Source organism: Nelumbo nucifera, chromosome 3 (genome assembly GCF_055504915.1).
Source record: "Nelumbo nucifera cultivar China Antique chromosome 3, China Antique-T2T, whole genome shotgun sequence".
NCBI lineage: Eukaryota > Viridiplantae > Streptophyta > Magnoliopsida > Proteales > Nelumbonaceae > Nelumbo > Nelumbo nucifera.
In genome coordinates this window covers 103,672,034-103,732,981 of record NC_142651.1, presented here as the reverse complement: position 1 = coordinate 103,732,981, position 60,948 = coordinate 103,672,034, and the positions used below count along the sequence as shown (strand labels likewise).

General features: G+C 37.9%; 2 protein-coding genes and 1 pseudogene across 5 annotated transcripts; 2 read left to right on the top strand and 1 right to left on the bottom strand.

Moving 5' to 3' along the window:
* Positions 1 to 5,310: 5,310 nt before the first annotated feature.
* MFP2 (multifunctional protein 2) lies at positions 5,311 to 26,826 on the top strand. Its single transcript, XM_010261200.3, has 18 exons — positions 5,311 to 5,618; positions 8,269 to 8,340; positions 8,434 to 8,499; positions 8,598 to 8,654; positions 8,761 to 8,828; positions 8,916 to 8,997; positions 20,683 to 20,738; positions 20,878 to 21,180; positions 21,269 to 21,355; positions 21,883 to 22,057; positions 22,262 to 22,383; positions 22,454 to 22,617; positions 22,702 to 22,956; positions 23,082 to 23,203; positions 23,316 to 23,437; positions 25,334 to 25,482; positions 25,581 to 25,719; positions 26,445 to 26,826. The coding sequence occupies exons 1-18, from the start codon at positions 5,516 to 5,518 to the stop codon at positions 26,478 to 26,480; spliced, it is 2,178 nt and encodes a 725-aa protein (XP_010259502.1). The 5' UTR covers positions 5,311 to 5,515; the 3' UTR covers positions 26,481 to 26,826.
* Positions 26,827 to 30,241: 3,415 nt separating this feature from the next.
* Positions 30,242 to 32,666, bottom strand: LOC104598911 (dolichyl-diphosphooligosaccharide--protein glycosyltransferase subunit 4A pseudogene; annotated as a pseudogene). 2 transcript variants are annotated; one of them, XR_016084352.1, is made up of 2 exons: positions 32,315 to 32,666; positions 30,242 to 30,546 (listed from the first exon to the last, which is right to left on the bottom strand). The product of XR_016084352.1 is annotated as a dolichyl-diphosphooligosaccharide--protein glycosyltransferase subunit 4A pseudogene, transcript variant X1 (transcript). The 2 variants fall into 2 exon arrangements; XR_016084353.1 differs by having other exon boundaries at positions 30,420 to 30,546; positions 31,782 to 32,666.
* Positions 32,667 to 40,594: 7,928 nt separating this feature from the next.
* On the top strand, positions 40,595 to 45,236 carry LOC104598913 (bidirectional sugar transporter SWEET16-like). 2 transcript variants are annotated; one of them, XM_010261204.3, is made up of 6 exons: positions 40,607 to 40,819; positions 40,909 to 40,945; positions 41,061 to 41,271; positions 41,361 to 41,522; positions 43,065 to 43,184; positions 44,605 to 45,236. In XM_010261204.3, the coding sequence occupies exons 1-6, from the start codon at positions 40,627 to 40,629 to the stop codon at positions 44,956 to 44,958; spliced, it is 1,077 nt and encodes a 358-aa protein (XP_010259506.1). In that variant the 5' UTR covers positions 40,607 to 40,626; the 3' UTR covers positions 44,959 to 45,236. The 2 variants fall into 2 exon arrangements, with proteins under 2 accessions (XP_010259507.1, XP_010259506.1); XM_010261205.3 differs by lacking the exon at positions 43,065 to 43,184 and having other exon boundaries at positions 40,595 to 40,819.
* Positions 45,237 to 60,948: the final 15,712 nt, after the last annotated feature.

The following is a 60,948-nucleotide window of genomic DNA, read 5'->3' as shown; positions in this document are numbered from 1 at the left end:
GGCATTTGTTTCTTTCTAATCTGTTGTTATTAGTTTCAAAATCTATTTATATATAACTTGTAATATGGCCTCACATGACATAAATATATGGATGATAATTTCCACTTGCTCGGTGGGTACCTGTCCCTACTTAATTTATTGGGATTTTTTTTTGAAAAACAGATTTTTAATTTAGTACGGATAGAATATGGTATTAGGATAAACACAACCTCCCTAAAATGTATACTATATTTACTAAAATACTTATAGTGTTGGATGTTTGTTTTTGTTGTTGAAATGTATTTATAAACTTATGCATTATGTGTTGAGTTTAATAATGCTTTCAATCCACGAATGATAATTGATAGTTTGTGGGATTTCTACATGTTTCAATCAAATAATCGGAAATTTTGAAGTTGGTTCATGCTATTTTGTTTGTTTATTATTTAATAACATGAAACAATATGTGAATTTTGGGCTCACCCTACCAACTTAAGTTGCCCTAGGGTAGGTTTGGGGGGGGGGGGTGATTAAGCTAGCCAAAGATACTATGTGGCTAGCTTTGTGGTTGCCCCAACTAAGAAGGAATGCCCCACACGGATAAGGAAGCGGACTCTTCCGGGGAAATGGGAACCTTCCGACAATCTCAGTGGACGCCCTCATCTCAACAACCCTAAAAGCCCTATCCATTTATGACACAGACGCCCAACTACAAGTAGGTATTCCTCGTTTGAGGTAAGGGACTTTTAGAACTCTGCGCTCTTTGAATATCTGTTTGCACTATCTCTTCGGCTCGGACCAGCACTATCTCCACTTGCTCGTCCTGACCACATCCCTCTCTATCCTACTGACTTGATCATCGAAGTACCTACCCTAGGAATAACTCATTGGACGTCTGACCCTTCTCCTGGTTGCAGATCTTGGTGCACGGCTTCGTCATTCCACCTTGGCCTCATCTAGTTGGCAAGACTATCTGGTCGTGTCCTCAATTTAGAACACCTCGAATCGGACAACATCAAATTGGTGCCATTTGTGGGAAGTGTACAAAAAGGACAACCGTTGCACGCCCCAAGCCACTCGCCCTATCGCGTAGGTGCCTGCCATGGCCGATCCTCATACCAAGGACTCCAAAAGGCACCACGCAGGTCGGCACTGGGCCCAGACCCCCCAGCTCGGCCTCATGCGCGCGATGCCCGCAGTAAATCACATCGCTCTGTCACAAGGATTCCGGTGTGAGAATGACTTGATCAACGTGTGTTGTAGCCTCCAATCTCAATAGCTGAATCCAACTCATTCTGTGATCAACAAGCAACTCCAAAAGTAGAGAAGTCCATCAACAAAAAGGAACGTCGAAATCAAGGACCTACAACAACGATTGACCGAGTTGGAATGCAGCCAAGCGGATCATAGCACGACCCCATCGACGGCCCGACCAACAGAACAACGTCATGGTCAACAACCCGCAAAATAGCTCATCTTTGTCCAAGAGATCGTCGATGAGATTCCCCCAGCCGGATGGTAACCTCCTCAGTTCAAAAAGTACGATGGGGCCTCGGACCCAAACGGCCATATTGAAGGGTTTAATGTGATGATGATGTTGCACGACTCATCCAAGGGTCTCATGTGCAAGACATTCGTCACAACTCTCCATGAAGTCACCAGAACCCAATACGCCTCCCTTCTGCCACGATCCATTTCCTCTTGGAAGCAATTGGAGACACAGTTCCTAGCGTAATTCACCACCAATCAAAGGCACTAGCCAGGCTCATGCGAGTACGTCATAGGAAAGAAGAGACCCTGAGGGAATACTTGGCGAGGTTCAACATTGAGGCCCTTCAAGTTCGAGGTCTAGACCAGTTGGTGGCCGTGACCACCATCATGAGTGGGTTGTTCTCCTCAATGTTCAACTTCTCTTTGCAAAAGAATCCTCCACCCAACCTGATTGCGGTCATGAAGCACGCACAAAAGTATATGAACATCGAAGAGGCCTAAACGTTGTATAGGGAGGAGGAAGACCAACATGACCGAAAGCGGTGAGACCACGACAACTGAAGATCAGACCAAGAAGGCAAGGAGCAAGACTGCTAATCTGATCGCAGGTCGAGAACCCCGTTGCCGACGTATCATAGCTTCACTCCACTCAATGCTCTGTAGGCCAAGATACAGATGCATATCCGTTACTGCAGCTTTGTCAAGTAGCCCAAAAAGATGAAAACCCAAGGCAACAAGAGGAATTCGGACAGGTATTGTGATTTCCACCAAGACCACGTCCACAACATCGAAAGCTGCTACGACCTTCGCTACCACCTGGAAGACCTCGTCCAACGTGGATACCTCAGTGGGCTCATTGATATCAATGAGCATAAACCATAAAATAGTTGTACCGCACCGACAAGCCCCGAGCTTGAGCTCCCCCGGTCGGGGTCATCGCCGTCATCTTGGGCAAGATGGCCCTTCAAGGGGAAATCTAGGCACGGAAGACCTACTCCAAAGAGTTTGAGCACCAAGACTAAGATGTATCGACGACAATCAGCACCGAGCACTAACGACAACCGGGCTGTACAAACTTAGTAAATAAAGAGTTTTCTTCAAGCACAAATGACCAAACACTCGCATATAGTCCGGTCAAACTCTGACAAACAACATATAATTTATTGCTATTTGCTGCCAAAAATGAATAATTACCTATATGTAGCTACATACCCAATGTTTAATATATATATGGTGAATTTCTTAAACTACCCTTATGGTTTAAATAATTGACTAACGCTACCCCTATTGTTTTTGACAATTGACTAGCACTTTCCTTATGGTTAGCGCACATTAACAAAAAGACAAAAGATACTATTTTACCCTTTAGTCTTCTTCAAATTTTCAAAATAAAACAAGAAAAAGGGGAAAGAAATACTAATTCAACAAAACCCTAACCACGTTTATGGAGACACATTTGGTTTTAAATGACAATAATCCTGGACTTTGTAATAAGAGAGATCATGTTTCCCATTTCACCTAATAACAATTGGTGCCAAGAGAAGAAAAGAGCTTGCCTCTAACAACGTTATCCAATGTGACAAGAAGCTGGAACTGGTGTTAAAAATAAGAACGATTTTGGTTAGTCAACCTGATAAATAATGTCGCTTAGAGACTTGGGCAGGAGGGTTTCTGCGGCTGAACACGAGAAGTGTTCTGAGCTTAGGAATATCGCCACCGTTGCAACAGGTTTCTGACGATGAGAGGAAAGGGGCTGCCAGTGGTGGTCTAACCGGAGCGGCGGACAGGAGAGAGAGAGAGGGGGGGGGGGGGGGGAGGGAGGAAGTTAGCCCATTAGGATCCCGAGTTGTCTGTCTCAGTGGCTGAACACTAGAAGTGTTCTGAGATTAGGAATACCACCGCCGCTGCAACAAGGGGTTTCTAACGGCATTAGGAAAGGAGCTGTTGGAGGCGGTCTAACCAGAGCGGCGAATAGGAGAGAGAGAGGGATGGAACCCATTGGGATCCCGAGTTTGCTGTCTTTGTGACTGAACACTAGAAGTGTTTTGAGTTTAGGAATACAGCCACCACTACAACAGGGTTTCTAATGGCGAGAGGAAAGGGGCTATCCGTGGCGGTCTAACCGGAGCAGCGGACAAAAGAGAGAGAGAGAGAGTGGGAGAAGAGATTGTAGTGAGGGAGGAGTTGCAGTGTTGGGGTGGTCATTGCAAGACGAAGAGGTTCAACAATGTTGTAGTGGTCACTAGCATTCAAAACTTCAGATAGCTTTAGCAAGACGAAGTGCACGGTGAAACCCCTCCTCCTTTCAGCATGAGTTGATTCTCATGTGCTGATACTCTGTCTGAACCCAACAGAAAAAAAGAAGGGGAGAGAGAGAGGGGGGAGGGAGGTGGAGGGTAAAATTGGGTTAAAAAAATATATATCACTTGCGAATAAGTTTTGATGGAATATTAATGGACTTATTAATTTTTTTAGTAATTATGAATTTCAATAATTAATTTTCAAACACATGGGTGTTTTTTTTGGGGGGTGGGGGGAGGGGAGGGGAAGGCAAAGTGTTAGGTTAAATCCGTTCCAAATATGTCATGTGAGGTTGGTTTGGAGAGATCTGAGTAGTAGTTTCCTCAAATCATCCCCCCGAAATAAAAACCGTTGAAGCTCACCTAGCATGGTGGCTAAACAATAAATAATACAATAGAAGTGAAAGCGATTGATTGCTGACGATCAAGACGTGGATAACTTTGGGAGGCGTGAACCTTGGGCGCATCACCCCACCACTTAAAAATTAAAATCTTCCATCTAAGTAGATATCTACTAGATGACGTGGATTTAGAGTGAAGAAATAAAATTATAGAAGAGAAAATTATCAAATTTCAAATTTGGCATCTTGGTATGCATCTGCAATTTTGTTTTAGGCTTCTAGCATAATCAACAACGCAACAAATACTCTTACCAGAAATACGTCTGGTATAAACTATAAAATGTTGTAATTCTAAAACGTAATTTTTTTTCCGTTTTAAAATGTCAATGAATTTAGGGCCCCTTCGGTTAAATCAAAGTTCACTGAAATGGATTCTCATTCCTAAGGGAGAGGGAGGGAATGCCATTCCACCGATAATGGGAATGAGATTCCTATTAATCAATCAAACAGTTAGAATCGAAATGGATCATTCCGATTCTGGACTCCTATTGCTGTGAACCAAACACTCTTATTTAGTTGCAAATCAAAACAAAGCACAATTTCAAGAAAAGGAGAAGGAAAGAGCCGGACAAACAGCGGCCTGGGCAACCTTTTTGCAGTGCCAATAGATTAAGGGCCCATTTGGTTCTCAATAATAAGGGCATGGAATTGAAATCACAATGGCCCATCCAATTCCAACTATTTGGTTAAACGGAATTGAAACCCCATTTCCATTTTTGGTGGAATGATATTCCCATATTTGAAACTAGGAGAGAATGACCATTTCCTTCCCCTCAATTGGGAGTGGAATCCCATTCAATGCGGTTCCATTTCTCATTTCAATTTCTGTAGTAAAAAATACCATAAGAATAGACCATTCCAAATGCAATATAGATGAATTTTGATTTCAATTCGGAATGTAAACCAAATGATTCTAAATTGGTTGAACATAATGCTAAACAGTGTATTTTACCACAATGAGAAATAAACTGATTTTAACTACATTAATTGACATATGAGTTTAAGGGTAAATTGCTGAAACCTCCCCTTAAGTTCGGGGACCATACTAATTGAAAATTTGCCCTTTAATTATAACATTTTTCGTAGTGAAGGGCTGAGGTGGATTTTATAGCTAATTATTTCAACATAAAAAAAAAACCAACGCAACGCAGACAAACTAACGCCACGGTACAGAAAGAAGTCCGGATCTACTACACTTCTTTTAGGCTAGCTTCTTACAGCGGGCACGGAACTTCAATACCATCATCGTCATTCGTCGTCAACGACTTAAACACGTTAAAAGCCAGTCTAACCAACTCGACCCATCTCGTTTAGCTTGTAGAGAGAGAGAGAGAGAGATCAGAGATGGGCAGTGGCGCAAAGGGAAGGACGGTAATGGAGGTTGGAACTGACGGGGTGGCCCTGATCACCATTATCAACCCACCTGTCAATTCCCTCTCCACGGATGGTAATTTTCTGCAATTCCTAAATATACATATTTTGCCTTCGTTAAGATTTCCCTCTGCTCCCTTTTACCGTGTTTATCCTTTTCTATTTTTATATGTGATTTTCAGTTCTATACAGCATATTTTGGTTTTAATTTCTATTTATATACTTTTTAATTTGTTTTTGGGGTGTGCTTTCTGCGTGTTCATTTGCACTGAAATGTGCTGCGTTTTGCTTTTATTCCCTTCTTTATGCTGCTCAGTTTTCATAATTTTATTCTTCAGGAGAAATTAATCTATGCCTTAAATAATTGAAATACCACAACACGAAACCATAATTGTCTTATTACTCGTTTGTTTTTTTTTTCCTGGTTACGTTTTAATGCGTTCACCTATTATATTAATCTGGATGACTTTTGGGATATGCAGTATTAGAAACAACATAGGATTGCCGAGAATAGATTGCAATTAGCATGGCATATACATGATAAATTAGGAACTTTGTATCTTAATGTTCTCTTCATCGGTCGTTTAATCTTCATTTTATTTGTTGAGATGGTATGCGCTAGTTGAGCATTATCAAGGCCGTCAATCTTATTTTCACATTTTCTGCTTAGATGGTGTGCACTTGTTGAGTGGACACATTTTACTTAGTCCTGTGGTTAAGGTTCCTCCCAAGCATAGAAGCACACATGATTCTCCAAAAAAAAAAAAAAGAAAGGCCCAGCAAAGGGCGTTGATGAATGATGATTCCATGTGTAGCAAAACATTGTCATTCTAAGCTCACAACTTACTTCTGGGCCACCGATACCATCCTTAAGAAAATAATTTGGTGAAAAAAGAAATAGTAAACCATTATTTAGTATCAATAAAAACATGATTAATATCATTCAAGGAACTTCTGAGTAGTAGGCAGCAATTGACATGGATATGTCTGGTGAGACAATAGCAGACAGGAGCATCATATAGACTACACCACAAATTTTGCACATCTACTGGGATACTGATAAGTAATTGTAATCGATGAAGAAGAAGCTTAGGTAAATTTAATCCTTTTGGAGGAAAAATCCAAAGTATCAATACATATTGTTGTGTGTTGTACCACGATAGGTATCATTTTTTGAATCCACCAATGTGCTAAATATCAACAAATGGGTGATTTCAACCATTTCAAACTGTAATAGATGATGTGACATCACTATTGACAAATTATCATCCAAAAAAGACAAAAAAATGCAAAGAATTTCCATGGGATTAAAGTATTGATACTTCGAACCTTGTTGGAGGTAATGGAATGCTTTAAGACTTGGGAATGTACTGCTAAACATTGGCTTAATTTTCTGCTGCGTCAAATATCAATGATACCAAGACGTTATTTGAATATTATTTTTGATCATCAACACTAATGAATTTTGTTAATGTGAAAGGAACCCTACACCCAAAAGAGTTGGTCATAGGATGCAAAGAGAATAGCAAAGGTTTACAATAAACTATTTATGAATTTGATACCATGAAGTGTATGAAAAACTTTTAGGCATATGAACAGCAGAACATTGTACATCTGACACAGGCAAAATCTGCATTTGCACCTGATTGTTTCATCGTTCAGGATCATTATTATTCTGGTAGACTGGAACCAGAATGACATTAGGGGCACTAGGATTAGGAGTACCAATACAAGCAGTTGGATTTACAGGTTTCCTATGGTAATCAGGATTCAGAACTAGCTTTTCATTCCACCCTGAATGATCCCAATAGCTAGGGCTTGGGTAACATTCAAATACCTAGAAAATCACCTCAGGGCTGTAGGATAAGAGTCCAAGAGAAGCAGAATTTCATTCAGTATATGCAACAATCTCCAGAGGATAATTCCAAAACATACATATCTTGCAGGGCTGTCTCTGTGGTTGCAGCCTTACTCTCAACAAGTAATAAGGAAGTCCAAGTCCTCTCATATCAAATTACCATCGTTGGTAACAATACGAAGAAACTCCCATCCCATGAAAAGACTTGTATATAAGCAATGAAGTTTTATTCTTATCCTTATAGGAAGTATTTTTCAAATAAAGTATCTCATATTTTGAAACCAGAAATCTGAACTTAATTAAGCCTATTATTTGTACTGAGTTATTTAGAAATCTAATTAATATTAATCAGGTTGTAGCATTAAGAACAAAATTTTTAGGCTTTCTTGTACCCTGTTGGCAATTCTGGTGGAATAGGCTCTTAAGGTTGATTTAATTTTGTGGTTAAAGCCACAAGAGAAGTGTCATAGGAGTACAAGGTTTGATTGATTACTGATTTTCGGGTTGCAATTAAATTTCAAAGGAGAAAAAAACCCAAGGTTGAGTATAATTGTCCTGCTATAACTTCTAAATGAGCTGAGAAACTTGCTGAAAGTAAGGCTCCATCAACATGATTGTTCCTGTTTCTCAATTTCAACTCTTAATTTAATTAATATTTTTTGGCATATACATCTCCTTTTTTTGCTTCTCTGGTTTTCAATTTCTAATTTCATTTGTGTAATTCATCTGATAATGTTATACCTCCAAACCTCACATTTGAATGTTTAGGTAGATGTTTCATTTTAGAAGTGCCAATAATTTATGACTTCTCATTTACTCCTTTCTTTCTCATCTATTTTGATTTACATGGTTTGATATTTTTCTCCAGTACTGTTCAGTCTGAAAGAGCACTATGATCAAGCACTGCAAAGGGATGATGTTAAAGCAATTATTATTACAGGTAAATGTGATATATATGGTCAATGGATATCTCTTATAGTGTTTGAGGTGATTGACAAAGGTATGCCACTCATGACATGCATAAACTAAGCAGGTTCAAAAGGCAAATTTTCTGGAGGCTTTGATATCTCAGCTTTTGTTTCACATCAGGCTGGCAAGAGTATGTTTACTGTTATATATATATTATAACATATTACTGTATTACCAATATTCCATTTTTGTGGTTTGTTACTAATAATCCATTTTTCTGACTTGCAGTTAAGGAGTCAACACCCGGTCTTGTATCAATAGAATTTATTTCTGACATTTTAGAAGGTGCCTATTTTGGGCTTCATTGTTTTCCTCTATATTGTAATGGTTATCTACTAATGTTGGACAAGATTTCTATTAAACATTTCCATGGTTACTTTTTCTTTGTCAGGAGCAAAAAAACCTTCTGTAGCTGCTATTGATGGTCTTGCCTTGGGTGGTGGACTAGAGGTTGCAATGGTTTGTGCTGGCAGTGCTGCAACCCTACAGTTTGTTTCAGAGAGCTGTCATACACATTATTTGACATGGCTATTCTTTCCTTGACAGGCCTGCCATGCCCGCATCTCTACTGCCACTGCACAGCTAGGCTTGCCTGAACTTCAGCTTGGAATCATTCCTGGTTTTGGAGGTATGGTTGTTAGTCTGTGTTTATACAGTATTAACAATTAGATGACGGTGTGAAGCAGGATAGTTTATCTTTTGCAACATGAAAATTCAGTGAAGATGAAATAGATTTTTGGTTTAGCACACCAATTTTTCTATGCACTCCCTATTGTCTTAGATTGTAAACTGTAAGATTTAGTGGATGACCCAAACACGGCATGCGATAGAGAGAAGTAAATGGGCTAAAAAAGGTCTAGTCCTAAGACCATGGGCTCACAGTCCATCATTCCAGCAGTAGTTGGCCAGCTTAAATGGGGCTCATGAAAAATTCTCTCAATCAAAGATTTGATTTAATATCATATCAATCAAGGATTTAATAGAGACTGAGAAAGTATTTCAGATTTATATGGATTTCAATTTCTTTCCTTTCTTTGCAAGTATTTCCTTTTTAGGAAGATAGTTATATTGTAAATATCAAAAAGATTAGATGCTCATCTTGCTGTTGCTCCTCAATGGAACCATTGTCAGCACACTTAATAAAACTAAACTTTGATGGATGCAGTAGTGGAAATTAGAGCCAATTGGGAATGGGAGCATTGTTCAGAAATTGTAATGAGGAATCTTAGCATTGTTTTCCAGATGAATTGACTTCCATATTCAGGAGGAGGTCCCATATTGCATGTTGTTTGCTGATGACATCATTTTAGTTGATGAAACTAATGAAGGATTAAATACAAAACTAAGCTTATGGGCCAACGTCTTAGAATATAGGACTAGAACAAAATGTATGGCAAGTAAATTTAATAATAATGGAAAATCAGGGTGCAATTAGGATTGTGTTGAGTTGGTCTGAGTTGTTTTTTATTTAGTTAGGAAGTTGTTGGGCTTTAGGCCCATTAGTTTATGTTTCTTTTTAAGTTGTGACTGTTCAGCTATATTAGTAGCCGCCCTACTAAGGGCATCCTTGTAATATCTCATCCTTTAAGTTAAGTATAAATATAATGAGAGGTAGGCGGCTAGGGTTAATTTTACAATCCTGGTTGGCTTCCTACTCTTTTCTTCTTCTCCTTTCTTCTCTACTGCTGAAATCTTCATCTTCCCCCTCTTTCCTTTCACAAGAAACTCGACTAAATCTGCAATTAGTGATTTCTACTTGGTATCAGAGCGGGCCGAAGGTTCCTTGAAGTTGTTCTCTCATGCAGCCCTAGATCGACCGGTTGCATGGTGATTTAAGAGGCTGATTAAAGCTCTCAGGTAAGCCCAATTTTTGGATTTTTTTGGTGGATCTGTGTGCCTTGTAGCTGGTCTAGGGTTTCTCATCGAAATCAGGAAAAATTGGAGAAAGGGGAAGAGTCCCGTTTCTGTTGGACTCTTCAATTTTGACCTAGGAAGTGGTGCCCTAATTTTTAAGGGTCCTTGGAGTTTTTTGTAAGGGGCGATTCAAGTCCTGCCTGATTTGGAGGCTTCTAGAGAGAGCGGCTGCCTCTTCTCTCTCTTCTCCCGTCCCACAGAAAAGGAATCTTTTGTGGAAAGAAAGTCTAGGACACCAGAAAGGTGTTGTTGGTTCCAAAAAGTGTTTTGTTTGATCTTGTTGCAAATTTTAGTTATTTTCTTTACATTTTTTGAGAAGCATGGAGGGCCACGGAGTTGAAAATAAGCCCGGGAGTGAAATGAGACTAGTAGAAGGAGGTGCTGGAGACCCTTTCGGGGCTGGGACCATTACTACAGTTAGGTTGGATGGTGCAAATTACTTAGAATGGTCACAATCTGTAAAGATGGCCATTGGTGCTCGTGGGAAATTAGGGTATATCACTGGTGAAGAGGTGAAACCCGAAACTAGCAACTCCCGGTGGGTATAGGAGAATTATATGGTGATGACTTGGTTGTGTAATTCCATGTTGCCCCATATAAGTAAAAAATTTTATGGGCAAATACAACTAAGGAAATATGGGATGGGGTTGCAGAAACCTATTCACAGAGGGAGAATGTGTCTAGGGCTTATCAGTTGAGAAATCAAATTATTTCTACAAGGTAGGGAGATAGATCTGTTGTAGCCTGTTTTTTAGCCCCTAAAACCCTGTGGCAGGAGATTGACCATTTAGAGACATTTGCTTGGGAAACCACTAAGGATGCAACTACCTATAAGAAACATCTAGAGAAGTATAAGGTGTTTGAATTTCTTGTTGGCCTTAATCCTGAGTATGATATTGCACGACAACACCTTCTTTCCAGGGGTAGTGTTACTCTCTCCCAGGCATATGCCTTTGTGTCAGGGGAGGAGTGCAGGAGTGATGTGATGATGAAAAATCTTATTCCTGATCAGTCTGCCATGGTAAGTGCTGTGAAACCTAAACAAAGTGGAGATCGGGGTGGCAGTGAAATCAAGAAGGAAGATAAAAGAGATTTGATCTGTGACTACTGTAAGAAGCCTAAACACACGAGATACTTGTTGGAAGCTTCACCCACATCTTGTGCCGACTAGATTGAAAAATAAGAAGGGAAATGCACACATGGCAGTTACTGGTGACATTCCGACCCCTCCTACTACAGATGCTCTGGAGTCTGTTGCAGCTACTGCAGTAAGGGCCGAACTTGAGAGGTATGGGCTATTTCTGAACCAACGGGATACAGCCAGTTCCAGTTCAGCCGCAAGCGGACAACAAGGTACAGGTGGCACTGGTGGAGTCCACTCTACTTCCTTTGCTCACACAGGTAGTTCACACGTCACTGCAAATTATGTTTCTACTTCAGGTAAGGAGGGACCTCCTTGGATTATAGAGTCTGGAGCCTCAGAGCACATGACCCAGAGCTCTACTATTTTTTCAACTTACCAGCTCTGTTCTGGCAGAGATAGGGTCTCCACAGCTGATGGATTCCATGTTCCTATTGCTGGGAAGGGATCTGTTAAGATTAGTGATTCTATTTCTCTACTCTCTGTCCGTCATGTTCTCAGATTGAGCACTAATTTGTTATTTGTTAGTAGTTTGACTAAGAACTTGAACTGCTCAGTAATTTTTTCTCCCGGTCATTGTATTTTGCAGGATCTGGATTCAAAGAGGACGATTGGGATGGTCGTGAAGTGAATGGAATCTACCTCCTGGATGTACTTCCTTCTCATCAGAGTCATCATGTCAACAGGGATAGTGAGTCAGGGTCTGTGGGTCAAATTATGCTTTGGCATAATCGTTTGGGCCATTTACCTTTTTCTTCTTTGAGTTTTTTGTTTCCAAAACTTTTTGAGTTTGTTAGTTTGTCAAGTTTGGAGTGTGTCTTCCTTGGATATGCAGAGAATCAGAAAGGGTACTGCTGCTATGATCCAGTCTCTGGGAGCCAGTATGTTACCATGGATATCACCTTTTTTGAATCCACGTACTTCTTCTCAAAGAATCATTCTTAGGGGGAGTGTTTTGGGGAGGTGAGTCAGCAGTCTATTCCTCTCCTAGTTCCAGTCCCTGTGTCTACTCCTGTGCTTGACCACCACCCTGTATCACCTACCTTGCCACCTCCTTTGCGTTCTGCTTCTCAGCATTACTTACAACAGAGACTTCACAAGGAGGTTGATTCCACTACAGCAAAACTCACCACTTCCTGTCGATTCCTTGAAGACTCCAGATTCGACTGACATGGATTCAGGTATTCCTCTTGGTCCCGCTACTGTTTCAGTTCCCATTTGATTCTACTAACACTGTTACAGATAACCTTGATCTCCCTATTTCTCTCAGAAAAGGGAAGAGAAAGTGTACTGCTCATTGTATTTCACAGTACTTATCCTACATTGGATTTTCTCCTTCCTACCGTGCTTTTCTTTCCTCTCTTGATTTAGTGTCTATACCCAAGGGTGTTAGTGAGGATTTCTCCAAACTTGAGTGGAAGACAACTATGTAGGAAGAGATGGCAGCTTTGATTAAGAATTAGACATAGGACATTGTAGATCTACCAGAAGGCAAGGAGACAGTTGGATGCAGATGGGTTTACACCGTAAAATATAAGGCAGATGGAAGTATAGAAAGGTATAAGGCAAGACTTGTTGCAAAAGAGTACACACAGACCTATGGCATTGATTACTTGACCTTTGCACCAGTTGCAAAGATAACCTCTGTTCGGATACTTCTTTCTCTTGCTGCCTCATACTCTTGGCCCTTGTTTCAACTTGATGTGAAGAATGCTTTCCTAAATGGGGATCTGCAAGAAGAAGTGTATATGGATCTTCCTACTGGCTTTTACAATGATACTGAAAAGGGAAAAGTATGCAGGCTTAAGAAGTCACTTTATGGCTTGAAACAATCTCCCAGAGCATGGTTTGACAGATTCAGAAAGGCCTTGATTGCTTTTGGCTACACTTAGACTCAATCCGATCACACCTTGTTTGTGAAGCGAAGGGGATCTTTGGTGTCAGTCCTAATTGTTTATGTGGATGATATTGTTGTCACCGGGAATGATCTGAATGAGATTGATGGTCTGAAAAGGAACCTACATAAAGAATTTGAAATTAAGGATCTTGGAGAACTGAGATACTTTTTGGGCATTGAAGTTGCAAGATCAAAACATGGAATTTTTATCTCTCAAAGGAAGTATGTCTTGGATTTTCTTCAAGAGACAGGGAAGCTTGGAACAAAGGCAATCAACACCCCTATTGATCAGAACCATAAAATCAATGCATCAGACGGTGAACCAGTAAAGGACATTGGGAGATATCAGAGACTTGTGGGTCGGCTGCTATACTTGTGTATGACAAGACCAGACATTTCCTATGCAATAAGTGTAGTAAGTCAATACATGCATGCTCCACGAGCCCAGCATTGGGAGGCATTTGACAGGATTCTTGCTTATTTGAAGGGACACCCGGGCAGAGGCATATTGTTTACTAATCATGGATAGTTGAAACTAGAGGCTTATACAGATGCAGATTGGGCAGGATGCCTTGATGACAGGATATCAACTTCAGGAGTGTGCACGTTTGTTGGGGGTAACCTTGTCTCATGGAAGAGTAAGAAACAAATAGTGGTGGCAAGATCAAGTGCTAAAGCCGAATATAGGGCCATGGCACATGGAGTTTCAGAACTTCTCTGGATCCGTTCCCTGTTAGAAGAAATTGGTGTACAGGCAGAAGAACATATGATGCTATACTGTGATAACCAGGCAGCAATTAACATTGCCCATAACCCAGTCCAGTATGACCGAATTAAGCACATTGAAGTGGATAGGCATTTTATCAGAGAAAGGGTAACTTTTGGAGAAGTTTGTCTTCCATACATTGTTTCTGATCTACAGCTCGCTGATGTTCTCACAAAAGGTGTTGCAAAGAACAAGCTGGAGCATGATCTATGCAAGTTGGGAATGTGTAACATTTACTCCCAACTTGAGGGGGAGTGTTGAGTTGGTCCGAGTTGTTTTTTATTTAGTTAGGAAGTTGTTGGGCTTTAGGCCCATTAGTTTATGTTTCTTTTTTTAAGTTGTGACTGTTCAGCTATATTAGTAGCCGCCTTACTAAGGGCATCCTTGTAATATCTCATCCTTTAAGTTAAGTATAAATATAATGTGAGGTAGGCGGCTAGGGTTAATTTTACAATCCTGGTTGACTTCCTACTCTTTTCTTCTCTACTGCTGAAATCTTCATCTTCCCCCTCTTTCCTTTCACAAGAAAGTTGACTAAATCTGCAATTAGTGATTTCTACTGATTGGATATCAAGAGAGAACTCAATGTGGCCCTTTTTTGGTACATTGGTTCAATAATTCATAACAAGAAAGAGATTGAGGACAATGTCGTGCATAGCATTAGAGCAAGATGGGCAAAATGGAGAGGTGCATCTGGAGTTTTATGCAACAAGCAAGCTGTCCTTTAAGGTGGATGTATTAAAAGGAAATTTTATAAAACAATTGTAAGGTCAACCATGTTGTATGGGGCAGAGTGTTGGGTAGTTAATAAACATGTCCAGAAAATGAGTATGGAAAAAAATGCATATGCTAAAATGGATTAGTGGAAAAACTAAAAAGGATAGGATTAGAAATGAAGTCATTTGTAGGAATTTAGAAGTAGCCCCAATAGGTGATAAACCGAGGGAAAGTAGACTGAGATGGTTTATCAACAACACCCATAAGATGAACTGATTTGTTACAAGTTGAAGGGGCTAGAAGGGCAAGGGACTAAGAAGAAACTTGAGATACAATGAGCTTGAATCGGCAACCTCGCTCTTGCAAGTCCTTGACTTCGTTTTCCTGGATCATTCTAAGCCTGATGGTTGTATTTGGACTCCACACACTAGGGGTTTGTTTTCCTGCACCTCCTTCTATTGTTTGTGTTCAGTTTAGCCCCGACCCACTTCCCATGCCCATTTAAAGAATTCTGGTCTAAAGGTCTTTCTCCCAAGGTTGGGACTTTCTGTTGGGAAGTTTTTCATGGAAAAAAATAAACACGTTAGACACCTTGCAAAAAAGAAGACCTACCTTGTGCCTTTTCCCTAACTGGTGTACCCTATGTAAAGCATGCGGTGAAAGCAGTTACCACCTCCTAATTTCTTGCCCTTTTGTTGTAGGCCTCTGGGAAAAGGTCTTTGATCTTTTTGGTCATAGGTGGATTGTGTCTCTTTAGATTGGAAATCTCTTTGATTCCGTGACCTTCAGCTGGCCAAAGAAGAGAGGTAAAGTCATGTGGAGAACTGGAGATGCCTTAGGGCTGCTTTGATATGAACAGTGTGGGACAGTGGGAGGAGAGAAATGGTAGAGTCTTCAGTGACAGAGAAAGGAGTGTGGGGGCTGTGTGGCAGTGTATTCTTAATAGAGCTAGACATTGGGTTAAAGTCTCAAATCTGTTCTCAGATTTCTCTGTTGATGACTTGTGGAGAAACTGGGGAGCTGTACCTAGAAGTTCTACTGCAAGGAACAGACCAGTGGTAGCTTGGGAACCTCCTGATGAAGGCTTTATCAAGTTGAAATTTGATGGCAGCAGCCTAGGGAACCCAGGTCCAGATGATATAGGAGGGGTTTTCAGGAATAATGAAGGACATATTTTTGCTGTCTTCTCAGGCCCGATTGGAATAGGGGACTCAGGTTTTGTAGAGTTTGAAGCAGTCTTGCAAGGAGTACAGATTACTAGACAACTAAATTTTGACAGACTGCTCATTGAAGGTGACTCTAAATTGATAATAGGGTGGCTGAAGGAACCAGAACCAGTGAGTTGGAAGTATAAGGAGTCTATGAAAAAGTTCAAATGGCTGGTTAGAGACATGACAGTTCTTGTTCAATGGGAAAGGCGGTCTGCACATGGGATGGTAGATTACTTTGCAAAGGTGGGGGTTTTAAAGTCTGAACTTTTTTTGGCTCAGTTGTAATTTGGGTTGTTGTAGGTTGGGATCGCACCTTGTGTCCCTATTGGGATGATTTGTCTTGTAATTCTCAATGCAATCCCTTTTTTATTAATAAAATTCTATCATTCATAAAAAAGAGGTAAAAAAATTTAAGGACTAATAATTTAACAATGAATATGGCATTAAACAGAACAGGCTGACAAAATAGGATTCATGTAGCCAATCCCATATAGCTGGAATAAGGCTTGGATGATGATGATATTCTAACATTTTTTTCCTGGACCAATAGGCCATGGGAACTCAACAAGATAAGAAATATTAGCAATACTACAAGGGTTGGAGTGGAAAAAATTCTCGACCATACAAATTTGTTAATTGAGGGGGATTCCAAAGTGGTGATGGGCTGGCTGGATTCAAAAGGAAGAAAGGACTACTTGGTAGTACAAAAATATTATAAGGGAGATAAAGGAGCTTAAAAGCAACAAAATGCTTTGTGTTTCTTGGGTCTATAATCAGCAAATAGGCTGGTAGATGCTTTGATGAAACAAGGGTTGGGAAGAGAATTTATTTTTGAGTGAGGGGAGTAACTCTTGATTTATAAAGTTAGTGAAAGGCCATCACAATCTCAGGGATGCTTATCATATGTAAATAATTCTTTCTAGATTTCACTAATTTTTTATTTGTTATTCATCGAAAAAAGGATGCTCATCTATATAAATTATGTAAAGACTTTTGGGGTGATAAATGAATAAATTTGAATTGCTCTTGCAATTTTATGGCTTGGTGCTGACTCCAAGTTCAAGCTTATGAAGGTTATTATTCCATAAGAAATCAAGGTAGGAGGGAAAGCGAGGAAGAGAGAAGATGAAAGGTTTGAGGCCAAAAAGCAAGGTTGGTGGTGCCTATAATCTTATTTATATTAGGGCAGAATACCTTGCCTTTTTTCAAAAAAAAGGTTGAATGCAATTAAAAGTAAAAAGACAAGAGTGCCCTTGTGGCACATATAATGATAATTACAACATTACAACACTCATTCTCAAGTTGGGTTATTGTGCCCAACTTGTCACAAAAACCATTGTGCTGCAAGTGATGGAGGCCCTTTGTAAAAGCTTTTGCAAGTTGTTCTCCACAACTGACATATGGAGTACATACCTCTCCTCCTAGTTTCTCCCCACTAAAATGTTTATCAACTTAATGTGTTTTGTTCTATCATGGAGGACTGGATTAACTGCAATGTTAATGGTAGCCTTGTTATCACAATAAAGTGACATGGGACTATCTACTGTAAACCCCAGTTCACTCAATAGGCATGGCTCTGTATTTTACCTTTTTACTAGACTTAGCCACAATACTTGGTTTGCTCCCATAAAGGTGAAATATCCACTAGTGGATTTTCTGTTACTTACTGATCCAACCTAGTTAATATCAATATAAACCTCAACCTTTAAGTGCCCATGCTTCTTGAACAACAGACCTGTCTCTAGGAATATCTTTAGGTATCTAAGACCTCAGACACCTACAACATAAGCAATGTTAGGCCGGGTCATTGATAGGTATAGAAATCTTCCCATAAGTCTCTGGAATTTTTTTTATCAATAACTGAACATTTTATTAATGTCAATTAGGAGTATATATTACAAGCATTAGTGGCAGAGATAAAAAGATTTTATCTCCCATACAGCTATCCTTACAATTGTGCCCAAAAGATTTGTTCCCTCTCCACCCCTTGCTTGTTCATCAGCCATACTATTAGCAGTCCTTTGGACCCATTGAAATTTCATTTCCATCTTTCTAGACAACCATGAGAACTTTTTTAGCTCGTTTCCGTACTGCCATAAAGCTACCTCCCCACTTTGCAACCACTCCATCACCAGTTTAGAGTCTCCCTTGATAATTAGTTTATTTACATTCATCATTCTTGCTCTTTGTACCCCTTCCACACCAACCATGACCTCTGCTCCTACTCCAATAGGTGCTGAAAATAATGCTACTATAACCCCTCTCTCATCTCTAAAATGCTTCCGATCCCTGAGGATCTCTGGAATTGTTTGACATATCATATAGGTTCTCCACTGCAATCACCTAGTTTGTGATTATGGGGGCATCAACAGGTGAGACATGATACTTGAGAGAAGGGTGCCAAAAAGCAAGTATGGTGGCGCCTAGGCTAGAATCTTATTTATATTAGGGAAGCATACAATTAAAAGTAAAAAAGACAAAAATGCCCTTGTGAGTGACACACATAATGATAATTTCAGCATTACAACAAAAGTGTTGACTCCGACAGGAACCTTTAGTGCTGCCTATCTATAGTTTACTACAAGTAGTTTAGTTTGTTGAATGTTGAATCTCTATCTTAATATTCCAGGTTTGCTTTTTTATTGTTCTAATGTTTTTGCGTTTTTTGTATTATCTCCTCAACTTCTTCATGCCTCTTACTTTCCCACCATTTTTTTTTCTTTCTTTCCCTCTGCATTTCCTTCTACTTTATGCAATCCTCTCTACATCCTCACCAGCTTTTTTTTTGGTATGCTCTATTAAGGTCACTTTCATCTAATTTTCACTTTTGCTTCATTTGTCTAGTGATTATTCAATTTCTTTAAGTTGTGTCCAGCCTAATTTGTTCGGCCAGTTAAGTTTCAATTAGCAACCTGAGGGCTTTGTGGGCCTGTTTCCAGCTTGCTTAGGGCCCATGCCAGCCACCTAATTAGCTTCTGTTTGGGTGGGTCCTGCATTAACACAACAGGGTGTCCATAAGATTAAGCATCAGTCACATGTCTATTGAAGGGAGTCCACGTGTCATGATATTAGATAGTATTTTTGAATAATGGGATAAGATTTGAAGGTGGTTAGTGGGTAAGTAAAATGGGGTGAGTAAAAGTGGGACACGTTATTAGTAACGTATAGGGATTAATTTGATTTTCTATAATTGTATGTGAAACATCTATAGTGCTTGTGTTTAATGCCTTATTTGTAGGGGGGGGGTTAGTTAACTAGAGAGTCATGGTAATTTGAGAGTTAATTGGAGTCTATATATATTCTTGTAAGTATCATATGAGGATATCAATTGAAGAATTTTCTTTAGAACCGTTTGGTTTTTATCGGTGGTCTCTTGTCTCTCTCTAAGTAGGCGAAACTCACGTTATGTCCCTAACCGGGATCGTGGCAGCATCCAATGTTCAATAATTTATTAAGTGATTGATCCACATTTTCACTTGCTTATACTTGGAATAACAGTGTTAACAGATCTAGGTTTAGTGTGAGATCAGCTAAGAAAATAGAAAGAAAAAGAGAAGAGGAAACAAAGGAAGAGAAGGAGAAGAAGAAGAGAAAAAGAAGAAAAGGAGAGCAGAATTAATGGTTCTGCTGCTCCCACTAATTGTTATTTATATGAGTCATTAAAATAAGTTACGATGACTATAAGTACCCCTGCCGCCTGTAAGTAAGGGAAAACCAAATAATTAACAGTAAAACAGCAACAAATAATATGGGGCCACACATAAAAAAGACTAAGATTTATCTACTGTGTCTCTACACTTATATCCTGTTCATGTTTTTTTGGAGAACTTTTATCCAGAGAGGCTATAAACTTCTTAGCATCAACAGAGGGATGTAGTTCGGATATATAACCAGCACTGGAGGCTCTTTTAGATTGTTGTTTTATCTGTATAGATGGCTTTTATTCCATAATTGGAGAACAAAGATTTATACATTGTATACGTGACTCTCCTGGTGCCATTAGATTGATCATTGGAGATGGCAGGATTTAAGATCAGTGAATAGGTCCATTGCAACCTGGGTTTCCAGGTTTCAAATCTTGGAAACAGCCTCTTTGTGTATCCACAGGGGTAACACCACAGACATCTGTCCCTCTCTAGTCCCCGTATTGGTGGGAGCCTCATGCACTGAGCTGTCCTTTTCAAATAGGTGACCATAATTATGTGAAGTACTGTTCCCACCCACTATACAATGCAACCTAAAGGTGAAAAATAGGATAAACAAACAAACTAAATTAGTGCGATTTAATATATCAATTTGTGATCCTGTAAAGGCATAAACACTATTGCAATGAGGAATTATATGGAGCCATGGAGGTATTGAGGGACATGGTTTGCTATCCTCAATACAAGGTATCTACCCTCTCCTCTTTTTGTTTCAAGTTATATGGTTCAATCAAAACCAAGTATGATTGAAAGGGAAGTTATTTTATACAAAAATGCCAGGACTTAATATATACTATTTTGGATGCCTGCATACGTCTTTGCACCCATTAACTTATAGTAGCATGTCAAATACAAACATCAAGGATTTGAAATTATGGTGTTTTCTAGTTAAGGGGCAACCTTAACATGTTTTTAGTGTTCTCTGATATTGTTTATCAATTACACACTCTTGTATTGGCTCAGGAACACAGCGGCTTCCACGCCTTGTGGGCCTTTCCAAGGCACTTGAAATGATGCTGGTATATTCTCATCCTTTGTTGTACAAGTTAGCCTTTAGTTCTTCTCCAGTCATTAAATTTATTTTGTAACATGCTCTCTCTCTCTCTCACTCACTCTCTCTCTCTCTCTCTCTCACTCTCACACACACACACACAACAGATGTCAAAATCAGTTAAAGGGGAGGAAGCCTATTCCTTGGGTCTAGTGGATGCCATAGCTCCACCTGATGAATTGATAGATACCGCTCGCCAGTGGGCCCTAGATATTTTTGAGTGTAGAAGACCATGGGTTTTAAGTCTTTACAGGACTAACAAGCTAGAGCCTCTTGGGGTGGCCAAGGAAATACTCAAGTTTGCAAGAGCCCAAGTCCGAAAACAAGCTCCTAATCTCAAGCACCCATTAGTTTGCATTGATGTTATAGAAGAGGGTATAGTTTCTGGATCCCGTGCTGGTCTTTTGAAGGTATAGATCCTCTCCATTGTTCTCTATTCCACACTATTGGTAAGTATGCAGCTGTATGATAACTCGATATCACATCTGGCTTATACAGGAGGCAGAGGCTTCTCAGGGACTTATTCGATCCGACACTGCCAAGAGTTTGGTCCATGTATTCTTTGCTCAGCGTGGAACAACAAAGGTTTTTCTCCTATAACAAAATCCTGCTGTAGCCTATAGTTAGTAAGAAATTGTCTTTCTACTCCTAGCTTGGTAAAACTGATTTTCTTTGAATATATCCTTAATGAACCGCTGCCTTGAAACTTTATCTTTTCCTCGGTAACATTCATAAGCTTGTTCATTGACTTGGTTTGGTTAGGCTTTGAGTAAATAACTGCAAATTCCATTTTGCATGCATGAATTTCATTCCTTCTATCAATCTGGATTCTGGACAAATTGAACTTGGAAACCGGAACACTGGCATCCAAGTTGACACAGTGTTTCTGGAAAGTGACCAGTTTCTATTTGGGAGTTGATAAAGTGTATATGTTTGTAAATAGATTAATGATCTTCATCAGTCATTTACATTTTACCACTTAAATATGGTTTATGCTTCTTCAGGGTTTAATTGCATTTTAATCCTAGTTTACCAATCCCAACTCTCCTTTCAACATGCAATCTGGAAAGACTATAAGAATGGTAAAACTCCTTTATTCAAACTCTCAACAGGTTCCTGGAATCACTGATCTGGGTTTGGTACCAAGGAGAATAAAGAAAGTTGCAATTCTTGGAGGAGGATTAATGGGTTCAGGAATTGCAACTGCATTGATTCTTAGCAATTATCCTGTGATCCTGAAAGAAGTAAATGAGAAATTTCTACAGGCTGGGATTGATAGAATAAAAGGTGAGACATTTTTTAAAGAGGATAGGAAAATTTTCTGCACATTAGGGCCAAATGTTATGTTAGAGTATTTGGTGTCAATTCGTGTTCTTTACTTGTGCAGTCAGTGTACTATTATTATTTAATTCAAAGACCTTGTCTCTCTGTGTGCATGGTCTTCTCTTTTCTAATTCATTTGAACTTAACATATGAACACGAGTTATTCAGCCAATTTGCGAAGTCGTGTAAAGAAAGGGAAAATGACTGAAGAGAAGCTGGAAAAAACACTCTCTCTTATCAAGGGTGTTCTTGACTATGAAAGCTTTAAAGATGTGGACATGGTTATAGAGGTAAGGTCAAGTCATGATTAGGTTTTTGGTTTTGGCAACCATTTTATTTACTCATTTATACTTGGAACAGGCTGTTATTGAGAATGTCTCTTTAAAGCAGCAAATTTTTGCTGACCTGGAAACATATTGTCCACCCCATTGCATACTTGCCAGTAACACATCCACAATTGACTTGAACTTGATTGGTGAGAGGATTAAGTCTCAGGATCGGATTGTTGGAGCACATTTCTTCAGGTAATTCTGTTACTGTATTTCATGGTTTCTTTATCCTTCGTTTGATCCAACCATGGGCATGTGGCCAATCATGCTTCTGTGCAGTCCGGCTCATGTCATGCCACTACTGGAAATAGTTTGTACCCAGAAGACGTCTCCTCAAGTAATTGTTGACTTACTAGATGTTGGGAAGAAGATCAAGAAAACCCCAGTTGTGGTTGGGAATTGCACCGGCTTTGCTGTCAACAGGATGTTCTTCCCTTACTCACAAGCAGCTATCTTACTTGTTGAACATGGTTCAGATGTCTATCAGATTGATCGAGCCATAACTAAATTTGGAATGCCAATGGGACCTTTCAGGTATTTAATAGATCAAGGTTTTACTGTTTCCTGAAATGTGCTCCCCCCACCAACACACACACACACACACAAAGTTGTCTAATTGCCTTGTTGGGTTTTCTTACCGTTTTTCTTTATCCATACAGAATGGTTGATCTGGTTGGTTTTGGAGTTGCAATTGCAACTGGTATGCAGTTTATTGGGAGCTTTCCTGAGAGATCGTATAAGTCAATGCTAATCCCTATAATGCAAGAGGATAAGAGAGCAGGTAGAGATGAGGTTGTGTGAAAAATTTAGGGACTTAAACTTATTTTAGGATAAATTGCCCCTCTGAAAAGTTTTTTTTTTTTAATTTTTATATCTTATGGTACTTGTTTCAGGTGAAGCCACTCGGAAGGGTTTCTATGTCTATGACAACAAGCGCAGGGCTAGCCCGGACCCTGAAATAGGAAAATATGTAGAGAAGGCAAGGCACATCTCTGGTGTGAAAGTTGACTCTAAGGTTTCTCTCTTTCTCCCCTCCCACTCTCCTTCACAATATAGGCACAGAGATACATATGCATGAATGAATGTGAACGCCATATGTGAGCATACACCACAAATTGTGCAAAATAAGTGGCTAGCAAAAGTTATCTTTTAATTCAAATATATTTTATTGAACTGTGAGAGATCTCTCACTTAGTGGATTACCTACAAATTGATCAAAATACTTTAATAATGAGTTACATCTAGAAGTGAATCCCAAAGTTAGACTGGTCTGATTCTTCTGCCACCTGATATATCTTTAGGTATTCATAATTTGCATTATTCCATGAAAAACCAGCCTTAATTCTTCATTGATGAATCGGTGTGTCAGGCATATGGGGTTAACATAGGATGAGTTTGAGATCCCCGAAGTGTGGACTTCTCAGAAACTCCTGTGAGTGGAACACAGCCTATCACCCTTCTATGATTCTTCTTTCCTTTTAACTTGGATACATCTTTAGTAAGTATAGTAGCCCGCTAAGAGATTAGGGGGCTTGACCCACTTGTGCCTTCTCATCTTGGTGTTATTTCTAGTTAGTCCCTTACCAATTACAGATTTTCAAGCATTATACTTTCAAACCCGACGATCTTGTCTAAGTTTACACAGGATCTTGCGGGTTTCACCAAATTAGCATACAGGAAGTGTTATTTAATGATGCATACCGCATTCAAGATACCATCCTTAAGTGAAACAGTGGTTCTAACACACTTGCACAGTTGTTTAGTTTTTATTGGTAACTTTTTCCACATGCATTTCCTAATACGGTGATGTGTGAGAAGTATAAAAGTGTAGATTTTGTTTAGAGATGATGCTGAATCATCATCACCATCATCTAAGCCTTCCCAACTATATGGGGTCAGCTACATGAATCTCCACTATTCCTTATATTATGAATTACAAGCCATTTAATGACTGTTAAAAAGAATTAAATTTAAAATTATACCTCTTTAAATGTTTTGATGCATGGATAAAATCACAAATGTATACATTATAAATATAATATACATATTCGTGTATGTACAAATAAATACCCATACCCATACACATGAACAAGGCATCTCAAGGCGTGAGGAATGTTCCTTGTACTTGTAGGTATGAACCTTAAAGCTGGGCCTCAAGGTTGTTTGTTTTGAACCTTGCATTGAAACAAACCTCAAGGCTTAGTCCTTGTATGCTTTTTTAAACACTGGGGTCAGCATATAATAATAACTGAAAGGAGTTTGTATCCTCAAGAATGTCTAGATTCAAAGAAGAAAGCAAAGGCTGCTCATAAAATCTGTCTTTTACTCTTCTTATAATTCAAAACACAATTTTAATTCAGACTTTGTGAGAGCCCTTATTGGATTTCCAGTATAAAACACCATCAATAAACTCTTCAAAGCAACCAAGAAACTTCTTAAGACAGTAAGGTGTGTGCTCTATGCAAAGCAAGCAAATATACTACTAACATGCTCAAGAGCTTAAGAGGAAAATAATAAACTTTGAAGGGCAACCATCCAAGGTTCACATATAAGGATGGCTTACAGAAGATTTTAGAACTGTGATCAAATCCAGTTAAAGAAAATATGAAATATCTAACTATTTCCAAATTTCCAGAAAAGGAGATTGGCAATGTAAGGGGCTGATGTGGATCTAATAAAGCTTTACAAAAAATTCATTTGCATCTAGCCACTGCTGTGAGGCCTGCAACAGAATTGATCCTCTGTGATATGAGGCTACAATAGTATTCAATATTGTGGAGAAGAAAGCTTCTTATAACAATTATAGTGGTTGATATTTCTGCATTATTTACAGACTAAATGCTTTATTTCTCCTGGTTTTATTTAATTATTTATTTTTTCCTTTTTTGCTGGTTGGACTTCCTGGACATAGTTTATGAAGTTACCGGATAAGGACATTGTAGAGATGATTTTCTTCCCTGTTGTGAATGAGGCCTGTCGTGTCCTTGCTGAAGGAATTGCAGTCAAGGCATCAGACCTTGACATTGCTTCTGTTATGGGTATGGGATTCCCACCATACAGGTCTGTACTACGTTGCATGAAAGTTCAGTCTGAGTTGCTCCTTTCTCATCCTTAATGAACACTATAGCCTAATCAAATGGTATGCACATTTTAATCAGGGGAGGGATAATTTTCTGGGCTGATTCTCTTGGATCCAAATACATTTGCTCAAGATTGGAGGAATGGTCAAAGATGTATGGAGAATTCTTCAAGCCTTGTTCCTATTTGGCAGAGAGGGCTGCTAAAGGAACTCCGTTGGTAAGAAACCTCAACCTTTTTCTCATGGTTCTTGTTAGCTTGTAGATCTATCAAGGGAATCCCTTGGCATGGCAACATTTCTGGGCTACCATGTATTCATCTTTATGTGTCTGAGTCTTGAAGTAGTTGCATTTTGTTTGGCTATTTGATATGGTCTACAATGTGGAGCCACCCCATTACATAGGATGATGATATCTTGCCTTTTCATGCTTGGATGGTTTAAAGTACATCCACCTGGATTATGTGGTACCTAGAATATTTCCTGATGATCACCAATATGAAATTCCATGCCCCATGCTTTCATTTAATGAGCCAATAGAAATATTTATACAACTCAGAGAAACAAAGTTAATTGATTAAACGGCAGGAATGAACCAATTGGTCATTTTTTCCTGTGCTGAATGTAAGATGCACTTTGCTAATTGGAGGGTCTGTATCATTATACTCTTCTGCCAAGCTGATGTTTGAAGGGGTGAGGGTTTCTACCAGGGGGCGAGAATGCCTAGAAGCTGTGCTGGTGCCACCTGTCATACAATTTGACAAAAAAAAATCCATCTTTTCCACTTACGTTCAACCTATTAGAGTCACATAATGGGTGACCATGGCTTTTTGCCTGATTGCTGTAGGGTAATGCTAGTGAAATGATCTCACTTGTTTGAGGATATGGATCATGGTTTTGCTTTGCTTTATTATCATCTGATACACTATGTTTACAACCAATGCAGAGCGCTCCGGAAAATCGGGCCTTGTCTAGGCTATAATAATAACCAAGGCATGGTGTATCACCTGATACAGTGTTAACAAGCTTGCTGGCTTAAGAAAGGGGAGCTGGACAAAGTGCTAAATGGCTAATGAGGTGGAGTATCAAGATTGATAGGAATATAAGCATGGTATTATCTTCTCCAGTCAAGGGCTGCATTTCAAAGGCTATTATGTATATTGATTATCTGCCCCTATTTGTTTTTCCAATAATGTTGTTTATTACTTTGATATGGAGGATCAATATGTAGAGAAAGGATAACAGTAGAATTACAGTTGATATTAGTCCTAAATTACAACTTGTAATGGCTTGTGATGGTGCATGTAGTTCCAGACTGCTTTTCAAAATGCCGTTTCTTTCTTTTTATTTTTTTTGTTGTTTTAGCCTAACAACGAAATAGGGTACGGACGACTCCTATACATTGAGAAAACAGAATCTAATGCCTTCTCCCGATTCAGTAAATGGAATCTCAACCAGTAACCTTGTGCGTTCTTTAATTTCCCATAAAATGCATTTGATTTTATAGAAACATAATTCGATATTATCAAAGAAATATTTAAATACCCACCTATGGTTATAAAGGGGACAACAATTAATAACAGCTTTTGTTCATCATATTTATACTTAACAATGAACCTTGAATGCTGAACTGCAGAACAATCGTCTACAATTCTGGTTATATTAGGCCAGACATGATACGCCATGCCAGCTCCGTAGGCACGGATCTGCATTCAGGTTGAAGGCTATAAATAGGCTGAAGGCTTTGCTCCCTAGGTTCTGGGTGAAGTTAGAACTTAGAAATGCTTTGGTACCTTGGTAGTTGATACTTGATAGTCCAAGTCTCCCGTTTGTACTCCTAATGTTTACACCTTACATTTAGGGTCCCCTTGATTCGTGAGAATAGGGATCTGGAATTAGACTAAGAATGGGTCATTTTGATTTGATTCCAACTGAAATTCAATTCACATTTTTGGTGGGACGACATTCCCCAATTTGAAGGCATGGCCATTCCGATTTTGATTTCAAGGGGTTTTGATTTTGATTCTGCCTTCGAACCAAATAGATTCTTAGGGCCTGTTTGTTTCCCTTTAACTTTTATCTCTTGAGTGGAATCTTTTAATTTTAAGAAAAATGATGGTTTGTTTCATATTATCTCTTATCTCTTAAAGTGTAATCATACAATTTTTTGTTTTTCAATGATATCCTCAAAAAGACAAACAAAAACTCTCATATATGGAATCAAAATAGATATTTAATAATTTTCAGAATTCAGAATTAAGAACAATATTCTTTGCATTTGGAGTTCAGAGGAAAGAAAAGTTTACCAATACCAATATACCTCTTAATGTAATTATTGCACTTTGAGATGTCAGATTTCAGAGCAAACGAATAGGCCCTTAATTAGACTACCTGTTTATCTCTACACTATCACCACTTGAAGGGGGTAAGGTCTTAAAAACAGTTGACTGGACTTGAGTCAAAAGAAGCCAAGTATTTTGAAGCCAAGTACTTGAGCATGTTGCATATATGTATAGTTCATAGCTTCATATTTGGGATTTGGATATTGAATACTATTATTAAATTAATTAAAAACGATCAGAATATTATATAATCAATTAAAAATAACTTTATTATTGCATTATCATGAAGAAAATGGTATTAGACTAGATTTTGTGTCTAAACATACAACATTTCTATACATAGATTGGAATGTATAAGTTAGATTTGGGGTGGATGAGTGGATCTATATTCAATCCAATTATAAATGTATACTCATTGCAGCATGTTTTTCAAAACCGAACTAGACAGTTGGACTAGAAACTTGAGAACCGGTCACCTGACTGGTTCCGTTTCACCCCAAAACTGCTTTTTGACAAAAAAACCGTTGATTTGGTCAGCAAACTGTTGACTTGGGCAGTCAAACCGTCATTTGAACTGGACGGTCAAACCTTAATTTCAAAGTGAGTTTAAACCTTGGTTTGCAACCCTAATTTCAAAGTGAGATTAAACGAGTCAAATCCAATGGTTTTGGATAGGGAGTTGAATGCATCTATAATATATTCTTCTTATTTATAATCATTTTTTTGGGAAAATTCTTGATGAGTACTCTGTACTTTGGGCCTAGTGTCACTTTGGTCCCCGAACTTTAAAATGTGGCAGTTTAGTGCCCGAACTTTCAAAACATGTCAATCCAGTACCTTCCGTTAACCAACCCGTTAACTAGCCGCTAAGTGGCATTTGAAAAGACACAAATGCCCTTTGAGTGTCATCTAATTCTCTTTATCAATCATTCAAACATTGAGAAAAAATGAACAGTCCTAAATCCTTGCTTCTTCTATTCAATAATGTTGGGGTGACACCTAAAGGGTTGATAAGGAGAATTAGATGGTTGGATGGTTGATAAGGAGAATTAGATGACACTTAAAGGGTATTTGTGCCTTTTCAAATGCCACTTAATAGCTGGTTAGCGACAGGTATTGGATTGACATGTTTTGAAAGTTTGAGTACCGAATTGCTGCATTTTAAAGTTTAGGGACCAAAGTGACATTAGGCCCAAAGTACAGGTGCTAATCGGGAATTTCCCCTTTTTTCAAGAAAACTTGAAAATGATGACCTGGTATGGTAGGAGAAAAACTTGGAGGAGATAACCAAGAGATATTAGAGACTGGGAATTGAATTTTGCAAATTTGATTAGTCCTAGCATCACATTTGTAGGCAAGGTTCAAAATATCGATACGCCCGATATGCCGATAAGGGCGTATCGGGCTATATTGGTACTTTTTTTTTTACTTTTTATTTTTTTTTCAGAACCATTTTTTTTTCAAAACCGGTTTAGGGGGGCTAGTTTAAGGATCCTCCACTGGTCAGAACCCCGATACACCCTCTGTAGGGGCGTATCGGGGGAGCTCCCTAAACGATATGTATCGTCCGATACGTGTCGATGCTTTGAACCTTGCTTGCAGGCACATACCATGTTCTTGAACAAATTGGCCATTCTTATGCTAACCCAAGATTTTACTATTGCAACATGCTTTAAAAACATTTTGAGTTAATCGATACAAATTATTGTTTATATTTTCTACCTACAACTAGGGGTGCAAATGGATCGGATCATGATCTGATCGATCCGATCCTATTTGGTTTTGGACCGGATCAGATAATATGATCCAATTAGAAATTGGATCAGATTCAAATAACCCCTATCCGATTTGATATATTATATATTTATAAATATAAATATATATAATACATATATTATTATTTATTTATAAATTTGTTATATTATTTATTTTTTTTATAAAAACATATATATATATATATGATGAAAATAATTAAAAAATACTTGTATTTTTTGTTTTTACTTTATTTAAATTAGTATATTTTATTTTTCTTTTAATAATTTATTAATTTCTTAAAAAAATAAATCGGATGAAATCAAATCCAAAGATCCGACTTACGAATAAGATTCAAATTCAAATCGAGTACTAAGATTCGATCGAATTTTTCGGATTCGAATCTGATCTGATCCGTTTGCATTCCTGCCTGATGTTTCTCCCACATCATTTTTCTGATTGACATGTTTCTCCCACATCATATGTTTCTCCCATATGATGTGGCAACGCATATTTTCACAAATTTGCATTGATCAACTGTGAAACAACCCCTATGAAACCTGAGCTAACAACAAAATTATGGAAACCAGAAGTTGCGCATGTCAACACCAAAGCTCGAAGGACCCAAAATCTTAAACATTAAGGGGTCAACATGAACCACAAAAAGGTAAACGCAAGCTGATATTAGTGCAACAAAAGATCAATCTTAACAGAGTATGCAATGGAGCAGGGTGAAAAAACCGCCTGATACAGAACTACATCAGATCTATATCCACTTATAAAGTAGTTACCGTCAACAAAACTGACATGCATTGGTTCAAGGTCAACAGACAAAAGTATTCAGATGCCTTCATATTTGGGATCGGTCATTATATAATGGTAAGCAATTACCAGAACAAATACAAAAATGCCAATAAAATTGGCAAGGAATCCCAAATCTTCGTCATTAATCATCTGCACAAGAGCAAAACAACAGAACCCAATATAGCATTAGCAGCAATACAGAACTAGCCTCTTTATTTAAAAATCCATGATAGACGTAATAGAAATGACGCTGAAAAACATTATAAGAAAATGGGTTTCAAAAGTTTTAAAAGAAGAAGAAGAAGAAATAGTTAGTGAAAACCAGACTTCCATAGGAATTGTTAGTTCTTTAAAAGAAGAACGAAGGAAAATCAGTTTTGTTATTATTATTTTTTTATTTTTTTTGAAGATTCTGTAAATGCTGGCTTAGATCAAGGAGGTGGAAGGTTCAGAAACTGCTCTCATTGTCATTGGCAATGCCATGCTTCAAAATGAAATTGCTTTTGAAGTAAAAAGGTGAAAGAAAAACTGAAAAACAAGGAGTTCTAAACTAAAGGGATGGTTGATAACAGTTTAAATGGCTGAACCAAACACAAGGGGTTGCCTTGTGTTTTAGTGGATAAAATAATTAAATAATGAAATATTTGAGGTTATGGTACTTGACCCAACTTTAGTTTCAGGCATTATGGAGTTCACAACCTCCTTAATGAGGAACTATTCACTAAAAGACGAAGAAAAAAAGCCATTCAGTTCATCCACTTCAGCTGTTATCAAATGCTTCCTAAAAAAATTGAAATAGGAAGCATTTCATCCTTTTTAAACTTGAGGTGCAGTAAAGGCATTTTTCCAGTGGATAATTTGAAGAAATGATTTAGAACTGCTTTCAGAGATTGGGGCAAGGGTCATCTATAAAACATGGAGGGGCCAATGCAAAACCGGAAAACATGGGGAAAATAAGCAGAAGTATTGATGCATGGAGCCATAAATACTAATTAATCTCTCTCTCTCTTACACACACACACAAACTTTAACATTCTATCTGAGACCCACCCAAAAAGAAAAACCTAACAGTGGAGATTCATTAAACAAGATATTGCAACATTGGCCAGTCCTACACATATTCCAGTGAAAAACCTGAGGCTCTTAAGAGTTAAGAGGAAAGTAACCACTGCAAGGCATGGCTAGGAAAAGGGGAGTGGGATATGGGAGTCAGGAGCATCTGAACTTTTCCTGTGGTAGTGCACTTGGGAAAGGCATAGAGAAGGCCTACCATTCTTTTATAAAGGAAATAAAACATAAGGGAGGTGATGAAATGTAGGTAAAATTCTGGTCACACATTGATTGTTTAATGATAGATCGTTGATGGGGATTTCCCCATCATTTACCTTGCATCACTGTTATAGAAGCTAAACTATACATAGTCCCCCTTCAGCCAAAAGGCCCAATGAAGCTGAAACAGAAACTTGGATTTGATTCTCATCTGGAATTCTCTCTTCAAAATCTTTCTACAGGAGATCAAAGGCCTCAGTAACAGAAGAGAGAGGTGGAGGTGGAGAACCAACGCGACGTGAAAACAAATTCTACCTTCTTCAAAATTTACAATTCCAAAGCAAAACCCAGATCCGATACTAATAAACAAGTTATGAACCGATATTCGTTTCCACTGGAAAGAGACAGTGAGCATAAAAGATCCTACATAAGTCCATAGCATGCAGAGATTCGAATGAGTAGAAATCCTACTTGAAGAAACCGAAATTCATCAACTGCAATAGTTTCAACAAATTAATAAGTCGGACCAGCTTCTGTACAATGTTCAACAAAGCGCAGAACGTGGGAAAATTCCAAAAAGAAAAAAGAGAATAGGAAAACCGAAACCGTGACGAAATATTTATAGAGAAAGAGAAAAAAAAATCCATACCTTGAAAGAGAAAATAGAGGGAATTAATGAGAGCCAAAGGGGGAAAGGAGAAATGTGTAACAGGAGCGGAGAAATTAACAAGTAAAATGAGAACGAAAGACTTAGCAATATTGAGTAAGGACCCAATAACGTTTCGGTTTAAGCAATCCGAAATCCGCGCCTTGATCGCGGTGAGAAAGCTCCGTCTTCATGGTTGAAGCTGTTGCTGAGAATGGCTACAGTAGTTGGTCTTCAGTCTTGGGATTGACCATCTCCTACTGTGGAACTTTGGAAGTGGATGTTCTCTCTCTCTCATGGGGATCTACTGTTCTATCGGATATTCTTCGGTTGTCATCTACTATGCTCATTTGGGTATGCTAGCTTCCAATTTATTTTCCTTGACGCCAAAGTCCATGTTATATATGTGTTGTGTTAGGGGTGGTCATATTATAATGATTTTATTTTATTTTTTAAAATTATCTGGTTAAATCCTTCGCGTTTTACAAGGTGAATTGTTTTTTCATGTTGCCGGTTTTAAAAACAAATCAAAATCATTTGATTTGAAAACAGATTGTTTCTTAAAATAAAAACATACAAAAAAAAGAACATATTCTTGGTTGTATATGTATTTTTTGTTTTCAAATCTAAAATTAAAACATGTTCTTGAATTTGGTTTTAAAAACATATTTTCATCTTATTATTTAATACCGCATTTCATAAATTTCTATATTAGAAAATCTGTTTTCTTTTTTAAAACCCAACATTTTGTTGATTCCAAAAATATATATTGTTTTTTTTTTTTTTTATTTGAGAAGCCAATAGAAACCTGCAAGTATATACAGAAATTAATGAGGTAGCTGATTAATTATTAGGAAAAATTCCTTATTAGTACCCTGTATTTTGGCTGGAGTGACAATTTGATTTCCAAACTTTAAAATGCGACAATCCATTATCTAAACTTTCAAAATGTGACAATCCGGTACTCAAACTTACAAAATGTGACAATCCGATACCTGTCATTAACCAGCTCATTAATCAGCCGTTAAGTGACATTTAAAAAGTAAAAAATGCTCTAAGAATGCATCTAATTTTCTTTATCAACCATCCAAACATTGACAATAAAATGACCAGTCCCAAAGTCTAGATTTAAACAATCACCAACTTTTTTGAATAAAAGAGGCTAGGATTTGGAATTGTTTAGTATTTTTGTCAACGTTTGGATGGTTGATAAAGAGAAATAGATGGCATTCGAAGGGCATTTTTGAGTTTTCAAATGTCACTTAACGGCTGATTAATGGCAGGTACTGGATTGTCACATTTTGAAAGTTCAGGTACTGGATTGTCGCATTTTAAAGTTCGGGGACCAAATTGTCACTCGAGCCAAAGTACAAGGTACTAATCGGAAATTTTCCCTAATTATTATTATGCGGAAAACATATCCAATGCAGATTTCTGAATTCCACTATAAATCTATAAACATTCAAAATATCAAATACCCACACTCTATAAACCAATACCCACCCGCATGAATTAACATCAATTCCGAGCTGGCATCTACTCAACAGTACTTTAGGCCTAAAAATTCTGACCCAGGGCTGAACCGTCATTCTCCCTTAATTATATTGGTGTTCTTTTTTTTCCTTTTGTGGTGAATGCAAATTAATATGCTCAGAGGGTCGATCCGGAATCGAATCATTCTTCCACTATCTGCTGCATTTTTCCTTTTTTTTTGTCTATTATGGGTCAATAATGAAAAGTTGGACGTTGAAGCCATTTGACATTAAAAAAGTTCTGCATAGTGAGGTACTTGTTTGGGCTGACTTGAATAGGTACTAAGAAGCAGAGCTTCTGCTGCTTCTAAAAGATTAATGTTTCTTGATTTTGATCGAAAGTGCAGTGGATGAACGGTTCATAAGCCTGGTGATTTCTTTTTTCTTTTAATTTGGTTTTTCCGATCCAACAGATTTAATGGATTTACTTTTAAGGGTGGATTTAAGGCCCTGTTCGCTGTTGGAGAAGTTATTTATACGAGTAAATTTAGTTACTTAAAGCTACTACGTTTGGAAGCAATGCAAAATACAAGTTTGTAGAGTGCATAAATACACTCATTCCGATTCATGAATGCAATCTGTTTTGTACTCTTGCCGTTTGTTTCATTTGAGGAAAATGACTATACAAAATCCATTTATTTATACGACCAAAAATCTTTCTTCTGAGCAGATCTGATTTCACGTTTTTCATTTATGATAAAATCTTTTAACTCATTTGAGTCTCACCCTAGCTTGTTAGTACATTAGACACTTTGATAATCAAATAACATATAGAAGTGACGGGTATCAACCATCAAATGTTAAATTAGTTTCACCAGCATCTACCCATTAGTATACCTTGTTGGGGTTGTGTTTTTGGATCCAACAAATGAAATTATGCCAGGTGGTGTGAGTATAAGAGGTTTGGTGCATAGATCTAGATGATGTTATCATCCACAATGGTTATGTTTGTCTTTTGGTCTCTCTGGTCCATTATTTGGGATGAGCAAATGGGTAGGTTTTAGCTGTAATTAAATGGATTTTTACCTTAAATCAGCTTCATGTTTACAAATTATTGAGCAATTTAAATGAATTGATAATTTTTTTCAATTTAATATTTTTTTGGTCACGTTCAATCTACTAAAGAAAGTGTTCCATGGGTAGACCCTAGAACTGCCAAGATTAGAATTGACATTGAAATTGATCTTTGACAGAGTACAAGGTATTTAGATTACAGACTAGTTAGGAGTTCAGAATCTGCTTGTTGAAGGAGATTCCAAAGCTGTTGTGGATTGGTTAACAAATCCAGATTCAGTTATTTGGTGCTACAGGGACCTTTTGAGGAAAATTAATTGGTTTTCAAGAAGCATGATTTTTACTTCTCAGTGGATGGGTAGAACAGCTAATACCATATAGCAGATAGGTTAGCTAAGCAAGGGGCCTCAAGGGGACACTAATTCTGGGCAGTTCTGTAAATTTTCGTTTTCTCCTATGATGTAATACAATGTTGTTGTTTAGGAGTGGTACCAACTCGTGTCTCTCCTTGGGTAGTCTGTATTGTATTATCATATTGATCTTTCAAAAAAAAAAAAAAAAAGACAAGGTAGGTTTTGGTTCCAAAAACCTGGAACTAATAATCTCTACAGGGTAGATTCTAGGTTCTACCTTAAAACCAAACCAAATCGAACTAACTTATACTTACCACTATTGATTATTAATCAAAAATCAAAATAGGTTAATCGATTAAAACAATTGGGCCCTTTCAAGGTTTAAAATATCGCAACGTATCAGCCGATGCATACCATTCCGCTAAGAAACTGATACATGGAACATGTAAAAATCACGTGTTTTGTTTCTTTTTGAATGTATCGGCCGATACAGGCTATATCGAGCTGTTTCGGATCTATATCGGTCGATACAAACTCGAAACAGGCCGATACAAACTGAATCGTTTCGGTTCCCCTTTGTTCCATTAATTTCATTAATTTATATTTAATACCAAATATCTTTCATTAATGTCGTTTATTACTCCTATATTCAAGTCTAACTTCTTTATTAATTAGTTAATTACTCCTATATTTTAAGGCAAATTTAAATTTAAATTTGAATTTTAAATTTAAATTTCGCCACTAAACCACTCTGATTTGTTTGTTGTAGTTATATGCATTTTTAGTTTTAAGTTAATTTTCTATTTTCTTAGTGGTGCTTATTAATAATTGCTGAAATTAATTATTAAAATTTATATACTAATAAATATTAAGATAATTATATTGGTTATTTGAAATTTGATGTATATACATTCATGTTTTAGTTCTTTTTTGTTTTTTTTTTTCACATTTTAGTTATTCCATCATTTTCAACGGTTATTAATTATATGTCTATATGTCACATTTTATATAAACATTAAATTATGGTTTTTTACATTTAAATGACTTATTTACAATCATATAAAACTTGTAAGTATTGTTAATAATATATTTTTTATGATTTATTTGAATTTCCTAATATATTTATGTGTATGTTGATTTTTCATCTGTATTCATGCGTATCCAATACATATCCCAATATATCTCTTAAGTTGTCTTTCCGATACATCTTACGTTTCCGAAACTTTAAACCTTGGACCCTTTTCTTAGCCTATAAATCAATCGGGCCAGGTTGACCGAGTACCCTTGACATCATATAACAAAATTATTATTATCTCTAGTCTTAGCCCCACCAAAGTTCAAAATATCGACACGTATTGACCCGAATCAGTTGATATGTATCGTTTCGGTACCCTTCCGATATGCCCTTATAGTGGGTGTATTGGGGGTCTGACTGGTTCAGGGGGTGGAGGAGCCCTAAGCCGGCCCCCCTGAATCGGTTTCAAAAAAAAAATAAAAAAAAAAGTATCGATTTGCCCAATACGCCCCTCCCTACCAACGTATCGGGCGTATTGATATTTTGAACCTTGAGCCCCACCAATAACTGGCTTGACTAGGCTTTGCTAGGTTCAGGGTTGGCCAGTCCATTCCTCTATTCTTTTCATTTAAAAACCATTTCTGGGTTTAGGGTTGGCCGGTCGATTTGATTGACTGATTTCGACTTTATGGTTCAAATAAACTGGGCTAAAAATGGGCCTTTATTTATCATGTAACGGATGGGAGATCCAGGACAATTCATTTTGTCTTTGACGATCATGGGCTTGAAAGGATATGCGTTACCTCAGCTCATGTGGTCGGTCTGTTAGCTAGGCAGCTGATTAATTGTACAATTGTAGTGATATTTGTCCAGAAATCCGATTAATTGGGATTTTGGCGGACTCCGTTCAATTTCTTTGTAGTGAAAATGAAATTTGCAGCCATGTAAATGCATGGAAGTGTAAATAGGCTCAATGTAAATTCTGATTTATTTTTGTTTTGGATTTGACTTTGTCTTATTTGTGTGCGAGAAGCAAAATAATGTAATCCCTATTTTATGTAAAAGTGCATATAGGTAAAAAAGTGTAAATTTTGATTAAGGTAAGGATGGATAACATAGTTACAAACAAATAAGTGCAAATGTGAATCAAGTGTTGTGGGATTTTATGCAGGTAAAAACTCTGCACACACATTTTGCAAGCTTGGAGATCCAACCAAAGCATCTTCCATGAACTTAACATACATTACGAGAGATATAGGCTTGGAAGATGATGAGGGCGGATTTGGTCCTCCAATTATATTGTGACACATGGCACCTCGGAATAATTAGGTGACACTCGTAGGCAACAACTTGCCTTAGCCAAGTTGATGGTGTCCCACTTGGCAGCCTGGCTTAGGCGCCGACTTGGTGGCTTGGCCCAGGCGCGACCTTGCGGCCTGGCCTAGGCGCCAACCTGGTGGCCTGGCACAGGCGCCGACCTGGCGGCCTGGCACAGGCGCGAACTAGTGGCCTGTCCCAGGCGCCGACCTGGCGACCTGCGAGACGTGCTTGCCGACAAATTTGGCATGCATATCCTAACATTCCCACGATCCTTGGAAGTTGGCCCACACGCCGAACGATCCGAAGGGTGGTCAACGTGCATGGCGGTTGCCTCCGGGAATCTCGGACCACTTAGGTGACTTCTCAGAAATCTCGGATATGGTGCGTGAAGCCCACGCCAAACAATGCCTATATAAAGGCACCAACCCCAATGACATGAGGGGGGCAAGTAAGCATATTCTAGCTCTCATACTTTGTGATTTTTAGCTCGGAGTCTATTATGAGAGTATAGGCTTAAGCACCGGAGCGATCTCGCCGGGTTAGCCACCTCGGGTCCTCTGACATTGATTCCTTGCAGGTTTCTAAAGAACTACGAAGCTCAACAATCAATCCAGCTCGCCACCAGGCAATTCGGCCCTTTGGTCAGCTCGACAACTAATAGGCAGCTCGGCCCTTTGGTCAGCTCGACGATTAATAGGCAGCTCAACACCTAATAGGCAGCTCGACACTCTGGTCAGCTCGTCACCTAACCTGCCTAGCTCGGCCCAGTCAGCTCGTCACCTAACCTGCCTAGCTCGACCCAATCAGTTCGACACCTAAACTGCCCAACTCGGCCCAGTTAACTCAGCACCTAATTTGCCCCCAGTTCGGCCTGGTCAGCTCGGCATCCAGGTCCTCATCCAACAAAAGTTCACTTCGGCCTCTGAGTTATTGGCCACTTGGAAGCAGACCAAATGACGAGGTACTTAGCACAAAAAATTGATACATCACCAAAAATTGATTCATCAGAAGAAATTTAGGGTTGAATCAAGTGCAAAACTGTATTTGGTTCAGATTTGCGCAACAAATAAATAAAGCATCAACGAAAATCTGGTTAAAGTATTTTGTCTTGTAGTCAAGGGCCTATAGTATTACTGAATTGGAATTTGCTCCACCTCACACCGACCTCACAACCAAATCCCTCCGTGTATTGAGAACATCTCCTATGAACGATAACATACAAGAACGGGAGATGTTCCTGATGCGTGGCTGAGACATGCTATGAGGAGAGCTATGTGAGGAATAGATATGGACTTGATACTACTACCCTATTGGATGTTAAATTGATTAAACTAAGCTTTTCTAACACCAAATTCTGAAATATCAACTGAAACTCCCAAACAATGGCCTTTCATCGAATGGATCCAAGATCAACCAAACTATGTATGACTGCACTATGGTCGAAAGTTTTGGTAGTGAAAAATGACCGTTTGTGCGTCATCCCAACCCTTAATACTTGGACAAACCTCGTAAAAAAGAGATAGGGCCAAACTAGGTTTAATGATGGTAATGTTTAATGTTAATAGCACTGGATCATGACATCATAGCACATGAAGGATAAGAAGGGGTGATTCTCTTTAACCCATATCACTCAATTATCTATCTGGCCGAAGACACACCCCAATTCTAGGGCAAGGGATGGTCCGATTCTGATACACCCAAACATAGGAGGAAGGTTATAATTGGGACATTCGGCCATAACCATCCTTCATATTGAGCCTCCTCTTTATGACATTTATGCTTTATCCCCATGAGTTTTATGTGTGTGCCCACTAGAACTTTGACAACCATCTTAGCAATTAATCAAAGGCTGCCCTTGTAGGAATGTATGGTCCAAGGAGTGTCAAAGGGTATGCACCAAGGAGGTTAAATGTTCCTTATCAATGAGAATGTCAAGCTTTTGACAGTTTGCTCAAAGAATACTGATAGTATTTAATTACAAAAATGACACTATGGCTAAATTTGGGAGTGTTTATTTGAAAAATAAGTGATTATTCTAATAAGCACTTATATTGGGCCAAAAAGCACTCTTTTCAAATAGAAGCAGTATGGGTATTTTCAAAATGACATCATGGGCCAAAAAGGAAATAAATGCTCATTGAATAAGTACTAAAAATAAGTCCAAATTTTAGGCTTTTCAAATGAGTATTTTATTTTTAAAACAAACACTTATTTCGGTCTTTTTACTTATCAATCGCTAATAAATGCTTATTTACGTGGTCCTGACTCAAAATAATTGCTTATTTGAATAAGTAATTATTATTTTTAAACACCGCTCACTAACATGCAGGCATGCCAAGCCTATTCAGACCGTCATACTACACCCTTAAAAGGCACTCTCACCTCTGCACAGTAGAGGCAGTCCTAGGGAGGACACCTCCTCCATTTGCCATTTCGGCAATCGGCACCAACTTAACCGAAACAAGAGTTAGCAATCAACGTACTTTTTGCTCATATACACAAACAAATTCCACCGAGTGATACATTTGTTCTCTTTCTTTCTCTCTCTCGTTGGGAGCCGAGACAGAAGTACAAACGTAAAAGCAATGTGCTCCTTCGTAGGTACATTCAAGTGGAATTAGTCTTTTACAAAGCTTTTTAAAAACATGTTTAGAGGTTATATATTATGTAAAAAGACTGGAAAATTTTATTTGAAGTTTCTCGAAATTTAACATTTTCTGTCTTTTTGGGTATTTCCATGCATTAATAAGAAAAAATAAATTTCACACAGGCGGAGCTAACTGGGGGTGGCGGTATGCCTTCAAAATTCTCATAAAACCCATTTAAATTTTATTTATATTTTGACCCTTTATCCATATTTCCTAGGTTTTAACCCCCTCGAAATAAAAAAAAAAAAATCTAGCTCCGCCCCTGATCTCACATCTACGAGGACAAAAAAACTTCCAATCCAAATGCCATAAGCCAATAACAGGGGTTGGAGCCAATACGCCTTTCCAGTAAACAATGGAGAGAGAAAAAGAAATGGGTGGACGGTGGTCCAAACTCGGGAGTCCCGAGTCGAGACGCCACTAACTCGTGGGTATGATTGATTCTGGTTTTGGGAAAGGCAAAAAAGGAAAAAAAATCATCCAGCATTATAAGAGAGTATACTTGGTAGCGAAAAGAGCCACTCCTCATTTGAAAGGTGTATCGGACCAGCAATCTCACTCAATTCTTCTGCTGCTCGCTTCGAGCATTCATATGGCGAGCTTAAGCTTCATCGTGGGCATCATAGGTAGGTATTGTATTAACACCTGGGTTAGTTCCAACCTTTCTTCATTTCGTTCATTGTTTAATTTGTTCAAGGACGTTCTTTCTCTGCAGGCAACATAATCTCCATACTTGTCTTCACTTCTCCCATGTGAGTAACAGAGATATATCTTGGCTCTCTTCTCTAGCTAATTGTATGAAAAGAAAGAAATTAGATTTCAAGTGTGTTTCAACATCAATATCTAGTCTGTGTTAATTGTCGACAGAGGCACGTTCCGGCGAGTGGTGAAGAAGAAATCAACTGAGAGCTTCAAGGGGCTCCCGTACATCTGTACTCTGTTGAGCACCTCCTTGTGGTCTTTCTATGGACTTCTCAAGCCTGGTGGTTTACTCATCGTCACCGTCAATGGCACCGGCGCTGTGTTACAGTTCATATACGTCACTCTTTTCCTCATTTATGCACCCAAGGATACAAAGGTAACCGAGTAGCTAGGTTCTCTGTTGCTCCGCCGTCTCAGCTGTCTGTCTGTGTATGTGTTTCTAAGTGCATGGGCCATGGCGTACAGGTGAAATTGATGAAGCTGGTAGCTCTCTTGAACGTTGGATGTCTGGGACTTGTGATCGCTGTGACTCTTCTGGCGATACATGGAAGTCTTCGGCTCACTGTGGTGGGGTTCTTATGCGCAGGGTTAACACTGGGCATGTATGCTTCACCACTAGTTGCCATGGTAAGCCGGCCGGTTTTTTGCTGCAAACATATACAATACCTTTTAACACTCTGCCAACATGATCTCACACCACACATCTCATAGTCTCATACATGGCCGGTCTCATATCTTTATAATGAGTCCCAGTCTGATGGTGAGATGTATGGTGTTAGATCATGTTGGTTGGTATAGGGTGTTGGAACTTATGAAGATATCCTAGATAAATATTGCTATTATTAATTTGCTGAGAAGCTTCATTATCTAGATTAGTTCAATAACTGAATGCCTAATAATTAGTTTAATTATATTGAAATTAAGATAAATGACTGAATTGCAATTTTCTTTGGTGAAATTAATAGTTGGTTTGTTCATATCTAACAAATTTTTATTACTTTATACAATTATAAACAATGATAATGGATAAATTACCTTAAAAAATGATGATGGAGAAATTGATACTAATATAAAGGACCACAAGACGGGGTAGCTCTTCCCTTGCATCACTGCTGCAAATAAATAATAAAGCACAAGGGAGGTTTGTAATCCGAAAAAATCCAAACCAACAGCTACGTTCATGTATTTCACTCCCACTAACACTTGGTTGTAAATCTCTGCACGAGGAATTCGTTTATACGGTTGCTTGGTACATTAATTTGTTCTAGACTTTTGTTAGCCTCTCACTCTCTCAATTTGCTTTTAAATTAATTTAAGCATGTTTTACCTGTGAACACTGGTATCTACAATTAGAGCCACATAAATTCCTTTAGTCCTTTTCCACTTGATGACAAAGCTTCAAAGGAAGCATTTTTGTACTGTCATGGCCCATGACAGTACAAGTGTAGAACAAAATTCATTCATTAGGACTAGGGGTGTCAATTGGACTGGGTTTGGTCCAATCCAATCCAGTCCGATGTGAGTCCATTATAAATGGACCAGGTCCAGTTCAATCCAATAAATGTTTTGGATCAATTTAGATCAGTTCAATTCAATGTCTGGACCGTTCAATCTGTTCAAATTCATTTTGAGTTAGGTTGGCTTTAACTCAAACCCAGTCCATTGACACATATATTCTTATCTTTTATCAATGAACCAGACATTAGCTTAATCCAATCCAGTCCAATATAAATTTGTTATGGACGGACCAGGTTCAATCCAATCTAATAAATATTTTGAACCGAATTGGTCCTATCCAATATGTCTTATTGATCCGTCCAAATTGATTTTGGATTAAACGGGGCCCAATCCAAGACCGGTCCATTGACACCCTTAATTACGACCACTTGAGAGTTGGGAATGTGAGATCGTCCAGCTATTTGGTAGAGAGAGATTATCAGGTTGGATTGCAACAGAAGGGTTTGAGATAGAGATCGATGGAACCTTGCATATTCGATCCAAATTTGAAATGGATTCCAATTCTAATCGGACAAACAGACACCGTTTGCAACCCTACCTTCTTGTTTGCATTATCTACTCTAAAGAATCACGTATTTTCAAGACAAAGTTTGTACCGATTGTGTGGCATAGCTCAACTTTATTCTTTTCTTGTTTCTGTTTGATTGACAGAGGATGGTGATAAGGACAAAGAGCGTGGATTACATGCCTTTCTCACTTTCCTTCTTTCTCTTCCTCAATGGGGGTGTTTGGTCTGTTTATGCTGTGCTCGTCAAAGACTTGTTTATTGGGGTATGTCTTACGTCTTCCCTTTTATCCTTCGTTTCTTTTTTCTCCTCTAACTTTTTCCTTTGTTTGCCACCGCTCCAATGTATACATTTTCCACTTCTCAAACTCTCAATTCACAGTCGGTTTTTTCGGTATATGGAGGGGGAAGTTGATTAATAAGAAATTGACCAATTTTTTCACTTTCACACGGGTTTTATGTTAAATCAATTTTTATCTCTTAAGTGGATAAATGACTTTTTCACTTGCCAAAATATTATAGGGCAAAATTTTCCATTCTAATAATAAAATTTATGGATAAAAATGGTTAATTATTTTGTGTAAATTACTAAAATCTCCCATGAAGTTTTGGACTGTTGCTGAAATTTTCCTTGAAGTTTGGTAATTGCAATCGCTGCCCTTGAACTTTTTGACACAATTGCAAGTAGACCCCCTCTTAGAATCCTCTAACAAGAGGCATGAAAATGTCCAAAATACTCATATATATAGTTATGTTCAAGGTTCAAAGTATCGTTACGTATCGACCGATACGTATCATTCTGGGACCCTTCTGATATGCCCCTATAGTGGGTGTATCGGGGGTCTGACCGGTTCAGGGGATGGAGGGGTCCTAGACCGGCTCCCCTGAACCAGTTTTGAAAAAAATAAAAAAAAGTAAAAAACTAGTATCAAAACGCCCGATATGTCCCTACCGGCGTATCGATATTTTGAACCTTGGTTACGTTGACCAATATATTTATTTTCCATTTTTTTTTCATATCAATCACTATCCCAAGCCCTCCCATTCTCTTTTCCAAAATTGATTTATTTTTCAAAATTTTTCTTCATATCAGTTGCTGAGAGGTAAAACTGCAACTTTAAACTCTACTTTTTTTATTGTTGTTGTTCATAAATTTTGTATTATTTTTACCGAAGAAACCAGCCTTAATAGTAATCGTGTGAGTATTTTGGGCATTTTCATTTCTTTTGTTAAAAGTTTTTAACAAAGGGGTCCATTTGCAATTATGTCGAAAAATTCAGGGGGAGGTAATTGCAACTGTGGAAGGAGAGGATTAATTTACCCTCAAATTTACGATCAAAATAACAGATATGCCTGCAAAAGTTGATCATACTGTTTACTATTTTTATGTTGGTTAAAGCGAATGGGCCATGAAACATTTGGCCTATTGCACAGTACACCCAATGGACCACACCGACACCAGCTTGGGTCCATGGACGAATGGATTTATAAATAACTCACCGAATCCTCTGGAGTCTGGACCATATTGAGACGGGTCAAGTATGCATGGACCCAACCCATATATATGTATGGAGCTGACGTGGTATACCATGATTGGTCAAGTATTACGACGAGGAGAACCGTAGACTGGTTCGAACTTTAATTTCACAATTTGCAACCAAGTATAATACGTCTGTGTATGCGTAGGTTCCAAACGCAATCGGTTTCGTATTGGGATCGGCTCAGTTGATACTGTACGCAGTTTACAGGAGGAAATCGGCGTCCCAAAAATCAACGGAGGCGAAAGAGGAGGAAGGTTCGGCCCACCTTGTCCGTGGAAACGTGGAGATGTCTGAATACGAAGATAGCAGCGAGTTCAAGACGAAGAATCGAAGCCTGAACAAAGGAATGAGCCTCCCCAAGTCGTCTGTGGCTCGGCAGCACAGCTTCACCAAAATCCTCAAGACGCTTTCTTTGAGTCCATACAAATTGCATCACTCCAGTTTGGCCGACGACGACGAAGACGACGTCGAGAAAGGGACCACCCACAGTCACCATTGATCGTCATCTACTTCTACAGTTCTACTGCAGCGACGTAAATAAATCAAACCTAGGATAAAAGTCCCCCGTACGCATAACATACAATGAAAGATGTTTGGATCCGCTAGCTGTACTTTTTTTTTTTTCCTGCAATGGTCTCCTGAGTGGTTTCAACTTTCAAGTCTAAACTTTTATGGGAGTGCAGCAGATCCCGGGTCTATGTTGTGGGGTGTCATCAATTGAAATGCCTGTTATTGTGTTTAACGATTAAAGAGCGCATTATCATTTCTCAGTCCTCAGTCCTTCTTGCCTTTATTATGTGTGTCTATTAGTCGGAATGTTACAAGGACAACACACAAAGGGGGACAAGCAAGTTGTGGTTGTGGTTATAATTGGTATGTAAGATTATGACCCACCCTGCTAATATCAACTCTAGATTACTGTTAATTCCTTCCTCTTTTTAATCTTTCATTGAAAGAGAACAGTACAAAGGATACACTGCTAAGGTTTTAAATGTTGAGGCTACTGTATGTTGGTACACACACCAATTACTACCCACCAACAACTCTAGACTCAACTCCAAACCAAATCGAGAAGCTAATCAGGCTGAGAAATATCTCCACACTTTGGCTCAAATATGCCTTTCGAAGCTACACAATGGACTCTAATCATTGTTTCTATTTGCTAGTGACCAAATTCGCCATATGGGCTTTCAAGTTAGGATGAGTTTTGAGTAACAATTTATGGTGGCTCAGTTGATAGGGTCTCTGCGTTGTTATAGTGAAGACTTGGGATCAATCCTGTTGCCACTAACTACCATATTCCAAAAGCACTGGGAAGGATGAACTTAGACTTTAGTCTCATGTTGGGCCAGGTCTGCTCCTAAACTCAGCCCAAGGTGCTAGGCCTGAGTCTGGTCCGACCTCATACTTCCGGCCCAATGGCGGATTGGTTTCCATGGTTGGATGGTGATATATCATTTGTAATCCAGCAATCCGATGTTCATTTCAAATCGAGAAGAGGTCACCTCTTGGTGTAACTGTAAAATCAAAGGCTGACACCTGACAAGCATGATCAACATTGCGTACAAGGGTGCAACTCGGGTTGGTGCGTTTCACAGTTCACACTGCTTTGGCCGTTGGGTTTGGGCTTTGCTGGGTCCATACAAATTCTGACAAAAGCCCAATCCTAACCTGCATCTAGAATGGGTCCATACAATTCAAACGACTCTGTACTTTTTTTTTTGTTTTCAATGTAAATATGTTTAAATAATTTTTAAAACGAAATAAATTTTACAAAGACAAATATCTACAGTATAAATACCTAAAAAATACAAAATAAAAGGTTTTGCACTTTACATATTTCTATGTGTACATTCCTTCACACACCCTGAAGGCATTAGTATCCATCCGTATATCAGAAATATCTGAGATGGGAATACCTTCTCACAAAAACTCTGCACACATCTGTTCACATGGGTATTCAGTCACTCATTTAGGCTCAGTTTGGAAAGAGTATAAATGTAAATATGTACAACATAAATATATATAAAATAATATCAAATATAAGGTTTTGCATTCTACATATTTACATTTATACTCCTTCCAAATACAGTCTTAAGAATATTTCCTCATGAATTTAACACACTACACACAGTTGAATGCCCGTATGAGTAGATGTATACAGAGTCTTTGAGTTTTTGTGAGCAAGAGATCCGGATTGGAAATATCCCCCATAAATTTAACATGAAATACGGGTCATATTCCCATTTTTGCTTTCCGGGTCATCGACCTGGAGTTAAAATGTCTCCTTGGTTGCTTAAGGTCTGTATACAGGTAGGTTGATTATGAATTGGATCAAATAATTCTAATTAGTTTATTTATTGGATCGACTCTTCTTCCGATTACATTCCGTGGATTCTACAACATTGAGTGGTTGTTCACCCGTCCAAGCAACAAACCGTGCCTTCTTCTTCACTATTGTGAACCTTCAAGTTCAAAGTTCAAACACCATGGTTTGTTGGATCCACGGTATTCACCATGTTGCTGCTAGATTCTCGGCCGACCCCATTAACATGGAAAAAGAAAAAGAACTTTTAGAGAAGTTTTTAATTCTATTTCTCAATCCAGGTTGATCTTGGAAGGCTTTTGTAGGAGGATTATGTTAATCTTTGGAGGGTGGGTTTGAGAGGGTGGTGTTAAGTGCTTTTTGTACTGACCATGGGGCAAGCTAGACAGGCTATGTCCTCTTCTGTTAAATAGGGGTGAGCAAAAAAAAATCAAAAAACCGAATTGATTGAAAAAAATTGACCGAAATCAAACTGAAAATTAGGTTAACTGAACCGATTGGTTTGATGTTTTTAAAAATCAAAGATACCGGTTCAGTTTCGGTTAACCAATATAAAAAACCAGCAGTTAACCAATATCAAAATCTGGATTCTGCTTTTAGGGAGTGCTGGATTCTACAAGGAAAATCGCTATCAAGGGTCTTGTCCCGAATTTGTCCTTTACTGGCTAACTAACTAATCATCTGCACAGTTGCCTTTTCGAATCTCAATAGGACAACCAAATAGCTGGTATACCACAACGTCCCACAGCACATCCCTGCCGTGTAATCATCGGGAGATATTTTCAATACATGGTAGGGATGTGCTGTGGGACGTTGTGGGGCGGAGATGTGAACTTTCATCAAACTCCGTCTACAAGCCATTTATAAAAAATGTACTTTAAAGTGATCAATAACAATTCTCAAATTCCTAAAGATCTGGCTTATCTTATTCACGAAGATAATTTGGGTTTTTCTATCTTTAGAATTAATTAAGTTTTGCTAGGTTTTTTATTTTTTTTGGTGAGTCTAAGATGGTGAGGGAGAGATATGTATACTTGGGTAATAGGGTAATGCGAGCTAAGCCCTCCCCTGTTATTATAAATTTTCCTTTTGAAAATGGTTAATAAAATTTAAGGTGGTCGCCCTTCACCTGGTGTAAAGTTTGGGGTTTAAAAGAAAAAAGCCATTACAATTATACATCGAGAACATCTGCCAGGGGAATTGGGAGGATCGTTTTGTTTAAAAAGGAAGCTCGTTGGAGAAGTTCATAGTCAAATCAGCCTCTTGGCTAAAAATTGGCAAAGTGATCAAAATGGATCGTCAAACCTGAATTGTATGCTTGAAATTGAGGTTAACAGGTAAAGTTTGTGAAAAATTTCAGAAGCCAAAGGTGCACCCCCTCCATTGTTATCTTATGATATATATACAAATTCGATAGAGTTCTTGCTCCCCAAAACTTTCTAAAATCAAAAAGACTTCTTAATCCAAAAAGAAAAACAAAACTTCTAAATCCTAACTGTACAGGAAATATACAGAATACAGATCCGAAATCTCCTACGACTCTCGCGAACCTTATCTTCGTCCAATACTCCCCCTCAAGGAGGTGCATGAGGATTGTGAATGCCCAGCTTGGGAAGGAAAAAATCAAACTGTTTTTGTCCGAGAGCCTTTGTGAAAATGTCGGCAACTTGTTCACCGGTACGTACATAGGAAGGTGTAATGGTGCTGGCTTGGAGCTGGAGCTCATTGCGAATGACATGACAATCAACTTTAATATGTTTGGTTCGCTCATGGAAGACAGGGTTCGCAGCAATGTGCCGAGCAGCTTGATTGTCACAAAACAAGCGTATAGGTTGAGGATGAGATATACCTAAAGACGACAGCAGACCTTTCAACCACTTCAACTCACAACTAGTAGTAGCCATTGACCGGTATTCAGACTCGGCAGAGGACTGGGAGACAGTATGTTGTTTCTTAGTCTTCCAGGAGATGGGGGAATGTCCTAATATGACAAAGTACCCAGTAAGAGAGCGACGAGTTAGAGGACAACTCGCCCAGTCGGAATCACAATAGCCATACAATTGCAGATTACTATCAGAGCCAAAAAATATTCCTTGACCAGGACGTCCTTTCAGATAACGAACCACATGTAATGCCGCATCCCAATGATCAACACGAGGACACTGCATAAATTGATCCAGGACATGGATGCAATAACTGAGCTCCGGCCGTGTAATGGTTAAATAAATCAAACGGCCCGCAAGATGTCGATATTGTTCAGGGTCATCCAGGAGTGCTCCGTCAGCAAGAGCAAGTTTATGATTCTGAGTAATAAGAAAGTGAGCAGGTTTGGACCCCAATAAGCCAATCTCTATAATAATATCAAGTGCATATTTTCTTTTGCAAAGAAATATCCCCGATGATCCGCGAGTCACTTCGATGCCCAAAAAATATTTAAGAACACCCAAGTCCTTCATGTGAAAACACCGGTTCATATACTGTTTAAATTTGTGTATGAACTCCGGGTTATTCCCACCAACGATTAAATCATCAACATAAACCAAGACGTGCAAGACAAGCCCATTCTTGCGATATGTAAATAAGGAATAATAGAAATAGGACTGTTCAAACCCCAAAGTTTTAAAGGCAGCACCTAACTTAGAGAACCAGTTCCGGGGGGCTTGCCGCAGACCATACAAAGATTTCCGGAGTTTGCATACCTTTCTAGTCCCGGAGGCCAAAAAACCTGGAGGAGGTTTCATATAGACCTCCTCATGGAGATCACTATGCAGAAAAGCATTGTTGACATCCATCTGATGCAATTCCCAATGTTGGGCCGCAACAACTGCTAAGAAGGTCCGAACTGTGACCATTTTAGCCATAGGGGCAAAGGTCTCGTTGTAATCAAGACCTTCAACTTGAGTGTTGCCTAGGATTACCAACCGTGCTTTAAATCTTTCAATGGATCCATCAGAGTTGTACTTGATTTTGTAGACCCATTTACACCCGATTGCCTTTTTTCCAGGTGGGAGGTATTCCAAGGTCCATAGTCCCATTGTCTTCCAAAGCCTGTATCTCTTGGCGCATAGCCTCGCGCCATCGAGCATCAGTCATTGCCTCAAAGAAACGAGTAGGTTCTCGGCCTGCAGTAACAACTACCAAGAAATGTCTGTGTTTCACAGAAAAATTATCATACGTCACATAATGAGTTATGGGATAAGATGTACCTGAGGACTGAGATGATGCTGGAGAAACAGCGGAGGGGTCTAAACGACGAGCAGAGTGTGTGACAAAGTCTTGTAAATAGCTGGGGGGCTACTTTTCTCGATGTTCGCGGCTTAATAATTCCGTAGTGGGTTGAGGAGTAGTTGGAGTTTCATTATTTCTGCAATCTGTATGGCTCATTGTCTCATCAAGAGGACCTGCCTCCTCATCATTACCCGTGTTTTGATGTCCTTCTTCATCGATCGTGTCGCTCCCCCTGACTTCTATATGAGGTGACTCAGATACCATGTTAGGAGGAGTGGCCCAAGGCAACCCAAGATTTTCTTTGGCTACGGGAGGACGGGTTACTGAGGGTTGATGTTCCGGAGTGGCAAAGGGAAACTCGGTCTCATTAAACACCATGTCTCGTGAGACGAAGTAGTCACCAGACTCAAGGTCGTATAATTTCCACCCCTTTTTCCCAAAAGGGTACCCAATAAAGACACGTTTCCTACTCCTAGCGGTAAATTTGTCACGGTCTCGAGTATGCGAAAAATACAAGCAACCAAAAACTCTGAGATGTTTATAAGGACTTTGTCCAAATAGCATCTTGTAAGGTGTTTTACCACCAAGAAGGGTCGAGGTGTCCGGTTAATCAAGTACCCTATGGTCAAAACACACTCACCCCAGAAATTGATCGGAAGATGTGCTTGAAACCTGAGCGCTCTGACCACATTTAAAATATGACGATGCTTTCTCTCCACACAACCATTTTGTTAGGGTGTTCCAACACAGGAAGTTTGAAATAAAATTCCTTGCTCGTCAAAATATGATTTCAAGGATTTAAACTCTGTTCCATTATCACTTCTCACCACTTTAACCTTCTTATTAACTTGTCGTTCAATCATGATAGAAATTTTTGAGTGTTCGACCAACTTCACTTTTTCAGCCAACAAATAAATCCAAACCGCTCGAGAATAATCATTAACAATTGTCAAAAAATATACAGCACCACAAGATGCAGATACTCTATAAGCACCCCACAAGTCACAATGAATTAATGCAAAACAATCAGTCACTTTATTGCTGCTTTGAATAAAAACATCTCTAGTTTGCTTTGCCTTCAAACAAATATCACATGTTTTGTTCTTACTATTATTGATATTAAGAAGTAAGCTAACCGTTTGATAAGAAGGGTATCCCATTCTCCGATGCCACAAATCGCATGACCTAATTCAATTTGTCTTGTAAGCACGAACCGACGCCACACCATTGAAGACATAGACCCCATCAAGCTATTCACCCGCACCAATCAGAGTCCTCGATATGCGGTCCTATATCACACACAACTTATTAGTAAATGTCACAATATAATCTATGTCACGAAGTAACCGACGTACTAACAATAAATTACAATTGAGTTTTGGGACATATAATACATGTAGCAAGTTAAAATTATTTCCAAGTTCAACAGTGCCTTCTTTCACGGCCTCGGTGTGCGCACCATTGGTTAACCTAATAGGACAAGGTGCAACATCATAGGTGTCGATGAGCATATTTAAATTCACTGTCATGTGATGTGACGCCCCAGAGTCAACAATTCATTAAGTGGACTAATTCTTATCAGAGAGTTTTTCATTAGTCCTGGTTTTGTAAGCATTAAGCATGCTTACAAGAGTCTGCCATTGCTCGTCATTAAGCTCGTTCAGTCCGGTCCTGTCTCCGTCAGTCACAGCTGCATTAGTAGCCACCTCACGCCCTGCTGATGGCTGAGCAGCATGAGCTTTTTCTGTACCTCGACCACGTCCGCCAGAGGGTCCACCCCCTTTTTCTCGTCCTGCTTCACGCTCGGTTGACATACCACGGGGTCTATCTCCCCACCATTTAGGGTATCCAATTAATTGGAAACAATTCATTGTCGAGCTCTCATCGTTCCTGTCGTTGTTGGAAGCCATGGTGACCGATCAACAATACCCACTGTGACTCTAGAGATTGTGATAAAGGTGTTGGTGCTGCTACTATCTCTACGCATCAAATCTGTTAGACTGGGAGGTGCTACAGAGATTCCTCGGCTAAGCAAGACTTCTAATGACGTCTGCTACGATTGTATCTGTTCGTCCAACGAACGCAATAAAGAGATAGAGATAGGAGGCAGCCGCCGCCCCTGTTCAGTTCGTAGGAAAGAGATGATGAACAGTGGATTTCGAAGGATTCATGTTTTTCCCGCTGAGAAGGAAATGTGGATGATGAGGAATAAGCACTAGTCCGCAAAAGATGGTGAGGAATCGCTGAAGATCTAATGACAAATGAGCCGGATTTTGCCGCTGTTCTGGTGTCGCGAGGTCAGAGAAGATGAACAGTTCCACCGCTGGTTCCGTTCGAACAGGAAGAGGAACAGTGTTCGCCGCTAGTTTTCTGGGTTGGGTTCGAAGGAAGGGGATGAGCTACTGTCCTTGAAGACTTCTCCCTTGTGGGATTACGAGAAGAAGAGTGGGGTGTGAAGTAATTGCCGCCCCGCCAATCGGCCGCTGCTCTGTTTCGGTCCAGAGGAGGAAGAAGAGTCCAGACCTGCCGCTGCTACAATGAAGAAATCAGGGACTGGGACTCAGAGTACATCAACGTCGGTGTCGATGAGCTTTAACATCTTATAATAGCTGCCAGAACATGGCTTTGATACCTTGAAAAATTTCGGAAGGCAAAGGTGTGCCCCCTCCATTGTTATCTTATGATATATATATACAAATTCGATGGAGTTCTTGCTCCCCAAAATTTTCTAAAATCCAAAAGATTTCCTAATCCAAAAAGAAAAACAAAACTTCAAAATCCTAACTGTACATGAAATATACAAAATATAGATCTGGGATCTCCTAAGACTCTCGCAAACCTTATCTTTGTCCAATAGTTTGGAAAGAAATTTGGACTATTAAAATTGAGCCAAAGATAAAAACATTTCCTTCTAATTTGAAGATGTGTTTAGAATGCATCAGTGTTACACGATCTCTTTTTCTTGCCAAATTAGTTTCAACTACATATTAGATCATCAAGTTGCTACCACTTTGGTTTGAAAAGATGATTCTGCTAGAAAAATGTCAAAATTCTTTGCAAGTGCATTATGATAGTAGCAGTGGGTGTTCTGGATGGCACAGCAGAAAAATGCTTTGAAAATTATTGTGGAGACAGGAGTTTTTTTGGTGTGGTCATTAGGAATCATTTTGGCTCGTGTAGTAGCTGAACCCAGATTTCCTCTTTTTACCCGTTGTGAATAGAGATGTGTGGCTGCAATTCACGGTGGATAGAGAGTGGGTAGAAAAATTTAGTAGGAAATGCCATTTGGTAGTAGCTCCTCTCCTATTCAAGAAAAAGAATTGGCTTGTCTAAAGGGAATCCAACTTGCTAAAGATTTCTTTTCTGGCCCCTTTTTCCTTGAAAGTGATAGTTTTGCCCTTTTAATTAGCGGTGCAAATGGATCAGAATCTTAATCCAACCCTATTTTTGTGGATTTGAATAACCCTTTGTCGGATTTTCAGATTGGATCAGATTCAGATCACCCCTATCTGATTCGAAAGGATCCGATTCAATCTGATCTATATATATGTATATATTTATAAATATATTTGCTTATAAAAGGATATGCATATATTAATATATTTATTTATAAATATGTTTATATTGCATTTTTTTTGTAATTTTTTTATAAAATGGCATGCTATATATTAATATATATGATGAAAATAGTTGAAAAAATACTTATATTTTTTGTTTTTCTTCATATAAACTTCTATGTTTTTTCTTTTAATAATTTATTTCATTTTTCATAATTCGAATCAGATCGAATCATATTCAGATATTTGACATCCTTAACGAATTTGGATTCAAATCACCATTTATGAGAACCGGTCAGATTTCAAATATCTGCTATCGGATCAGATTTGGATATACACTGATTCGAATATGATTTGATCCATCTGCATCCCTACTTTTAAAAGCTCTATCTAATGGAGATCCTGAAGGGGATAAATGATGTTTTTTTTTTCTTTGTAAATATATTCTTGTGCAACTGTGGGTTTTAATGTTTCTTTTTAGTTTTCTTTTGTTAAAAGAGAAGTTATTCTATTAGAGAGTTACCAAAAAATTCAAATACTCTTTATTCAAAGCCATAATGGTATTTGAGAATATTTTCTTTCGATAATATTTATTTATTTAATGATTAAATAATAAAACTAATTATGTAACATTTTTATTGTATACTTAATTATTTTAGGGAAAATTCTTGATTAATACCCTATACTTTGGGCCTAGTGCCATATTGGGGTCACCCGAATGCCTACTGAGACGTGACCCTAACTTGAATAGAAAAGGTAAGGATTTGGGACTATTCATTTTTTATCAACGTTTAGATGGTTGATAAGGAAACTTATATGACACTTGAAGGGCATTTGTGTCTTTTCAAATGCCACTTAAATGGCTGGTTAATGGCAAGTACTAGATTGGCACGTTCTAAAAGTTCGGGTACTGAATTGTCATGTTTGAAAGGTTGGGGACCAAAGTTGCACTAGGCCCATAGTACAGGGTACTAATTGGGAATTTTCCCATCATTTTATTATCTTGTCATGGATCAAATCATTCAAACCTGGATGGTTGAACCACTAAGCTATGATCCTATGGTAAAAAAAGCTTCATTTCCATATCGATTTTTAAAACATTTCTTTCACCATAAACCTTGCAATCATCGGGAACATGGAAAAAAAAAAAAAAGAAAACTGAAAGTGAAGTCAATTCAGTTCTTGCCAAGCATCGGACTAGGAGATGTCTTGGGACTTTATTTGGGTAAATTGCTGAAACTTCCCTTGAAGTTTGGTAATGGAAATCACATCCTCTAAACTTTCTGAGACAGTTGCAGGTACACCCCCTATGTTAGAATCCTCTAACAAGATGCACGAAAATGTCCAAAATACATGCAATTACTATTGAAGCTGGTTTCTATAGAAAAACACAATACAAATTTTATAAACAACAAAAGAAATAGAGAATTTAAAGTTGCAGTTTTCCTTTGAGCAATTGATATGAAGGGCAAATTTGAGAAACAAATCATTTTCAGAAAAGAGATTAGAAGGGTTCCAAATGGCGATTAATTTGATGAGAAAATTTAGAAAATAAACATTTTGGTCAACAGTAACTGTATGGGTATTTTCATACCTCCTTTTAAAGGATTTTACCAAAAGGGGTCTACTTGCAATTAAGACAGAAAATTCAAAAGAAATGATTGCAATTACCTAACTGCAAGAGAGTTTTTAGCAATGGTCAGAAATTTCAGTGGAGGTTTCAGCAATTTACTTTTTGCTTTTGGTAAACATTGCTTTGGGGCTCTTGAGCTTCTTATGTTGTCTTCCTGCATAGTGACTGAACCCAAGTCCTTCACGCCGGACAGCATTAGATGTGCCTGTTAGTGGTTTTAAAATCACACAATAAAAAAATTAAAAAAAGTTGAAAAGAATATTTTTATTATTAATTGATAGAAATGAAAAATCAATCGATTAATTAAACTAATTACATTAATTTTAAATTTTAAAATTAATAACAGATTAGCTGAATTACAATTTTTATTAATTTAAAACCCATTCAAGTTCCAAAATAAAAATATTAGAGTTATTTGATAAAATTTAAGTTTAACTATTCAAAATAAAAATGTTATTTTAAAATTACTTAATTTTTTCTTTTGAAAAATCAGACCTGGGATTGCGATCGGGTTTTAATTTGAACAAATTGAACGATTTGACCATTCAGGTCAATGATATTTTGAAAAACACTGAAATTTATAGTTAATTAGTTAGTTTACTATAATTACTATGATTAATTTTACATAATTACTGTAATTAATCATGAAATTTTTAATTACTAGTGATAGCTTTAACCGACCATCCGGGTCAACAACAGGTTCAAAACACTAAAATTAACACTAAATTAATTTAATTTATTATAATAATTATAATTAACCAAGTTAACAATAAAGTAATTATTAATTTATTTATATTAGTGATCACATTTCAGTTAATTACTATAATTAACATATTAGATTTCATTTAATCCATTCGATGTTATATTGTTTGATTCCCCAATATAATTAATTAATTATTATTACTTAAAAGTGGGTCAATGGACCTGATTTTACTTAACAAAACAAGCTACATGTGAGCTCTACTGACCTAATAGGAGCCTGCACTCTACAGGTTTATTTTTTTTGGAGGGGTGCTGATTAATGAATTCAACCACTGAGTGGAGTGGGCCCAGCTTAACGTAATTAGGATTGTTATAAGATTCTTTCTGTAGGACTGTTCATAACAAGACCCAAACCGATTAACTCAATTCGATCCAAGTCGAGTTGGCCGGTTTTTTTTTCTCACCGGTCGGTTTCGGGTTACAAAAAAACATAAACTGATGGTTCGGTTCAGTTTTGATTTTCATGTATGAAAATCGAAACTAAATCGACCCGAACTGACTTAGATATATATTATTTTAGATATTATATATATATATATATCTGATATATTTCAGTTTTACTATATATATTTCAGATATATATTTGTGGAAATATATATATATATATATATATTCAGCTTTATTTCAGAAATATACATATTATATATAAAATATCAGTTTTAATCCATCAAATCATTAATTTCCAAGCATCCAGCCTTTGCTTTCTTAGACTTGATCATTTACCGTTCACACCGAGAGAATCATTCACAAAACCGATCCAAACCAATTCAAACCAATCAGGTCAGTTTTACTTTGTACTGGGTTGGTTTCGGTTTCATTTCTAGGTAAACTGACCAGGTCGGGTCGGTTGGAAAAACGCTAGTAAACCGACCCAACCCGACTCATGAGCGGCCCTACTTTCTGTATTTAACTTCTCTTAATAATGCCTATCAATCACACGATTACCGATCTATATAAATATAGATATGTTCTACCTAAAATAGAAAGAAAAGCATAACCATGTTAGGTCGGTAATGAAGTTGATTGGCATAATTTATTTTATTTATTTATTTTTGTTTTTTGAATTTTGCCGCTTTAGATATGCAATAAATTAAATGGAAAAGTACGAACAGGCCCAATGCAGATTATGAATTTTCACTACGGAGCTATAAACATTCAAAATGTCAACAACCCACACTCTATGCATCAACGCTCGCCCATGAATTGACAACAATTCCGAGTTGACACCTGCCCCAACAGTACTTTGGGTCTACAAATTCTGACCCTGGGCTGAACCGTCATTCTCCCTAAATAAAATATGAACACCTTGTGGACCAGGTATGGTTAAGCCTATAGCAAACTGCATCCTTAAGCTATTGATATTATTTCGGTTGACTTGAGATCCTTTACTTGTTTGGTTGTAGTATAATTTTATTTGTTTTAGTACAAATGTAAAAAAAAAAGAATGCAAATTGTCGTTCAATTTTATTTTGGGTTTTATTTTCTTTGACTTCATGTCTTAATTTACTTCATTTATACCACAATCAAACAAAATAAGCTAAAATTTGAAATAAAAATAGGTCAGTTCCACTCAAATAATTTGCACTACCATAATTTGCACCAATGCAAATTTATTTGCATTGCAACCAAACACAGCCTAAGGGTAAATTGCTGAAACCTCCCTTGAAGTTTTTGGTTGCTGTTGAAATGTGAAACCTCTCCTGAAGTTTGGTAATTAAAATCACCTCTCCTGATTTTTCTGACATAATTGTAATTAGACCCCCTTTATTAGAATCCTCAAAAAAGAGGTATAAAAATGTCTAAAATATCCATGCAGTTGATTTTAACTAAAATGTATATTTTCCAAATTTTCTTTTTGTATGAATAGGTGGTCAAACCCTTCCAATATCTTTTCTAAATTTGATTTATTTATTAAATTTGCCCTTGATATCAATGGCTCAAAGGTAAAGCTGTAACTTTAAATTTTCTTTTTTTTGTTGTTCATAAAGTTTGTATTATTTTTTTTTTCTTGTAAAAACCAGCTTGAGTAGTAATTACACTGGGACTTTGGTTATTTTTGTACCTATAATAGAGACGATCTAGTTGCAAATGTGTCAAAATTGTAATTACCAAAAAAAGCTTCAGAGAAGGTTTCAGCAATTTAATAGCTACTTAATTGGAGGTTTGTATACAGGTAGATTGATTATGGATTTGATCAAATAATTCTCAAGTCAATTTATTAGATTCAATCTTACGATTCCATTCCGTGGGTTATACAACATCGATTGATTGTTCATCCTCCGAAGCAATAAATTGTGGCTTCTTCTTGACTCTTACGGGTTATTTGATGAACAATTTATTGTTTTGGCTTTTAGAAAATGGGTTTTTAACGAGGTTGTGGGATGCTTAATGGCTGAAAATCTCTCTCAATGATAAATACGGGCAATGCTCTCAATGCACGCTAAGATATGCATGTGGGACATTTTTAGGGCACGTTCTGTGGGACAGATGTGAACTCTTGAAAATAAAGCAACAAGTCTTTTGATTCAATAACTTAGACATTATCAAACGCCCCCTTAATTGAGAGCTCCCAAGTTCAACATGGATTATTGGATTATGATATTCACCATGATTTTCAAAACTGGACCAGACCAAATGGTCAGACTAGAAAAGCTGGGTACCGGTCAAGTGACTGATTCTGTTTTTAATTTTTTTTGTCAGAACATACTGACCATTCAGTTCAAACAGTTGGACCATTCGACCTAGAAATTGGAACCCTGATCGATTCATTCTCTAGATCGATTTTAAAAACTTTGATATTCACCGAGTGCTGCTAGATTCTTCACCAATCCCACTTGACAGAAAGAAAACTTTTGCTCCAAGGTGGCAATATACTAATTTTTACGAAATGTATATACCTCATAATCTTATAACCATTCAACTGTTTTTTTTTTTTTTTTTGTGATAAAATAGAGAGAACAAAAGCAAGCAAGGGGGATCCATATGTATATGTCAGTGTGCCCACACTAAGATTTGAAAAATTTATATATAATAATAAAAATTTTAAAACTTTTCACAAATGCCCCACTCCAATAAAATAGTAAGAGATTTATTTTTTAGTAATGAGTAAGTGGTCAAATAATGACACTCATGTCTTTGGATGTACTGGATGTACTTAAAATTTAAAGCTAAAATAATAGAATTAAAGTGACTTTTATACCCTCATTTTTTTTTCCAATGTGACAATTGACCATCATTTCCCATGAATGACAAAGGGGATTTCCAATGCATGGGTACAATGGCTTATTGGGACAATATTGGGAGCATTTTGTTAGTAGCAAATAATTCCTACCCCTGGCATGTGTGGGTGAACCTTTTCTTTTATATTTCAAATTAGATTATGTATGTAAATATATGTATGTATGTATCTTGAGGTTTGAGGAGATTGTTTATACCTGGTATTTTCAAGAACTTGTCCCATAGAGTGAGATAAAGCATTGACGATAATGATGAAGATGATTTTCAAAGACTATACCTTTAAAGAGCTGTTTATATATAGCTACCATTTTTTTTTATGATTTCAAGTTTATCCTTTTAATTTAAGATTTTCTCCTCACAAAGTGTGTCTCACACCAATCTCACAGTGCATTCATCAGCTGTGCATTGGGAGCTTTTCCCACATTTTTGTATATTGTCATTCATGGCAAGATGTTTCTAATGCACAACTACGATGTGCTGTGAGGTTTGTATAAGGCATGCCTTGTGAGGAGCAAATATGATTTCCCCACTATTAATCTTTCTTTCAAACTTCTTAACCAAGTAAAGAAATCACTTCATCAGAGCAGGCCACCCTCTCCATTCTCTCTCCTTTTTTCATCTACTTCTTTCCACTACTACAACCTAAAATCTGCAACCACCGGCCCTAACTACTATTCAAACACCAAAGAAGATATCTCACTGCCACTCCTCATCTCTCCCTCTCCCTCTCTCTCTCTCTCTCTCTCTCTCTCTATCTTTCTTTCTTTCTTCTTTAGCGAACAACAAAATTACCCTCTTGTCCTCTTTTTTAGAGCCTAATGCTGTATTTGGTTGCAGTGCAAATTTATTTGCATTAGTATAAATATATAAGAGTGCAAATGTAAAAAATGCAAATTCTAGTTTAATTTTGTATTAGATTTTACTTTATTTTGTTTCATGTCTTTAACTTACTTTATTTGTATCGCAATCAAACAAAATAAGCTAAAATTTGAAACAAAAATAAGTCAGAATTTACACTCAAATTATTTGCACGGCCATAATTTTGCATCAATGCAAATTTATTTGCATTGCAACCAAACACTACTAATTAAATATCAAAGGAGAAACAATGGGTATCAAAACAGTGCTCTACTAGCTATATCTATGCACTGCCACTAGAGCCCAGCCAATAAGGCCTTTCTCCAATCTCTCCTTTAGATTCGAGAAAATCAATCTACTGCTTACTGTATACCTCATTTCGATTTCATTGATTTTTCACTACTTTTTTATTAACAATTAAAGGATATTTTAGTCATTTTTCATGGGTGCAGTTGTTCTAAGAGGAGGGAACGTTTTTTTTTTTTTGAAAATTTAATGAACAATTAAGGATACTTTTGTCCTTTACATTCATTTGTGGAAATGTTAAAACTTAAAAGTTCAACAACGCATGTTTAAGGCCCCGTTTGGTTCGTGGGAATAGAGGTCTATAATTGAAATCATAATGGGCTATTCTGATTCTAACTGTTTGGTTGGGTAGAATCGGAAACCCATTCTCATTCCTGCTGGAATGGCATTCCCCAATTTGAGGGAATGGTCATTCTCTGCTTCTCCTTTGAGATTGAAATCCCATTCCTACTGATTTTCATTTTCATTCCCATTCCTGTTTGAACTAAACAGACTACGGGAATAGACGATTCCGATTCCGATTCTAAAAGATTTCGTTTCTGATTCCGACTGCGAACCTAAGTATTTTTTGAAATTATAGGT

What these genes read in the sequence shown, in the direction of transcription:
- MFP2 (XM_010261200.3), top strand. Translation starts at nt 5,516, where the DNA reads ATGGGCAGTGGCGCAAAGGGAAGGACGGTAATGGAGGTTGGAACTGAC. An exon ending in ATGTGGACATGGTTATAGAG is followed by an intron (nt 22,384 to 22,453) that starts GTAAGGTCAAGT and finishes TACTTGGAACAG; the next exon opens with GCTGTTATTGAGAATGTCTC. An exon ending in ATGGGATTCCCACCATACAG is followed by an intron (nt 25,483 to 25,580) that starts GTCTGTACTACG and finishes CATTTTAATCAG; the next exon opens with GGGAGGGATAATTTTCTGGG.
- LOC104598913 (XM_010261204.3), top strand. Translation starts at nt 40,627, where the DNA reads ATGATTGATTCTGGTTTTGGGAAAGGCAAAAAAGGAAAAAAAATCATC. An exon ending in CTTGTCTTCACTTCTCCCAT is followed by an intron (nt 40,946 to 41,060) that starts GTGAGTAACAGA and finishes AATTGTCGACAG; the next exon opens with AGGCACGTTCCGGCGAGTGG. An exon ending in CTTCACCACTAGTTGCCATG is followed by an intron (nt 41,523 to 43,064) that starts GTAAGCCGGCCG and finishes TTTGATTGACAG; the next exon opens with AGGATGGTGATAAGGACAAA.